Here is a 63,185-nt window from a genome sequence, read left to right on the forward strand (position 1 = left end):
TGCTCAATAATTTTTTATACAAAAAATTGATTGTAGTTTTACCCTCAAATAATAAATCAGGACAATTATCAAGAAATGCATTAATCGTAAGTTTCGAAATTTTATATATATATATATATATATATTTTATTTTTTTTTTGATATTGTGAAGGAGCTCCTAATACTAATCTGTCTGAACTTTGAACTTTCTATGTGACATTTAGTTTGAGAAATTCTTGTACTGTGCTCATGTGCTGACTTCAAACATTGAACGCCAAAAGGCATTCAACAACATAATTTTGAGTGGATACTGGATAAGACTTCATCTAGACATCTTCAGTATAACCCTGTTGCTAGTAGTTTGCTTCATCAACTTTTTAAGGCATTGATAGTTTCCATTGAATTCTATCCCCCTCTATGTTACCACGAGAGTATAAAGCAAATGGTAACTATGTTATTGGCTAGTCGAGTATATATACAGTTGGCAAAAACATAGTAGTACTTGATTATACTTGCTAGTTACGTTAGCCAATAACATTCACTTTCCTTCTCAAAAAAAAAAATTCACTTTAATTTAATGTGCTCTACACACACAGACATATAAAAAATGTTATTGGCTGTTTGACTGTGTAAAAAGTGTAAACTTACTGCATAGCAAAAATAACCCTTGGTAATACTTGCTGAGTCAGTAATCATATCCATTTATAGAGTGAGATAGGCTTCATTCAATTTAATTTAAAGGTACTTTACCCAATTTGGTGTTGAAGGCGAAACCAAAAGTTTGACAGAAGGATGTAACGAACCCACCATTTAATGTTAAGTGAAACCTGGACGTATTTATTGTATTTCTATGTTAATATTTAATAATTTTTTCAGTGAAATCTAATTTTAATTTACTAGTTATAAGACTATAAATTATTCCACAAATTTTTGTTACAATTATGATGTAACAGACTATAATTAATTGTTTATAATTTATACATAAATTTACTATTTTTTTTTTCGATCGATCATACTTTATCACATTACAATTATGACAAAGAAGTGTGTAATTATTGTGGCAATAGATTTTTTTTTGTTTTGGGATAGGGGTTTGTCTGTATTTACTCAGCAGTCCAGTTACCTGTAGCCCTTACTGGTTAATCGTCATCAACAAAAAGGGTCTTATGTACCATGATACAGTTGTAAAAGTGGACCAGTTGTACTAGAGGTTGGCTTAGTTGTATGACATTTAATTGCCCAATTTGCATGGATTTTTTCTTTTCCTTTTCCTAAAAAAAAAAAAAAAAAAAAAAAAAATCTAGTGAGTGTTAAAGCATTCGTCACCACCAATATGGTTTTACCCAATTCCCAATATGTTATTATTCTCATATAAGTGGATGTGGATCAATTGCAGTAGAGGTTGGCTTGGTTGAACATATACATTTATTATTATTTCTTCATCCAATTTGCCTTTTTATTTTCCCTTTTCTCAAATAAAGTTCACTGAATTTAAATTCGAATAATAGTAAGTCATTAACCAATGCTACCCTTTATTAAAAGGGATCCATTTTTTCTTTGCCAAGTTGATTTGAGTTAGAAGGACTATTTCAGACAATTAAATTTGGGGCACTTTCTATTACTTTAAAATTGGTGATGTGAACTTTTGCTGATTTTAAGGGGTAATTTTTTCTACAAGTAAAACCAAACTACTAAAACTAAAAGATTTTTAAAACTTGTGCCTCATGCTCTATAATAATTTAAAATCACTCTTATTCAAAAAAAAAAAAAAAAAAAAACTCTCTTAATCACATGTGAGTGAAGAACACTTAAACTTCACCAAAGGGTTTTTTTGTTTTTCTGGGACAAAAATTCTTGATGAGCTAATCACTACTATGTGTGAAAGAATTTAAAAAGTCTTAAAAAGTTCAAAAAAACCACAGTTTCATCTCCCAATGACATTAAAAAATTTGTATTGTAATTCTCCACAAAGTCACATTGTAATCTGTAATCATCTTTGTTCATTTGACCACTCTAATTAGTACAAACCTCTCTTCTAAAATTCCACTAATCCCACATTACTAACCCCTTCTACATCGTAATCATCACTTTGTTTGTCTTAATTAGGATGTTTGACCAACTAATACATTAAAAATTCTACTCCACACAAACCTTTATTCCCCACAAAATTAAAAAAGAACAAAAGCAAAGAAAAGAAAAAAAAAGAAAAAAAGAAAACCCCCCCAACTAAATGAACAAGTTACCAATAGAAGTGTTTACAATTGTCAATATTTCTTTCACTAGATTACACTTCTACCCAAAACTATAAAAAACCAAAAAACAAAAAGTTAAAAAAAAAAAGACTAAAAAAACAGAAAAAGAGAGTAGTCAATTTAATTACTGATAATAAGTCATGTTTCATAACAAATCAAGATGACCTTACACTTACAGAATTCCATGCTTCTCTTTTACTGTATGTATATGTGTTGGAAGGGCATCTAAACTCCATCACCTACCACTGATAACACCACCCCCTTCTTCTTCTTCTTATTCTTATTATCCCCCAATCCACTTTTTTTTTCTGAATTTTCTTCATGTCCTTTTACTCTACTCTCTGCAACAACAAGCAGCAGAGCAGAGGACATTTTCTTTGTCACTCTTCTAATTGTGTTTAATATTATAAAAGAAAGCTTCTCTGTGCTGCTGGTGTCAGAAAGCTCCATTTCAGCTTAAATTCACATTTTTGCTTCCACAAAGAAAAAAACCCAGATAGGAAATAAACTCAATTGGGCTATATAACTGGTTTTTTTGGTAATTGGGTTGATCTGGGTTTTTACTATATGGGTTCTACTTGATTGGGGTTTGCTCGGTCAGAGATCTGAGATTTGTTGGGTTACAAAAATATGGTGAAGGGGTTTCAAAGATCTGAACTTTTTTGAAGCTGGCATTTGGTGTTTACTTCCCTTCCATCATAGGAAGGTAAGAACTTGAAATGCTCTGCTACTCATTCTATTTTGTGATTGTTGCTGTTTGTGGCTGTAAAAGTTGGAAAAAAGTTTCTGTTTATATGCTTGAAGTTGTCTAATTGTGTGATGTTAGAAGTGGTCTAATCATTGTTATATCTTCTGTTTGCATTGTAGACTATGATCTAAGAATTTGTTGATTGAAATGCATCAATTCAGGTTGTTATTTTGATGTTTGTTCTTCATGATCCTTCGGATTCTTGTTTTTTTCTGTGGTTGTAACATGTTCTCTTCTGTTTATTACTAGTTTTGTGTGGATTAGTAAAAATATCTTGAAATACTAACAAAGACATGGTAAGATTAATAGCCTTTATCACCTTGTAGATGATTGCCTAAGAATATCAAAGGACTTCAAGGTCTTAACTTTTAATTTGGTTATGTAAATGGTGGAAGAGAGTCAATCTGAAAATGAGATTCTGCATTGATGAATTTCGCATTTGTCATATCTCTTTTTGTTAAATTCTGTAGGCATTGGAACATCTGTAAAGATGACCACGGATCTTAATGCTGAATTATCAAAGAAAACTGCCATTTTTGATCTTAAGGTCTGGGAAGTAATTGGGATTGCAGTCGGGTTATTTATCGTAATTATCCTCTCTGTGCTGTCAATGTGTCTTACTTCAAGGAAGAAATCGAGGAGAGCTAGGGACAAGATTCCTCTTACTCAAATCCCAACTGTTTCAAAGGAAATTAAGGAAGTGCGAGTGGAGCAAGTATCAGCAGAAGAATTTGCTCCTCGTGATGGTATTCTTCTCACAATTCATGATAAATCCAGTGAGAAAGAATCAGATAAGGTTTTAGTCCATCTGGGTATGGGGAAGGTGAAGAATGGAGACAATAGCAGCCAGTCAGGTTCATTTCATCATTTAGAGAAAGATGGTGGTGGGTCTCAATCTGGTGACGATTCTGGCAAAGGTTACTGTGTATAAGCCTTCCTCATCGTATCCTATAACCGCTCCTTCCCCTCTATCTGGCTTGCCTGAGTTCTCTCACTTAGGTTGGGGCCACTGGTTTACGTTAAGGGATCTTGATCTTGCTACAAACCGATTTGCTAAGGATAACGTTCTTGGTGAGGGGGTTACGGAGTTGTTTACCGAGGGCAGTTGATTAATGGGACTCCAGTAGCAGTTAAAAAGATCCTTAACAATCTGTGAGTTTAAATATGATTATCGATTTCCTGGATTTATTTATGAATTTCTTTTCTTGTTAATGTGACTTTGGCTAAAGTTGAACTCTTTAAACTTCTTTACTCCAGGGGCCAAGCAGAGAAAGAATTTAGAGTGGAAGTAGAAGCTATTGGTCATGTGCGTCATAAGAATTTGGTTCGTCTTTTGGGGTACTGCATTGAAGGGACTCACAGGTACTGTTTTCTTTTACATTGTGTTTCAGTTTTTCCTAAATATTTTTATCAGCAATCCAAATCAGTTACCACAAAAGTAAGATATTCAACTACTAGTTACTAGATATTAGGCAAAGAAAAAAATCTTTTGTAGGTTTGATATGTGAGAGATAGCTTCAACAAAGGATTTAATATATCCATACTGGTAAAATTTCAGGATGTTGGTTTATGAGTATGTCAACAATGGAAACTTAGAGCAGTGGCTTCATGGAGCAATGCGTCAACATGGATATCTTACTTGGGAGGCCCGAGTGAAGGTTCTTCTTGGCACAGCTAAAGCGTAAGTCAATTCATTCACATCCTTTTTAGGCATTCTAGTTCCCATTTAATGTGGTGTGCTTGTTGCAGTCTTGCCTACTTGCATGAGGCCATTGAGCCAAAAGTGGTGCATCGAGATATCAAGTCAAGCAACATATTGATTGATGATGAATTCAATGCCAAGGTATCTGATTTTGGTCTGGCCAAGTTGCTGGGTGCTGGAAAAAGTCATGTCACAACTCGAGTTATGGGAACTTTTGGGTAAATAATTCTTTAAGTCCATAAAATCTTGTTTCCATTTCATTAAGAATCTTTCAATTTAATTCTAGACTGTTCGTGTCGGAGTAATCATTTTTGTATTCGTTTCCTCACCTTCTCTGCTTCTCTAAAAACTGTGCAGATATGTTGCTCCTGAATATGCAAATACTGGCCTTTTGAATGAAAAGAGTGATGTTTACAGTTTCGGGTTCTGCTCTTAGAAGCAATTACTGGAAGAGATCCCGTGGACTATGGTCGTCCTACCCATGAGGTATGGAATGAAATATTTTTCACTAGTATATATGTCTTTTAAGTTTTAACTGCTCAAAAGACTGAATTGTTTTATACAGGAATCATACAGGAGCTTGATTCATGTTTCTTTTTAGTACTAGTCACTGATTTGTGGATAGTGATAAATTATAAGTTGAGATTTCATGATTTGGATCTCTCTTTATATATCATGAATGCAACTTGTTCTCAGGGCAACCTAAGGCCTTCTTTTACCTGTCTCCTTATAGTTGGTTTTAACTCCATGTTGCATTTTGGTTTTGTTTTTTTTTGTTTTTATTCTGTTTTTGTTTTGTTTTTTGGTTTTTTGTTGTTGTTCTTGTTGTTTCTGGGCTGGTAGACATGGAAAACTAAGGTTAATTCTTATATTTTGTTGACCTATAGAGTAAAGTCACAGCCTGTGGAATGACTCCTTGTAGTTCTTATTTTTCAAATGTTAAATGTTAAAAAGCAAGACACTTTCTTCTACCTGTGTACTAGAGTTTCTATCAAAGAGGATAATCTCTATACTTGATAACCTTTTAGAGTCACATTGGCGTTCAATTATAAATCCTGCACAATTGGAGTCAATTGTTGTTATACTGGAAATGGTTTCTATCATATGCAGCCTTGGCAAGACCCCCACCTGTCTTGTAACTACTGCAGGAACTACCATGGCCTCCAACTGCTGGTGTGAATGTGTTGCTCCCTTTCTATTATTTTGAATTGCCTGTTAATAGGCTGTTATAGCCATGGGAAGCACCTCAATGCCTCCCCCATTACTGTCTTTCTATACAAAAGTTTCCATTATTTTAAATGGAAAGGGGATCCCATTAAAAGAGTCTGCATGTAATACAACTTTATGCTTTTAAGACTCTCTTTAGTACCTTTCCTATTTGCGACACTTAAAATTCTATGCAGGCTCGTAGGCTAATGACACTGTATCAAGCCTGTGACATGCTTTGTCATAAACCTTAAAATTCCTCCCATTTCTTCCAACAAACCATAACAGCCTATCTTTTGATGTTTTATCATTGTCTTCATCCTTGATCCTATCTTCAAGACAATTAGAAAGCTTCTATGTATGATAATATGGAACAGAGTTTTGCTAAGCATCTCTTTGGCCTTTTAAAGGAAGGATTTATTAGATTTCTGCTTTTCTTTTATAAGAGCGATGTGTACTTAAAAGTTCTTGATGTCTAACATTAGTCCTTAAAAAAAACAAAGTTGTTTGCATGTAAAATCTTCTGCTCAAATGTTGATATTCAATCCTCTGAGTCAACATTTTCTACATCTTCATGCTATTTTGTTTTGAAAACGAAATGGGTTGGTAACGTAAGGCCTGAACTGGTTCAGCAAATGTTCAAAGGGTCAGTAGGTCAATTGAATTAGGACAGGTTAACAGTCTACTTTGGGCTTAAAAACATTTGTCTTACTTGTAATTTTTATTTGGTCCAATGAGATTTTGACGCTCTATATGACGTGAGTTGCAATACTTGCAGGTAAATCTGGTTGATTGGCTGAAAATGATGGTTGGAAGCAGGCGATCAGAAGAAGTGGTAGACCCAAATATTGAAGCCAGGCCATCAACAAGAGCCCTTAAACGTGCTCTTTTGACTGCTTTGAGGTGTGTTGATCCAGATTCTGAGAAAAGACCTAAGATGAGCCAGGTTGTCCGCATGCTTGAATCTGAAGAGTATCCCATACCAAGAGAGGTTAGTTTCTGAAATTTCTCAATAGCATGAATGATATATTTATATCTTTTTGTAACTTTAGTAATATCAGATTTGATTGCTGGTGCAGTCCTATGTTGAAATCTGCACACATTTTCCAGTGTTTGAGTCTTTTCTTTTTGCATGATCAAACAGACTAGTTCTGTCTTTCTAGTAAGCTGCTTCTTTTTTTATTTTTATTACTCCTCCCTATTTCTGTCCCCTCCCATTTATTAAAAATTTCCCCCTTTTTTATGTTGAATCGAAGTCATCAAATTCTTTTCAATTATTGTTATCAATTATATATGTCTGAATTTAAGGCCTTGGAAATGTAATTTCGCTCTATAAATCTATGGTTGACAGCCACTCTTCTTTTTGACATTTCAAGTCGCCAAGCTACCTACACCAACCACTTTTCTATTCATCTCACATTTTGTTCCCTGCTGCTTTAAATAATTTTACTTTCCTCTGCTCATATGATCAATGCTGATTTTCCTTGATGGTTTATCATGGCCCCCTTTGTTAAGGGGAAACTTTATATCAGACAGATGGTCCCTGACCAAGTTTTAAATTAAAAGTGTTGTCCCTCCACTTTTCAGGATCGAAGGCACCGAAGAAATCAGGCGGGTAGCATGGAGATCGAGTCCCAAAAGGAATTTTCTGACACTGATCGGAGTGATAATCCAGATTCAAGATCAAACAGCAGAGGGTACCAGCGCACATAATCAAACAAGTGATCATTTTAAGGGATCGAAAGGGATTATATGAAGTGAGGGTAATTCTTACAATTTTTCCAACTCATTGAATTCTTGGGTTTGCCTACCTGGGCATTGGAGAGAAAGGGGGTTGGTGGGGGTAGTAAAAAGGTGGTCCTTCAATTTTTATTTTTTCATTTTTACTCTGGTTTCTTGTAGATGGAGAGATTATTGTTTGTGTATGAAAGTGGTGTGAAGATCCCACAACAATGGGGTTGTGTACAGAGTTGGGTAGATCTTAAAGTTGTTTGAGGAATATGCTGTTCCTTCTGTTTAAAAAGAAAATACAAACTGCTTTACCACCAAAAACAAAAAGCACTGCTTTTATGATTGGTTCAAGGATGATTTTTTTTTTTTTTGGATAAGAGTTCAAGGGTGTTGTTGCTGCCAGGAGAAGCTCCCAAAAATATAAAATTACCTCATCCTTGTGGCCCATACTCTGGCATGAATTTGATGCCTGGACTTTTCCCCATTCATGAGTACACTATGACACTGATGCTTCATACATTTAACTTATTAATGATTTTGTCCAACTCATAACATGGTTGAGGACTGGTATGCATAGTGGGTAACAGGGTAAGGTAGGCCCTGTTTAGTTCTGTTGTAATCATGTAGATGGCACACAAGAACAAGAAAAATTAAAAAAAAAAAAAATGAAAGGAACCCTTGCATGCCTGCCAACCATGGTTTCTACTAAGATATATGATCACTAAAAAGTTTCCATGTGCAGAGCGCATACTCTAACAATAGTTTAATTTATAATTTATATACTAAGTTATATTACAGATCAATCAGTATCAAATATATATTAATATTACATCTGAAAGTATTAACTCCCTAAGACAGACCTAAATGGAATTATTTAAAAATTTCCTTAATGATTCCAAAGAAGTAAGACTTTTAGAAAAAAAGAAAGAAATAAAGAAAGAAGGTAAGTGTTGTAACCTGAAAAGTGGATTGGGTCTAACTTGACCCTTAAAAGTCATGCAACTGCAACAAAATGTTTTCTTTGTATGTATACCAAAACAAATTATCAATTGATTGGTTTTTTTTAGTTATGGAAGTGATTTATAAGTAGTGCTATTGAGAAGGCTACTCCATATGAAGTTTGAGCCTTTTTTTTTTCTTAAGAAAATAATAAAGATAAATAATTCTAATAGGTTTTAGAGCTGACAAATTCCATGACTTTGCATGAGTGTCAAAAATCAAAATCCAAGTTAAAAAATGCCTATGATGCAGCTCAAAAGAAGACATTATATAGGATTTTAACTGCCCTTCCATCGATGTTTTGACTGATCGATCATGTGTTTTCAACAGCTATTTGGCAACTACTCGCTCGATTGATAGAAGACTTTTTAACAAGCTCTTTGACTAATGTTTGATTGATCAGTAATTGGGAATTCAAAATTTGGTGTGTGCCATTAAAACTCATGTTGTTTAAGTTTTCGTGCACTACGCCACTACATGCAAACATATAAAAGACATATTATGACTCAAAAGGCTTTTAGGAGGCTGTATTACCATGCACCAAACCAGTGCAAATCTTAAAGTTAATAATCTTTTAACATTCCTACAATTTCATGTGAAACATACCTACCAGTCAAGCCTAGTAGGTATAGGAGGATTGAAAAAAAATTAAAGAAAACAATAAATCTTGAAAATAATTTAATATTTTAGAAAAGCTTTTGTAAACTAATATTTTGAATTTGTTGAGAAAAAAGAAACATCTTGAAATTTCCCTAGTTACAACCTAGGAGGTGAGATTTGAACCCCTAAATTGTTATTAGAGATACATAAATTACATATTAGGAGTAAATTTAACACAATAAATTGACATGCATTTGTTAGTCACATATTAATTCAATATATGACTAACAAACAACTTTCTTGGAAGAATAGGGAAAAAAGAGAGAAAGAAAGTCCCATCACTGCAAAAAGGAATTTTTAACAAGGATTTCTATGATTAAGTGTTCTTAATATATTGAATCAGATTAATTTTTTAATAATTTCACTAAAAAAGGTTTTTGGTAATTCTTGGTTTCTTCCACATGTAGATGCATGGCTTGAGACAATTGTGTTTCATATTTTGATGTGGGGGACGATTTCGCTGGGTGGGAACTTTTGGTGATGACCCGGCCAAAATGGGGCTCTCACCGTTTCGGCGAAAAGTTCCAACAAAATACCCAAATTCTGAAACTATTCAGGATATGCTCTTGTTTTGAAACTCAATTTTCTAAAAATCGAGTTATAGCCAAATTAAACTAAAAAAAAAAAATTGTGAAACTCGAGTTCCACACTAAAACTCAATTTTGATAAAATTAAGTTTCAAAACATGGGCATATTCTTATATAGTTTCAGAAAGAGGGCATTTTGCTGAAACTTTTCGCCGAAAGGGGTATATCACCATTTTGTCCGTCATGAAACACAACATATTTTTCTTGACTTTACTTACTAAGGTGTGCACCATATATTTTGAAAGTTATTATAAAATTGTAACCACCTAGAGAGCCCTAATTGAAGGTTAAGTGATGATTATATTAGATATGCCTTAGTTAAGGGTGTTCTAATATGAATTTGGGGAGATAATTTCCCTTCAAATTGAGTAGTTGCTCTTGGAGGTTGAGTGATGATTATATTATGATCTGAATTTAGGGAGATAATGTTGTATATATAGATATATACAAGGATAAGTTGTAATAATGATATAAGGTTGAAGAGTATTTATTTGTAAAATGAATAAAATGGTATTTTGAGATCTAGAATTTCTTTGTGAAATTCAAGTTTTAGGATGTTCGATCGGTCGAAACTTTTGCTTGATCGATCGAATTGATCAAGAAAATTGATTTGAAGATTTTTGCCTTACTCGATTGATGCTCAATTCTTGTTTGATCGATTGAAAAGAGCCTTCGATTGATGCTCGATTTCTCTCGATCGATCGAGACTCGTGAAAAACTAATTTTTACAGAATTTTTTGATAACTATTCTGAACGTTTGAAAAGGTTTCAAGCTTTGTGAATGGTTTTATGAAACATTTTAATTCTCTATACGTACCTTTTGAAGGGTTATAACTTTATAGGAATAAATAGAGATTTATGTTCACTTGAAAATTAGAAAATAGTAAGCTACAAAGAAACACAAGAAATTCTGTAGGTATTCTCCAAAATTACTATTTGTAGAACCTAATAAACTTGGTTGTATCTTGGGGACAAGTTTGTAGAAACCCTTTAGCAGCTTGTGTATGGGGACAAACATTGTCTAAGGATACTATTCAATTGTGCTTCCCAGTCAATCACTAATTTCTATTTACTTGATGTCTTCATTTGTTCTTTCATTAATACTGCTTGATTTGATGAAATCCCCAATAGATAATACCTTAAAGAGCCTCCAATTGAACGGATATAACATATAAGTATACTACTTAACCCAAAAAACTTAGACCTATGAGTTTGGGCCCAAACATTCAATTATGTTATATTAACATTATCCTTTGTTATTCTTTTTCAATATGAGATTTCACTCGCAACAAAACCTTATGATGGATTTTATTATTATGGTTCTTTTTTTTAACCAAACGAGATCCGTAAAGCCCAAGGATTGATGATTTGCTGGTGACACAAATGTCATATTAATGATGATGGATGCAAAACAAATAATTGGCAGCCATTATGTTTTTTTATATTTTATTTTATTTTAATTTTTTTAATTTTTAATAATTGGCAGCCATTATGTTAACATGTCATATATACTTTTTTTTTTTTGTTGAGAAAGAAGCCTCAGAGACTATAGCATTAATGTATTAAGGCTAAATCAGCCTGGAAAACAGAAAAAGAGGGTGGAGGAACAATCTCCATCCACACAACAAAGTCCACAATATGTTTTGCATGCCTAGCAAGGCTATGTGTAACCTTATTACTCTCTCATCACATGAGAGTAGTATAATTCGTTAAAATTATTAGATAAAAACTTTGCATCAGCCAGAGAGTTTGTATGAGCTACCAAGGCTTGAGTAACGAGCAAATAGTCCCCTTCCATCACTGCATTTGTTATGCCAATCTCCAAAGCAAATTCGATCGCTCTTGTTGTTGCCATGGTCTCTATTTTTGCTGCCAGGTATTTGCGTGGGAGCTGCTGGGAAATTGCGGGCTTGCAGCTATGGGATAGCTCAGGGAGTCATGGACTACAACCCCAAAGCCCGATATATTCTCAGAATCGAAAGTGGCACCATCATAATTGATTTTGTACAAACCGGAGGGTGGTGGCTGCCAAGAAATGATAACTATTTTATATAGGCAATTTCTATTGCACACAATGTGTAAGTGCAATATATATATATATATATATATATATATAAAGCAGAGATTTAATGTGTGAAAGCATGAAGTTTTACCAATTAGCACATTCCTTGAGACTCTCTCATTTAGGTTTCCATTTCATCAAAGTTTGCATTGATGTCAATTTTTTTTTTTTTGATACAAGATAGAATTTCTACTCTAGCATAATTTAAGTGTATATATGTGTGAAGCTCCTTCCTGGAGACTTGAACCCCGACTCTTGCCTCCCACACTCCACAAGCACTTATACTTATGGAATAACCATTGCACCAAGGGTGTGCGGTGGTACATTTATGTCAAATTTTTAGTTCATCAAATATGTTAATGAAATAAATACACATTAATTATCTATAACTATGCACTAATTATATATATATATATATATATATATATATATATATATATATATAAAAGTATTTTATATGTGTTTTTTTTATAAAAGCAATTTATAAAAGAAAGCAAAAATCTCATATGGGATATTATGCAGTTCTACTATGTGGTGATTTGTTAGAGTAATTGTTTGTTTAACTTTCCACTTCACTTCTTTACGTATTTTGGACTATAATAAAATTCTATTATTAGGACATTATTTTTTTCACTTAGTGTTTAACCTACCACTATCATACCTCTTTTTCTTTTTCTTTTTTGAGAATTCACACCCGGAGGCCATGATAAGAAACTAGAAAAGATTACATATAATCTTGTGTAACAAGGGGAGCTATATCTTCAGGGATGGGTTCAATCCAAACCTGTAGCTCGTTCTTGGACACCACTATCATACTTCAATAACATAAAAGTGACATATCATAAATCTTCTATGATATTTTCATAAGCCAACTAAACATTAATATGATATTACAAAAAATTTATACTAACTCCAATGCATCACAGAAACAAAAAATATGATTAAACAAAGAATCAACCTATTAGTTACACCACATAATAACTAACATCTAATTAATATGACATTTACTCTATATTCTAAATTCTTCATCTCATTAATTTTGTATTACATTATTAATTAAACAAAAACCTCTTCATATTTTCACAACACTACGTCATGTTATTACTATAAAATATTTTGAATATTCTATATAATCTTCTCACATAGTAGCTAACGGTATTATTTGCGCATCACACGGGCCCGTTGCTAGTATAATATAAAAGTCGGATCCCATAGTAAGTAGATACACACAACGATGATAAGTGGCATAATCTTCTATCTATTTAGAATGATTGTGGCATAATATGCGGCAATATATTTAATCCTAAATTAAAGGTATGTTACAATATTTTTTATTTAATACTTTTAAAAGTGATGGTGCATGTATACGTTATTTACTAATATATATATATCTATATATATATATATATATATATATATATATATTGCTATTTACTTTCCACATTTTACCATTTGATAATGAACAATGTAATTATAAAATTGAAATAATTATGATCTTTTTTTAAAAATCACTTACATTTGAAACACACAGAAATTATTATTTTTTATTTTTTATTTTAAAAAAATCATTTTATAATTATCTAATTATGTGTGTTTTTTTTGTGGAAAAACATCTAATTATATATATTAATTAAAAGAAAGAGACCATCTCTCTCTCACTCTCTCTCTCTCTCTCTCTCTATGTGTGTGTGTATATATATATATATATATATATTTATAAAAGTTAGATCCATAAAGTAATGGATGCCCAAAATGGTGACACGCCTCCTTTAGAAAAAAAAAGGAAAATATTAATTAAGAATAGGGTGATATAAATAGTTTTGGTGAAACTATTATTATTGTTGTTGTTGTTGTTATTTTATTATTATTAATATATGGACTTAATCATTTTTACTAAAATTTCAAAATATTTATTTTTACTAATTAAAATATGTGGAGATGATAATGAAGTTATTCAAGAAAGGTACTAAAATATCTTTCTTTTAATTTTGTTTTGTTATGTGACTCCTTGAGACAGTTAATTTACTTTAAGTAAAATTTTATTTATATATTTTAAAATGACTCACAAATTATTAGTATAGTTTCAATTCATTTATATATAATTTTAATTAAGCTGTGTATTGCACGAGAATAATATTAGTAATTTAGGGGTGGCAAAATCTGACACAATTCGCGAACTTGATACGACTAACCTGTTTATAAATAAGTCATGGGTTGTGGCTAAACGGGTTTGGGTCATATTTGGGTTGACACGGCTAACTCGTTTAATAAATAGGTCGGGTTCGTGTTCAACATGTGAACCTGCTTGACCTGTTTAGCTTATTAAGTTATTAGTTTTTTAGTTTATTAAGTTATTAGGTTTTTATTTTTTATTTATTTATATATATTATTGCTTAATTTATGGTTGTTTTTATATGTTTATTACTATATTTATGGTTGTAATTACATTTTAATTTTAGATATATAGAATTTGATAAAAATTATATAGGTTGGGTATGACTTATTAATCAAATAGATTATTAAACGAGTTATTTGTATTGACTTTTACATGACTTGTCAATTAAACAAGTTAAACATATCAGGTCGGGTTGACTGTTTAATAAACGAGGTTGTGTTCGAGATGAGGATTCCTGACACGTTTACTAAAAAGGTCGGGTTTGGGTCAACCCATTTAGCCAAATACTCATGGCTTGACATGACATGAACCCGACCTGTGAACACAAATTGCCACCCCTAATTAGTATATTCCTAAAAGATGAAGTATAACATTTACTGTTGCTGTGCTCTTATTGAGCTACCTTATCTGCCATATCATTGGCCACATCACTCATCCTTTTCATATTTATTTTTTTACAATATTAAATATATAAATATATTGGTTTTACAAATTCATTTTAGGCGATTTTAACTTTACATATTCATCTACTTTAATTTTGATGTTATAAATAAATAGTAAATCAATTGAAAATCAATACAAAAGTGTTTTCTATATATATTCCTCTTGTGTGATTTTAACTTTAAATATTATTTTGCCCATTTATCTTCATTTATTTTGGATTTTCATATTCTCATCATTTTAATATAAATTTTCCACTCTCTCCCATTCTAGCATATTTTTCCCATACAAAAAAGGTTATCTCTCTCTCTCTCAAATTTTTTTTTTTCATTTTTTGAAGGTTTTTATTTTATTCTTCTTGCATCTCTACCTTAGATTAATGAATTTTTGTGTTTTTTAAAACTCTACTTTTGGTCTTTTATAATTGAAAAATGAAATCAATGAGTAATAAAAAATATTGTTTTAAAATTTTTCTATAAAAAGGCATTTACATGTCTTGTTTAATCTTTGATGGTAGAAAAGTTACAACCTGATAACTAACCATAGGAGGATCTTCCACTAGAGGTTTGTACTTTGTAACTCTTATTGGCATATTATTGACTAATTCATATGTGTTTCTTGATGCAAGTTTTTTTTTAAAATAATGTTTTATCTTTTTATTTGCAACACTAAATATTGTTAATGAATGATGTTTGTTGTTGATATGATTTGGGGAAAATTCATATTATAATATGTCATATTTTGTGTTGTTGTCTGGTTTTACTTTATTTGGAAAACAATAAGATAGTCTAGACAAGTTGATGTAGAACAATCAGTGCAGTTGAAGATAATGGTATTTGTGCAGTTTCCTTTTACTGTTTGTAAATATTTTGTTTAACAAATTAGTAGCAAATTATCATGTCTTTATTATATGATTTTCTTAGATGCTTGAGTAATTTTTTTAAGCATTTACGAATATTTTATATTGTTCTTCATCTTCCTTATCATACTAGTGCATTCTATGAGATTTTAAAGAAAGCAAATTTAATTTTGTGTTTAAAATTATTATTTATCTATTGAGTTTTCACATGTTGGATTGGATATTACATTAGATTAACATCATTAACACAATACTTCTTCTTTTTTTTAAAATTCTCTACTGTTCTCCCCTTTGGAATTGTACTCTTGGTTTTTTTTAAGGAAAAAGAGTTACAATCTCTTATTTCCCCTTTTTTTTATTTTGAATTTTAGTTTTGTTAAGTTTTATTAAATTTTAGATATGTTTTTCTGTGTTTTTAATAGAATGGTAGAAAAAATTGGGTTAGAGCAAGTTTGTTAATTTAAAACTAAAAGAATATTTTCTAAATTTTATATACTTTTTAATGATACACAAAATATTATAAATAACTTTTATTAAAAAATTAATATTTTCACTAACTTACCTTTTGAATTCTTGAGAAAAATTGTAAGGGTGGCAAAATTGGATGCAACCCGCAAACCCGGCACGACATGAAATTAGTAAATTATGGATTGAGATTTAATAGGTTCGTATCATATTCGGGTTGACACGATTGACTCATTTAATGAATGAGTTGAGTTAGTGTTCAACATATGAAGCCTATTTGACCTGTTTGATTAAATGACATTTTACCAATATACCCTTCAAACTCTTGGTATATAAAATTATTAGTTGTTGTGGTTTATTTTCTTTGCTATATTGTGATTGATTATTTGTGATGTTGAGATATGCTTTAGTGTTGAATGATTATTTGTGATACATTTATTCGTTAGTTTTGAATTTTATATTAAAAAAAAATATTTTTTTCATAATATATATTTTTTCATTTGATAAAATTTGATAAACATGTCAACACAACTGACCCATTTAATAAATGGGTTGTGTTAGGTTGAGGAATCTTGACTCATTTAATATGTTGGGTTAGTGTTGACTCATATAGTCAGATCCTCACGAGTTGACACAACACGAATCCAACACACGAACAAAAATTGCTACCCTAAAAAATTGTATTGTTTTTGTTTTGATACGATAGAAATCATATATATTACATTTGTGATTATCTCTATAATAAATGAAAATATGATTATGAATTATATTAATATTTATTAAATTAGTCTAAATAGAAAAAAAATTAATGAGTCTACTCTAATAATATTATTACGCGCAATGCGCAGGGTTGACTAGTTACATGTAACAACTAAAATTGTACATGCACGTATTACATGCAACAACTAAAATCGTGATTTGAAGTCATGATTTTGAATTTGAAAAAGTGACTTTAGCATGTTTTATATATTTACCTTCGTATATAAAATAAATCAATTCTTGACCTTATTGCTTTTGCTCAATACTTTATAGTTTTCTTTTTTGGTGAAATGACGACTATTTATTATGGGTAATTCTTGTTGCACACGGTGTGTACGTGTGCAGACGCTACATGCAACAACTAAAAATATGAACTTGAAGTCTAGATTTCAAACTTGAAAATATGACTTAATCACAACTTTAGTTGTGTGTCAATCACTAGCCATATTATATATATATTTTCCCCCATGAATTAACATTGCAAAATTGTTATTGGCACTAAAATCTAGATGACTAGAGAGAAGTTATTTTATTTTATTTTTTTGATGGAAACTAGAGAGAAGTTGGACCAATATTATACTATTTTCCTTACCTACTAAGTGTTGCAAAATGAATAAAAAGGATCTTGTCAAGCAAGTAATATTTGTTTACTCATGTTGAGACTAACAATATTATTATTTAATTATTTAATTAAATGACACGCCATGTAGTACGATTATATTATTATTTAATTTTTATGTTGACAAATAGTTATTTTAGCCTAGGAGAGAAAATTCCTTGACGTAATATATATATATATATATATATATATATATATATATATATATATATATATATATATATATATTACTTTTGCTTAGTTCTCATAGAAAGAGTCAAATCTTCAACATTGGAAATGTTGCATCCTAAGGCATATGTGCTTTTATCAATAGTTATTGATTTACTGGTTTTAGGTCATTGGTTCAATCACGAGATTAATAATTAATATATTTTTAAAATTTATTCATAAATAAGTTCAAAAATACATTAAAAAAGACAATAAAATATAAATTATGAGATGATGTCCAATTTAAAAAAATATAAATTTGCAAGGATACTAAATATTGAAACTAATAGAATATTATTATTCAAAAACTTATTTAAAGATAGATTTTAATATTTTATATATTGAAATGATATTTTTCTATAAAATTGTCGATTTTTCATGGTTTAATTGGTTTCCTTGCAAATTCGATATTCTTTTCATACCAACCTTGAATTTTGTATTGTTTATAATTTGAGAGTTTAATTGTTGGTTTGGTACAATTTGGATAATTATGATTTTATCAACCTATGTGCCCCTAAGCATTTTTAGCAGTTTTTCCAAATTTTTTTATTATTTGAAGAATGAATAGTTACATTTATCTTTTACCTAATGAATATTTTAAATACACTTTCTAACATAATCAATATTCTTACTCGTTCTAATACAAATATTATTTTTTTTTCCATTCATTCTTTATTCTTTCTTTGAATGAAATCAAAGAAGAAAGAGAAAGTATTGACAAAATATTTAGCTATTGGAATTTTCTAATGAAAAAAAAAAACTTCATTGCTAAACTGCAGTAACCCTTCATGCTTAGAGAGATTGTTGGGGCAATGTTTTATGGTTTCACTCTATCTTGTAGAGAGTATTTTGGGTTTAGCTAGATTATTGGAGATGCTCCGTTAATTTATAGTCCAACTAAGTTATATCAAATTTTCAATATCTTTACTTTTCCTTTAGTTTGACTTCTACTCTCTCTCTCTCTCGCGCACACACACACACAACAATCTTCCTTTTGAATGTGAGTTATTGCCTCTTTGTGGGTTTCACCACCATTCTCTTTTCGGGCCAAGAACAAGTCTTTACTAACTACCATATAATTTCATATGGACTTTTTTACTTTGTATATCAATCATACGCCATCTATGAGAGCTCATGTTAGAGAGCACAAACTACGAACTAACACCCTATATGACGATGCCACTCATAGTGATATACCCAACACAATTTGGTACAGCATAAATATATGAAATTTTAGTAGTAAATCGTGTTGGGATCAAACTTGGACAAACATACGTACAATGATTCTTTTTCCACACCTTATTGGATAATTAATTGACATTTGTAAAAGACAATAGTAATACAGATGGAAAAGATAAAGAATTAGCCTACGTCAACTCCATAGTTTGCGGCATTAAGTTAAGTATTAATTTACTTGCTATTATGAATAAGTGTGACTTCATCAGTTGAACATAAGCAAAGTTTATACATATATATACACAGCTCTTTCTACCCTTTTTCTTGCAAGTTGAGGCTCTCCAAGTTCAACGAAAATGGCTCAGATGATTGGTACAGATGATATAGAATCACTGAGAATTGAGTTGGCAGAGATAGGAAGAAGCATTAGATCATCTTTTCAGCGTCGTTCCTCAAGTTTCCGAAGCAGTGCTTCAGGATTGAGTTCTACAAAGGGTGGTGATGTTGATGCTGATGCTGTATATGCATTGCAGTGGGCTGCCATTGAGAGATTGCCAACATTTGAGCGGCTCAGATCATCCTTATTTGATGAGGATGGTGATGATGTTGGTGCTAATGATACTAAAGAAAAAAGGGTTATTGATGTTACCAAGCTTGGAGCTCAAGAACGGCATGTCTTCATAGAGAAGCTCATCAAGCACATCGAGCACGACAACCTTCGCTTATTGAGAAAAATTAGAAACCGGATAGACAAGTAATTGAGCCTTCTACTTTCTTGTTTACTTTTTTCTAGTAAAAAATCATACATGCAAGATATGAATGTAGAATCATTGTGAATGGAATTGATGCCATAGTAAATCAAACATATGTAGAGAAACAAAAACTTGCATTGCAATATGAACATTCGTACTATGCAGTATTTGAACATTAATTGGTATATCATGCTGCTATTTTTCCTAGTAAAAATCATGTGCAAGTACATACAAGAAACTTGTAGGTAGAATCATATTTGAATGGAATTGATGCCATAGTAAGTCATACAAAGAGATTAGAGAAACAAAAAACTTGCATTTCAAGATACGAACATTCATACTACTATTCATTATTGCTGCTATTAATTGCTCTTTGGATTATTTTTCATTGCTCAACGAGCTAATTAATGTATATATTGCACTTTTTTTCATGTATTCATTTATACTTTTGTTCTTGTATATATGAAGGATTCATTTTGTTGAAACTGAACTGTATTTGCAGAGTTGGTGTAGAATTGCCCACTGTGGAGGTGAGATACAAAAATCTGCGTGTGGAGGCAGAGTGTGAGGTGGTTCATGGCAAACCATTACCAACTCTATGGAATTCTTTTAAAAACATGCTTTCGGTAAGTACTTTCTTTTTAAGAGTATTTACTATTTAGAGCTTGATCAGATACTATTTTGTCAATGGATTCTGGACTACCTAGAGTATGAATATGGCCAATTAGCAAAGAAAAATGGATTAAGAGTTAGGACCGATGAGCAAAAAAAATAGTGCAGATGCACGGGAAAATGCATACAATTATGCAAATTGTCTGTACTCTGATGTGGCTATCTGACATTTGACAATTTTTTTTTTTTTTTTTTTTGGGGTAAGACAGTTGACAATTAATCTAACCGAGAAACCTAGATTTTCAGAATCTTCTTGAATTGAATAAACTATAATTTATAACAGATATAAAATGTTTATATTATCTACTATATATAAAAAAAAAAAATTAAAAAAATTTTACTTTATTTTTTCCAGTTATTTTATAACAAGTATTTTTTCTTTCCTTCTTTCTTAATAGGTATTCACTAAACTCCCAAGTTCGAAGTCACGACTGGCTAAGATAAGCATAATTAATGAAGTTAGTGGTATCATAAAGCCTGGAAGGTAACTTTATGCCTTTTTTTTAGTCAATTTTATGATTTAGGTTTTATAGTCTTTTATTCAATATACTAGTAGTATATATGTGCGGTGTATAGATTAGTTAAAAATTCTATGTAAAAGATAATTGATTTTAAAATAGTAACAAGATTTTAGTGAGTAACTTGAAATTTTAAAATAGAGTTTCATCTAGATTAAATTATCGAAATACAAACATATATTAAGCTACTTGATATAAGGATGATATTTAATGTAAATTATATTATATTAAATTAAAATATTATGATAAATTATCAAAATAATTGAAACAAATTTTAAATTTTATTATAAAATCTCAAAATTTTATTGAAATAAAATTTTAAATTTTTTGAAACTTAGCTAATAGAGTTTAGCTGAAATAAACTATAGTTGGATTAGAATTTTAACCTTCTTGAAACTTAACTAGTAATTTTTTTATCTCAAAAAAAAAAAAAAAAAAACAGACCTTATACCTAATAAATTAAGGGAAATGCTAACGATGCCCTTAGGGCATTAGTTAATAATCCATTCAAAGAAAATTTTTATGGAAAAAGAAAAAAAAAACAATTAATATTTTGACAGTTTTTTCATTTCCCATAAAAATTGTGTCAAAACTTTTTAAAAATAGATTGTTAACCAATGTTCTAAAGGCGCACTCGTTCGCATGTCCCATAAATTGATAGCCATATTGAAAAAGGAATTTATAAAGCATATGATATGGCTATCTTCTATCACCTTACATACATTTTTGTCTTCCTTGTAAGCTTTAAACTAGGCAGTAGGGCTATAAATGAGCAGAGCCCAAGCAAAAAAAGAAAAAAAGAAAAGGGTTAATGAATAGGCTCGTGACCAATAGGGCTTGATAAAAAACAAGTTGTGCCTAGGCTCGTTTGTGGGCTTATTAATAAGTTTTATATGGGCTTGAAAAATAGATTCATATCATAGTAAGTTTTTCCATTCATTGGGAGTTGAGAGAACACTCTTCCAAATCAAATAGGCATGAGAATATGCTTAATATGGGTGTGATAATGTATTTGTGTAGGATCTTAAGCTCAGGATCTTTATATTGAGCTTGAGATTGGCTTGAATAATGAATTAAGTTGAACAAGTTGAGCTTAAGCTTTTAGACATTTTGACAAGTTCAAGTTCAAACATTGTTTATAGGCTTGGTTTGAGCTTGAACCAAGTTTGAACATTTTACTTTTGTTGATGAGTTGAGTTTGAACATTTAATACTTGACAATGTTTGGTTAGCTAAACCCTTTTTTAATCTGCTAAAATATATTTTCGAAGGACTTGCAAGATGAAACTTTCTAAATTTTGGGGGAAAAAAGATCAAAATTAAACCAACATTTTAAGAACAAAATTATGTTTCAGCCTTTTCAGTTGTCATTGTAGTCCCTTGAACTTGGATATATCATTTCTCGTTAGTATTCATTCCCATTTTTTCCCCTCTGAACCAATTGTCTTTGAGCTTTCATCTTGCTGCTAATTGCTATCTCAAACTTATCATGGATGCAGTCATGTTGTGTACTATCATTTCTTGTACATGTCACCCTGTTCATCTTAGCTGCACTTCAAGTTGATTTTTTTCTTGAATGCCCATTAACATACATAATAAACATAATCATCAATTGAAAAGGAAAAAAACCTGAAAGATTTTTGTTTAAGGAAATTGCAATAGTTAAAGTCCAATGGATCTCTTTTACTGGATAAAAAAAAGTTAAATATGTATTTACTGTTTCTATGGTGCATATCAGCACATGGATGAATAGAATTATAGATATACTTAAATTTAGGTTCATCACTTTGTTGGCTTGTCCATAAATCTTCGAAATGGTATTTATTTTAATGATAAAATTGGATATTTTCATTGCAGAACTTTCACTTGGGAAGGTTATAATACTTTGATATTTGTGATCTTCTTTGATATACTACCCTCATAATTTATGATGCTTTGGACTGGGAATATTATCCCTTCAATTTGCACTTTCTTGTATAAAACAACAAGAACAATAACAACTACATTAGAGTCCCAAAACTTTGTGGTCGGTTATGAATCTTCCAACACTAATCTGGGCAGGAATTTTGTAATCTTTTCTATCAATCTAAAAATCATACTCTATTGCCTCCTCAATTGACATGTTCTTGTTCATAAAAAGCCATATGGGAATTTTTTTATAGAAATAAAGAAGTTGAAAGAAGTGTATTTACATGGTTTTACCTTTCTTGCAGGATAACTCTACTGCTTGGTCCCCCGGGTTGTGGGAAGACCTCCCTTTTGAAGGCTCTGTCAGGAACTCTAAACCAATCTCTCAAGGTTTCACACTTTCACAATACTGAAAATGACTATATAAACCATCAGAATGAAGATATAAAAATCAAGAGAATCTCAAAGCTAAACCTATCTACATCCTGGAAACTTTATTTTTAAAATTGAATATGCTTATCCCCTTGCCTTAAAATTAAAAATGCGCATAAAAATGAATAGATTTTTTGAGCTGTTAACTTTTTCGATGGGATGTACTTTAGTCTGTTCGCAAGTGCTGTATTATTTATCTATTTGTTTTTTTCCAATAGATTACTGGGGAGATTACTTATAATGGATACAAGCTAGAAGAGTTTGTCCCTCAAAAGACTTCAGCTTATATTAGTCAAAATGACAAGCACATTTCAGACATGACTGTCAGGGAAATACTAGATTTTTCAGCGCGTTGTCAGGGTGTTGGAAGCCGAGCAGGTAAGCATTCCTTAGTGTTCACATTATAGATGATTTAGTTATGATGTCCCTTCACTGCACAACAGTGACAATAATAACAGCACCATTTGTTTTTGGCCTAATGAAGATATTATGGTGGAGGTCAGTAAAAGGGAGAAGGAAGCTGGAATTATTCCTGATCCAGATATAGACACTTACATGAAGGTACCTGTTGCATCTCCCGTCTTCTTTTCCTTCATGTTTGTGTAGTCATATGTACTTCTGTAGCATGGCTGAGTTTTTGTTCTCTATATGTATTATAAGGAGAAGCCAACTGATTTTGCTACATGAAAAATCAACATCAAAGGTTAACTTGCTTATCCTAGTTTTTAACAACAAACTTGGAAACAAATCCCATAAAACTACACGAGAAAACATTTTTGCTAAAATGATGGAAACAATCATATTATTAGCAAAAGACATTGAAATGTGTAGGATTCTGATTGTGCTAATATTATATTGCTTTTGGAATGACAAAAATATGACGTCAATTTAGTTTCCTTTTAAATTTAGATTCTTACTTCATAATGTTATGAGTATTTCGCATCTGATCTATGTAATTCTATTATGATTTTCATTTTGGATTTTAAATCAAACTATAAATAAGAATCAACAGGCCTATTTTTTTTGTTGTTGGTAATTTAAAGTTTTCACTCAATGCATTTGAATGTTTTCATTAGAATATGTTCTATAGCAGCATGGGTTACATGTGTGCATTATAATGTGAGTTGATATAAATCAATGTACAGAAGAGTATATTTTGTATATTTATTGATTGATGTCAAATGGAATACTTGAAATACTATAATTCTTATGCAAGTCTATTTAATACTTCACTACACAGTCATGTTGATATTATTTTGTTCCTACTCTTAATGGTATTCATGAGATTAGATGTTGTAATATTGATTATGCTATTTGTTCTGACAGGCAATTTCAGCCAAAGGACTAAAAGGAAACCTTCAAACAGACTATATACTAAAGGTCATTCTTTTTTAACAGAGCTGAAAGTAAACATGTATTCTGTAATTGATATTTGCCTTACCAGTTTATATATGTTGCTGCCGTGGCTTCTCAGATCCTTGGACTTGATATCTGTGCCGACACTCTAGTTGGAGATGCCATGAGAAGAGGTATCTCTGGAGGTCAGAAAAAGAGATTGACAACAGGTAATTTGAATAGAAGACTGATAGCTGTTCTGCTATCTAGTAGTTTTTAGTTATAGAGAGAACTAAACCCAGTTTCCGATAAGAATTTTGACCACAGGAATCAAATTAAATTTTGGCAGGGGAGATGATTGTAGGACCTACAAAAGCCTTGTTTATGGATGAAATAACGAATGGATTAGACAGTTCCACTGCATTTCAAATTGTTACATGTCTTCAGCAGCTGGTGCATATCACAGATGCTACTGTACTTGTTTCACTTCTTCAGCCAGCACCAGAAACCTTTGATATTTTTGATGACCTTATTTTAATGTCAGAAGGGAAGATTGCGTATCATGGTCCACGTGATCATGTTCTGAATTTTTTTGAGGATTGTGGTTTTAGGTGTCCTGAGAGGAAAGGGGTTGCTGAGTTTGTCCAAGAGGCAAGTGAATAGAAGCCTATACTCGTCTTTTAAAAAAAAATTTTGTTTGTTTGAAAGAACTACTTCATCCCTTCTTTATGCAGGTTATCTCTAGGAAAGATCAAGCACAGTACTGGTATCAAATGGAAGTACCCTACAGTTATGTTTCAGTTGATATGTTCTCTAGGAAGTTCAAGGAATCTCCTTATGGAAAGAAGCTAGATGAAGAGCTTTCAGAAACATATGATAAATCCCAAAGCCATCAAGATGCTCTTTCTTTTAGTGTGTATTCTCTTTCTAAATGGGAACTATTTAGAATATGTGCTTCAAGGGAGTATCTTCTCATGAAAAGGAATTCTTTCATCTATATATTCAAAACAACTCAGGTGAAGATTCATACTTTGGCGTTTGTTTCTCATTCTTTTTTTTTCTTCTTTTGGACAGCCACCTGGTGGGGAGGTAAACCTATTAATCTGAAAATATGTTTTCCTTTTCTTTTCTATCTGCAGCTTGTCATCACTGCATGTATCACGATGACTGTATTTTTACGGACCCGGATGGATATTGATATTCTTCATGCAAATTACTATATGGGTTCCCTGTTTTATGCTCTTATCATCCTTCTTGTTGATGGAATTCCAGAGTTGTCCATGACTATTCAAAGGCTTGAAGTCTTCTACAAGCAAAAAACATTTTGTTTTTACCCAGCTTGGGCATATGCAATTCCATCAAGTATTTTAAAGGTTCCAATTTCATTTGTGGAATCTCTAGTTTGGACATGTCTTACTTATTATGTTATTGGATATAGCCCTGAAGCCGAAAGGTGAGGTTGACATGAAAATATGTAGATTTATTATTGCATTTCCCCCTATTTTGGTTCATCAACTAGCAATTGCATATCCAAAGCTTCTCAAGTGCTATAACCTCAAAAAAGCATTTTATATTAGTACTTTCTTTTGCTCAAGAAGTCTCATTTTCTTTAGTTATGAATCTCTGATCGTTTTCTGTGTGCTCAGGTTCTTCCGTCAGTTCATTCTTCTTTTTGCAGTGCATTTATCTTCATTATCCATGTTCCGTTTCCTGGCATCAGTCTTCCAGACCAATAATGCTTCCATGACAGCTGGTAGTTTTGCAATATTAATAGTGTTAGTATTCTCTGGCTTCATTATAACTCAATGTAAGGTTATCTTACCTCTTCTCCAATCTCATTCTAATATAATCAATTAAAAGGATGAGCTGAGCTGTGCATCTGGTTGCAGCTTCTATGCCTGTTTGGTTGAAGTGGGGTTTCTGGGTTTCTCCTATCACATATGGAGAAATGGGCCTTTCTTTAAATGAATTTCTTGCCCCACGATGGCAAAAGGTGAGTCTCTCATTACATAACAAATAATCCTTTGTCTATTTTTAGCTAATACAGCTACTTATGAGCAAGGGGCAGACCTACTATTTGTATGGCTCCTCCAAAGAGATCGGCATTGAAAGACAGTCATCTCTGATCAATATGTTTTTTCTTGAATACCAATATTCTTGCTTAATAGTGAATCTTAGCTGAAGTTCTAATGTCTTAGCTGGCTTCAAACACTAAGCACTAAGTAGTGCACAATCTAATTACAATTAAACATTGTATACAATAAATTGTCTGCTTATACATGCTACTAAACAACTAATTTGGCTGTAGGACATGTGCATTAATACTCCTCGTATAAACCTGTCAATAGCTTGCCATTTCTGTAAATAACTTTTTCATTAGCATCAAGAATATATATATGGTCTTATTGGCTAAGTTTGTTTTCCTTTCTTGTCTGTAGATGTTAACCACAAACACCACCATAGGGCAAGAAATACTCGAAAGCCGTGGACTGAACTTTGATGGATATCTTTATTGGATATCACTCAGTGCCCTATTTGGATTTATAATTGTTTTTAACATTGGATATGTCCTGGCCTTAACTTTCTTGAAGTGTAAGTTTGTGTTCTTGATTGTTATTATATTTTAACTTAAACAGAAATGCAACAATAGCTAGATTTTGATTCATCATCGTTTGATAAACATCTAGCTCCTGGATCATCTCGTGCTGTTATCTCGCATGAAAAGCTCTCCCAAATACAGGGAAGTGAAGATTCACGTGATGGTTCCTGTCTAGAAAAAGAGTCTGGAAATTCTCCTGCACAGAGTAGTATAGAACCAAATAAAGGTTTTATCAATTTTATTGTTCTTCTGCTTATTTTTCAGATCATTACTGTAAACATATATTTCTCCAACATTTGAACGAGTGTGTTGTATCAATTAACAGGTAGAATGGTATTACCATTTACACCCTTAACAGTAGTGTTTCAAGATGTGCAATACTATGTTGACATCCCATTGGTAATTACATTTAATTCATATAAGGTTATGGTTGCTGCTGGATTGATAGCTGTTTACATTACATCATATTAATTCCTGTCATTGTTTTTCCTTTTTGGCTTCTAGGAAATGAGAGAAAAGGGATTCACCAATAAAAAACTTCAAATTCTTTCTGATATTACGGGTGCATTGAAGCCTGGTGTTCTTACAGCATTGATGGGTGTCAGTGGAGCTGGGAAAACAACTCTTCTCGATGTCTTAGCCGGAAGAAAGACCAGTGGCTATATTGAAGGGCACATAAAAATTGGAGGGTATCCCAAGGTTCAAGAGACGTTTGCTAGGGTGTCGGGTTATTGTGAACAAACAGACATACATTCTCCTCAAATCACAGTTGAAGAATCGGTGATATTTTCTGCTTGGCTACGACTGCCTCCTCAGATAGAGTCAAAAACTAAAGCTGTAAGTTCTCTATGTACTGACATGAATCAAAGGTTTGATTTTATATTCATCATTGAGATAATATTTTGTGAAAACTACTATGGCATGTCATGCAGGAATTTGTGAATGAAGTCTTGGAGACCATTGAGCTTGATGGAATAAAGGATGCCTTAGTAGGCGTACCTGGCATTAATGGTCTATCAAATGAGCAGCGCAAGAGGCTTACAATAGCTGTGGAGCTTGTTTCTAACCCGTCTATTATCTTCATGGATGAACCAACAACGGGTTTGGATGCAAGAGCAGCTGCAATTGTTATGCGAGCTGTGAAGAATGTAGCTGATACAGGAAGAACAATTGTTTGTACCATCCACCAGCCAAGTATTGACATATTTGAGGCATTTGATGAGGTAAATTTTTTTTAACAATTTATAATTGTAAGGGTAAGTAAAATTGTAAGACCAAGAAGCTGTTACCTTGTCCTAGGAGTTTAATTAATCTCAGAAATACATGCATTTGTACTGAGGGAATAAATAAAGGCCTAGGAGTTTTTTAGATTTGACTGAAATGGAGAAAATATTGTACTCTGAGGAGAAGCAACCAGATTATAAATTTGTGAGATGCATTCCAGCCTACTACCCAAAAAGAGTATATGAGACCCTAATGTTGGATAATAAGCAACAATTTTCTTGTTATCGAATCTAGAATAGTTACTTATCTCATGCCTTTCTTGCTAATGCAGCTAATTCTTCTAAAAAGTGGTGGACATGTAATATACTCGGGATCATTAGGACAACATTCGGCTTGTGTTATAGAATATTTTGAGGTCAGTTTGATGTAGCAACGCATTTTATCTATTGCTTTTTTCCCCCTACTTTCATTTTCTTTAAGTAATACTATTTATTGAGTAATTAATTTTATTGATCTTCTTGTTACTGAACTTTTACTTCGACAGAGTATCCCTGCAGTTCCGAAGATTAGAAATAATTACAATCCAGCAACATGGATGTTAGAGGTCACTTCTATATCCGCAGAAGCAGAACTTGGTGTAGATTTTGCACAGAAGTACAGGGATTCTGTTTTATACGAGTGAGTTGCTGAGTTCAGCTACAATTGTCATTGGTTTTGTTGCTGTATAATGTGAAATAATGTCTCTACTTGGTAACTTTGATACCATGGAATTTCTGCCATAGCTTCTTCTTGACGTAAAGATAATTAAATTAAAAACCATTTGCTTTTCATCCTTCTTGAAATGCATGGGGGAATGGCCTTGTGTTTTGTTTGTCCTTCCTTATGTGGCCTTAGTGTTATAAGGTATCAAGGTTGTGCTAGTCTCCCTTAAAAACATCTATTTTGTGGAACAAAATATTGTCCTTAAGATGAATGATCTACATATGACCTGCATTGGCATTTTAAAATTTGATGAGATTTCTAATATTATGCCATTTACAGGAAAAACATGGAGCTTGTAAGGCAGTTGAGTAGTCCACCTCTTGGGTCAACAGATTTGTATTTTCCTACACGCTTTTCACAAAATGGTTGGGGACAATTAAAATCTTGCCTATGGAAACAGCATTTGGCTTATTGGAGGAGTCCTGCATACAACCTTATGCGTATCATGCATACCCTTGTAACAGCTTTAATTTTTGGGGTTCTTTATTGGGACGAAGGAAAAAAATTGTAAGTTTTAATGTCTAAGATTTCTACTACCTTTATAGAATGTTTATTACATTTTAAAAGTTTCTAGTCTTACCTACCGGATACCTTGGCTAAATTGAGCTTGCGCATTGTAAGTGATAGTAGAACCAAAATTTCTTTTATGAAGTGTTTGTCTAATAAGCGTTATTCTTACGGTTGTAGATTTTCTTTGCTTAAGATTTTGCATCTATAAGATATACAATTTTCTGCATGATGTTGTAGTTATGCAAATATCTAATTTTGATTCTTATTTTATCCATTAGGAATAACCAGCAGAATTTGTTCAATATATTTGGTTCCATGTATGTTGCCGTGCTCTTCTTGGGCATAAATAACTGCTCAACAGTTCTACCATATGTTGCAACAGAGCGAACTATTATGTATCGGGAAATATTTGCAGGGATGTACTCCTCATGGGCTTATTCACTTGCACAGGTATAATTTTCTTTGGAACTAATTGAATTTATCATTGGCTGCTTTCAGGGCATTATGAGTAATCTCAAACGATGTAAATTTGATGTACTTTTTATTCTTGCTAGATCTTCGAGAGAGATAGCATGAGAAAATTATCTCATCTATTCCAACTACTTATACATGTTTACTTGTGCTAGCTTGATCCAAAAAGGGAAGAGAGTGAAAGAGAGGCGGAGTTAATATCTTGATATGAACCTCTTTCTTTCTTCTTCTTCTCTTATTTATTTTTAATTTTAGCTATATTCAATGCTTAGTAGTTGTGGATACTAATTTTGTAGGTGATAGTGGAGATTCCTTATCTCTTCATCGAAACTGCTATTTTTGTGACGATCAGCTATCCAATGATTGGATATTATGGGTCAGCTTATAAGGTTTTTTGGTACTTCTATACAATATTTTGTTCCTTGCTCTACTACAACTATTTGGGAATGCTACTTGTGTCATTGACGCCAAACTTCATGGTAGCTGCAATTTTGTCCTCAGCCTTCTACACAACATTCAACCTCTTTGCTGGTTTTTTGATTCCTAAACCGGTGAGTTAAGGCTACAAAACTCCTCTCTATTCTGGCCATAGAGTAGGTGTGGCGCTAAGATTTAAAAAGCAGATATAGTAGAACTAATCATATTGTTCTACTCTTGCAGCAAATTCCAAAGTGGTGGATTTGGATGTATTATCTGACCCCTACATCTTGGTCACTCAATGGTATGCTTACATCACAATATGGAGATATAAATAAAAAGATTGTGGTATTTGGAGAAACCAAAACAGTTGTTGCATTCTTAGAAGATTACTTCGGGTCTCACCATGACCAGTTAGCTATTGTGGCAGTTGTTCTCATTGCCTTCCCCATTGTTTTTGCATCCTTGTTTTCATACTTTATCGGACAGTTAAAATTCCAGCATAGGTAGAGGATGGAGATGTTGTCCATTGCTTGCAAGCCCTTTAGTTTGCAAGTAATTGTTGATTCAATGTAGTACGCATATTTATCAAGTAATATATTGCTTCAATGTAATAAGAACTACTATAAACTTATCAAGTTAAAAAATTATGTGTACGTATTTACATTTTAGATAACACGAATTGTTAACATTAGAAATTCAAATTACAACATGCATTGTCTATAAACTGCCTTGCTAAGATATTGTGTTGTATGTAACTCTATACATTCTAACTTCGAAAAGCTTATTCACAAACACACTATATATTTGGGATTTGTTGCGTGACAGATCAAGTTTTATAATGGACATGTTGTAAATTGTAGGTGAAGTTCCCTATCTCTTCTACGAAACTGTTATATTTGTGACTGTCATATATCCAATGATTTGATATCATGGGTCAGCTTATTAGATTTGCTTGATACTTTTATGCTAGACTTTATTCCTAGCTGTACTACAATTATTTGGGAATGCTACTTGTTTCATTCACACCAAACTTTATGGTAGTTGCAATTTTGTCCTCAGTCTACTACATGATATTGACCCATTTTGCTAGTTTTTAGTTTTTGATTCCAGAACTGATAAGCTAAGGTTGCAAAATTGTCTCTAGTGAGGCCATAGTGTATTTGTGAATGTGAAAACTTATGAATATATGGTTGAACTTGATTATATATTGTACCACTCTTGCAGAAAATTCCAAAATGGTGGATATAATTGTATAGTTTGGCCCTTACATATTTGATGCTGAATGGTTTGTTTACATCGCACTATGGAGCCATAAATAAGGACATTGTGGTATTAGAGTATTTTAAACAATAAACTAGTAAATTTAATGAAAAGACATGGAAGTTTTATGCAGTAAATGAGGAGTTAGTGTTTTAGTCATATTTTGAATCCCCAGTGTGGAGATTTATTGGGTCTAAGTGTAATTTTTCTTTTAATAGAATTCACTAACATTTGGCATTTGAAAAACCTAAAGCTGTTGTTGCAAAATCTGTTGTTGCTGATGTTCTGAGTCTTCAAGTCCATTTTATGTGCTTTGGGTTCTTCATAGATCATTAAGGGCTATAACATGAATATGCTGATTTTATGTAGCTTATTGGAAATTAAGGGTTAGCTTATATGGTTTTCTAGTATTTCTATGCAACATTTTTTCTACTTAAATTATCTGGCAATGCTACTTGGTTCATTGATACCAAACTTCATGGTAACCGTAATTTTTTGCATGACCTTTTGCAAGTAATTGGTTGATTGATGTACTAATCAATGATGATAAGAAAATTTGTTGTGTTTAGTAAGATTGGTTGTAGTTGATCAAGTTATCATGCAAGCAATCAATCTCAAAATACACACCAAATTTTACGTGGAAAACCCTCAATGTAGAGGGAAAAACCACGGGAGAAATCCGATCAATCTATTATAAGGAAAATAGAGATTACAATACTTAAGTTTATGCTTACAACTTTGAGTACACAACAAATTGGGAAAATACAAGAATATTAATTCTTTAGGAAAAAATATAATCTCACCACAAAACCTGAGAACTTGGTCAAGTACCCACCATACCTTTCATGTTTCACCATGTGATGTGATACGCAAGCTCCAATGCCACTATGAAATGGTGAAGGAGTTTCTTTCGTAGGTCTTTCTCACAAGTGCATCCATGAGTTAAAATTTGCTCAAATACAAAATATTCTTTGCCACATACTAAAATTTGAGTTCTAGTTAAAATCTGACCCAAAAAAAAATAATAACAACATGAGGGTTTGACATACACAAAAAAACAATATGGAAAAGCATGTTATGATAGAAGGTTAATAAGAATATGAGGATTTAGCTTACATTAAAAGAGCACAATAAAAAAAAAGGTCAATTATCTTGTGACATAGTATCACTTGATAATGATTTTTTCAGAAATTTATAATTAAATTCCTAATCACTAGGCATGAGAGTTATCATAACATGAATAAAATGTGCAAGATTGACCAAAGAGATAAGGGGAGATAGTTGAGTTGAACTGGAAGGAAGAATCCGAATTCCAAAGGGTTGAATATGCAGCATCAAATGCATGTTGATATCTGTCTTAAGAGTTGGCCATGATAGTTTCAAGTTATTATGTTGCTCAAGGTCCCATGAGAGTACCTTGAAGCCAATGTTGACAAGGAGGCTATCAATCCCTGGAAGAATTTGCTTATTCTGAGGGAATAGGCATTTGCTTATTCTTCGGTCGTAAAGGATTTTGAAGATAGATATAATATATATGAAAGTTTGTGTAGAAAGAATTTGTTCAGAAAGGTTTAATATATTAGTGCATGTCAAATTTGCAACTCCCTATGTAAATTCCCAATTACAAAATCTACTAAGATGTTAAAGGTGAGATGCAATCAAGTACTAAAGTCTCCAACTCTGCCTAACTATGAAGCAGAAGCTGAAGTATGATCCTTCTCAAAAACAGAGGAAAATGTCCTAGGGCTGCGATGCATGTTAGAAATGGAAAAAAGCTTATAAAAATGCATTCCATATCCAAATGTCTTGGGCTGCTAGGTATGTCGGAAGTGGATAATCCAAGTATTTTACTACTATTACCAACAAGTTGTGAAGATTAGCCACTAATGAACATTGAAAAGCCCAATTTCCACAAGAATAAGAAGAACAATACGAAAATATACCCTAAAAGGGGGAGCGGGGGGGATTTCTTGGCTTTTCTTGAAATTGATTACTGTACCAACTGAGTAAACTCACAACAACAATGATTATGAAGAGGCCAACACCTTTTTAACCATCAACATTCATGTTGGAACTAGAAAACAGATACTTGAATATGCACTGTACAGGATCAGAAAATAATGTTAAACAAATGGTACCACATCGGCAGCTTTCAAACAAGCATTTCACCAGCAGGAAATTAACTAACAACATAAAAATGATCATGCCACTATGTTGATAATCAATTCTATGCAAACTATAACGAATCTTTTGAACTGTTTCAATCAAATCCATGGAAAGTGAACCAAAAATAGAACTTGAGTTGTACCAGTGGAAAACATAAATTAGTATTCAGTAGGCCACAAGACAATACATCTTCAAAAATTTAAGTGCAAATACTACACCAATTGTTAGTTTACCCTTGTTCTGGACCTGACCAGTGTCCTAATCTGTCTTCTTAGAAAAGCTACAGAAAAGCACCTTAAATACGTGGGGGGCGGGGGGGGGGGGGGGAGAAAGGAAAAATGAAAACCTTCCATGTAAGCCTGATGACGAGGACAAAATAAAGTACATGAGGCCTTAATGGACAATATTGGCTGTAGCAGACCACCATTCTCCATGCTTAGAACTTTAAACACCAGCTGGCTGCTAGCTTAACGAACTTCATCTTGATCTGACCCATGAATGACAACCATACCCACAAATTAATGAAGAGAAAGATATAAGAAACTAAGACTTGCATGCCAGATAGAGCAATAATTGGTCATTGGCAATAGTACTATCTATGTAAAAAGGGAAAACTTACTTCCTTTGGTAGTTCAAAATCCATGATTGCATCCCCAAGTGCTTGCTGAACATATTTTCTGCGTCCTCCAAGGTCTCCTAGTGGCGGGGATTAAGGGATTATTCAGGGTAACAAACATCATTAGAAGCAATAACTTTGCAAAGAAAGCATACTTTTTTAAATGATTAGAATTATAATACTTTTAATCACAATGAACAACAACGTTAACAATCTAAAATAAATATATAGTAGCCTTAACCTCTATTGAAAGGAGCTATAACATGTTAAAAGGAATTTCAAGGTATAAGCATTAAACAAGGGATGAGCATTATGAGCAATACATGAGAAATCAAAGAGTAATAAGAATGACTCTTTCTTTTTTGGTTTTTTATTTTTATTTTTTATTTATTTTTAAAATTAGGATCACTAGCAGTAGACTATTTCCTGCAGCAGAGTTTCAATTATACTGTAAACTTTACTACTACGCATTGCAACACATTTAATTCCTAAGCAAGATTAGGAGCATAAAAATAACCCAGAAAATATTATTTTAATTCCTATAATAAAACAGAGATAACAAAGACTTTATTTAAATGAGAAGCAGCAGTAACTATGGAATCAAAAATCAAACAAACAAAACAGAAGTTCAGGGAAAAATATATTTATCCAAAAAAAAAAATTAAGGGAAAAATATACCATATATGATATTTTGAGAGGCTTTATCTTCCTCACTTTCCTTTGGGAGTGAATGTGAAGACCTCATGCTCATTTCATTCCTTAGATCCTTGACCTTCCTGATGGGTTTTCTCTTTGAGATTGATCTTCCTCATCTATCATAAATAATCTGTCTGTATGGTATATGTTAATATGTTGGTATAATGATAATTGTAAAATCTAAATGGCTTTGTCTGTGATCTGAATCATGGGTGACAAATAGATTAAGATTGTTTTGAGATTTAATCATAGATTACACTTGGAGATAAGCTAGATATGACATTGTTAATGATTTTTGGAGGTCCAGCCATAAAGGCTTTTGTGTATACTCCAAATATCCTATAGAGAAGAGTACTCTTTAACACAAGTTTAATGTATAAATTATAAATTTGTAGCAACTTTTTGATATCACAAAGTCCAGTCCTTTTAAAATTTGGGAACTCAAAAAACTCAAACTTTAACTCCATAACACAAAAAAAAAAAATGATAAATCAAATTGCGGCACGTCATAAACCACAAAAGCCGCTCTTGGGCAATGTGCACTCCCATTAAGCAAAACCGATGAGAATTCAATTAAAAATTTATCAAACAGACATATTGGAGCAGTTTGCAAGGTAGAGGCAGCTATGTAAAATTGTAAAGTTAGTTCTTAACTTGGCAGAGAAGATCTTTTTAGTAGAGTCCTGGATCCTGAATGCTGTAGGAAGTTTCAAAGGTGCCACTAACACCTCTTGTTCTCCCAATTATTGTATCATAAATAGCAAGTAATGACCCTTTGACATAAATACTAGATAAATGAAAAAAAAGGATTGAGCTATAGGGTCTTTCCTCTTTTTTCTTTAACCAGTTGAATGAAAAAAAAGAAAAGAAAAAAGATTCAAGCATTCAAAATTAAAGATTTTCAGACGCAACAAAATCAAATGGACTACTAAAGAAAACAAGACTATAGGTTAAGCTTGTTTGCAGAATCTTTGAAGTGATAACGGGGTTTTTGCACCATGTTTTTCATAATTAGTGGGGCTTTTGTACATGATGCCTTTTGCATGATATTAAGATTGAATGAGACCAAAACATTCCCAGGCCCTTAAGGGTTATTGACCATGATTTAAAAAGCAAATGCAATAGCAACCAAAGAAAAGAAAAAAAGAAGAATATAAAGTTACTTATAGGTGAATCAGAATTGAACTGCCCCAAGTGAATAATAGTAATATGGCTTGATTGCCTTTTTCTTTTTCTTTTTCTTTTTTCCTTGCAAATTTTGGAAACTAATTCTTGTATGTCCATTTTTGAATGTCATTTCCAAATTGGGCGACTGCCAATGATAAAAAGAAAAGCAAGCATTTCTCATCTCATCCCCTCCACTCCTGGTGGTAACATCCCACTCTTCCCCCTCTTCCATGACGCAAAATCAATAAGACAAGAAATCCGTATGCCTTTGTATTCATCATTGCCTAAATGTATAACGCTAAACCATGAAAATTATTAAATTAATTTCAAACCCTAAAACATGAGGCTGGAAATTACATGAGCTGAAAACAGATTAATTACCTAGCTCACCATTCATTTGCCACCGTATGATATGGATTACACATGATATGCTCCATGATGCATATCCTTGCTTCCATTATGAAATGATAAAGGACCTTCTTCTGTGGCAAATGTGCATCCACGTGTGAAAATTTGATTCATCACGAACCATACTTCCCTAGATATTAGAATCAAATGTTTGGTTCAAATGAAGCCCAAAGAGAATCAATTATTTAACATGAGGTTATTATGGATGGAGAAATGATAGGGAAAAACTGACAGATGATCAAGAAGAAAATATCAAGATATACCTTGGCTTTGTTAGTTGGTTACAGGCCTCCTATACTTCACACTCTTCCATGTAACAAAATTCTTCAGACTATAAAACAAGAAACAAGCATACAATATTGCTTTATAAGTTGATACATAGCATTTACCTAACCCTATAACTTTAATACTTTTTTTTTATAGGAGATAATTAAATCAAACATTTTGAAGCTTTCAGGGCCCTTATCTTTCTTCTTAAGACTAGCATTACCTAGATATCTTTTCATGTGTCACCAACTCAAATTGACCATTAAAGAAAGACAGCATGACAGAATTTCAGTAACTATAATTCTGCTATTTTTCTTATCTTTTCAAACAGTGAATCTTCCACACATTCACAGTGGGCATATATATAGATTGAAGCATTGGTGTCACTGTCTTTGTAGTTTTTGCCAAAATCTGATAAATTTATCTACCAAAGTTGTAATTAATATCTTCTGGAGGGAATTTTTGAGATTTGAGTTGGATAATAGATTAAAAATTTTGGTCAAATAAAGGAAGAAGATGAACAAGAATTTACCCATGAATGGATCAGAATTGCAAAGCTAAATCTAGTTGAGAATGAATTTCAATGAAGAAGATATTACATAAACATAAATCATCTTCATCAACCTCATCTTCATCAGACTCATCTTCAAAATACTGAATTTACGAGCCCAAAAGAAAACCATACAAGTTATTTGAGATTAGTCTTTATACAAAGCCTAAATCAAGAAAATGAATATATATGCAATAAACCATACAAGTTCTTGTAATTTTAATTCTTGATTGTTGACCCCTGTACACTCCTTGTGTACTAGGGTGTCCTTTTTTTGATATCAATAAAGCTTATTACTTATCAAAAAAATATATATGCAAAAGAGTGAGAGTTTTAAGGGTATTAATGTAGATATTTATTAATCCTGGTATCAAGCAATTTTTTAGATAAATCAAAATATAACCAAGCTTGCTTTATATGCTAGTTATGTGTACATAACACTACATAAATCGGCTAATTCAAATTACTAAGAACCAGATAAATTCATCGACCAACAGTTTTTTTTTATTCGGTTGAATGTTTAAGTGCTTTAATTTTTTCTTTTTCGGCAAAATAAAAGAAGATACCCAAGGACTATATTAGATTTGCAAAATCAAGCAAAGAATGAACTTTGCCAACACACAAACAGACCAAATCATCTTTCACCATTATTATCTAATAATAAAACTGCAAATGAATGAGAAAGAGGTAGACACTGAAGTGTTTTCTTTATATATATAGAAATGATGGAGATTTTAAGGATGTTAAGGTAAAAATATATATAGAACCTATAGAGCAGTTAAACGAATCTAAGGAACCAGATCCATGCTAGTTATGTGTAAAAGTACAACAATATATAATATAAATCGCCTAATTCAAATTACTAAGAACCAAATAAATTCATCAACCTATCTATAAAAGAAAAAAAAAAAAAAAAGATAAATTCGTCAACCAGCGAGTTTTTTTTTTCTTTTTTCTGTGTGAAATTTTGGCAGACAGTTCACATGTTTAGTTGATTTTTTTTTTTTAAATTTATATTTATATTTTGCAAAAAAAAAAAAAAAAAAGCCCAAGGAGAAGAAGAAGAAGCGGCAAAAGAAGTTACCTCGACCGTGTATTTGCTCAGTCTCGTTATCAATCTTGCAATGCTGAATACAGCATCTCAACAAACTCTTCATCAAACTCTTCATCATATTCCTGAATCTACACGCCCAAAAGAAAACCATATGAGTTATTTGAGACATAGCTTATTATACAAACCAATGCCTACTGGAATAGGCATTTGCATATGCTCAGGTCGTTAGGGATTTTGAAAGATAGATTTGGTATTTATGAAAGTTTGTGTAGAAAGAACTTGTTCAAAAGGTTTAAAATATTAGTACATGTCAAACTCGCAACTCCTTATTCCCAATTGCAAAACTACTCAGATTCTAAAGGTGCAAAGCAATGAAGTGCTAGAGTCTCCAACTCTTCCTTAGTGTGCAGCACACAATGAAGAGACAACTCCTCTCAAAAACAGAGGATCTTCTTTAATCAAAATTGGGGGCGGGGGGAGGCTGAATAAATAGACAAGATGGTCCAAAAAAATATAAAATACCAAAAGAAATGGTGTCCAAGTACATAGGAAGGTTGAATACATAATCATGTCTATGCAAAAACAATACCAAACCCTTGTTTACTGCAGGTTCAAAAACTGCAACTTCTTTGTCTTATGGTTTGAGAAGGAAACTTTATTGGCCCTGATCGCGTTCTTACCAGTGAAGGGACAGATCCTACCTGAAAAAATAAACCAAATTAGGAGATAAGTTCTGAAAAAAGGGCACTAAAATGGTCATCAATGGTAAAAACTAATCACTGTTAGAAGCATAGGAAGTCATATAAGTACATACGCCTACATCTTTGGATAAATTATCAAGAAATACTACATCTTTCACATTTAAAAAAAATATCAAATAAAATATGTGAGCAACTGTTACAATGCAAGCCATAAACACATATTACAGCACCAATTTCACATAAATTACTTCAGCATAATGCTCAAACTCAACCCCAAATTAATTCCATTGAGCCATAAAATTATAAGCTTATGCATGAATTCATAGGATACTTACTAGGCTTATTCAAAATCTCCCCCTAAATCCAATCCAAGTAAAGATTACTAGTACAAGCTTACTAGTAATCACAAAACCTAGTCAAACTAGTAGTACAAGCTTCATTGAGGCTTGTTCATTCCAATTTTTATTAGCAAGCCTTGCGTATACAAAGCAGGGAACTAGCACAAGTAATAAGTGAAAGAAAATCAATGATTTTGGGTCCGTTTGGATACAGCTGAAAACTGAAAACTGAAAACTGAAAACACTGTAGCAAAATAATTTTTAAATGTGTGAATAGTATTGTGGGTCCCATTTTTAATTTTAAAAAACCTGAAAAGTACATGAACAGTTTACCACTGTGCGGTTATTGTTCACGCACAGTGGTGAACAGTACATGCTGTCTCTGTTGGAACATGTGCGCAGGAAGGAAAAAAAAAAAAAAAAAAAATCTCAAACGCGAACGCCAGACGCAGACTCCTTATCCAAACTTAGCCTTTATATCACTCAATGGTTTTCTAAATTCCACAAAAAGATAAGCTTTTCCATACATTATTATTTTCAAGCATATAGATTTTGTTAAATTCTTTACCTACACATAATTTATGACGAAAAGGCTCACTCCAACTTGATTATCCTTCCCCTAGTACACAAACATTTGACGCCAACTTGCTTACGGTTTCACTTCCCTAGACCACCAACGTGGTTTGAGCGTAATTGCGTGCACATTTCAATAAATTCAAAATTAAAAAAAAAAAATGTAGTCTCGAAGAAGTCTGGATACCCACATTAGCTAAAAAAAAGGGTGAATGGCCCTAAGGGAAGATGGAAAGATACAAACCAGTAACCTCAGGTTCATTGTAATATCCATTGGGTAAAAAATAAATGTAGCTATTCTAAGCTAATTCAACCTAGAGATTATCCATTGGGTACTCTAACCTTGCAACCTACCCTGTACACAAACTCATAAACATATGGATTTGGGGTGACACTCATCTCTATAGGAACAGGCACCTCAATTGAATCTAAGGAGCTTGACCATTTGACATGTGCCATCTATAAATAACAAAGTAAATCAATGCAGCTAACATGAAATGCGTACAACACACTGCAATATGAATACAGCAATATACAAATTGCCTAATTCAAATTACTAATTAAAGTTGTTATTAAATTGACTACTAAAGAAAGCCAGCATGCCAGAATTTCGGTAACATTATTTCTTGTACTTTCCTTTTCTTTTCAAATAGAGAATCTTCCACACATTCACAGTGGGCATACAAATTGAGCCATTGGAGTCAGCGTCTTTGTGAATTTTGCCAAAATCTGATAAATTTATCTACCAAAGTTGTAATTAATATCTTTTTGAGGGAGTTTTTGAGATTTGAAAAGCATAATAGATTAAAATTTTGGTCAAATAAAGGAAGAAGATGAACAAGAAGTTACCCATAGGTCATTAGTAAAATTTTGGCAGACAAATCACCTAATTCAAGTTACTCATAATCTAATTAAAGTTGTTATTAAATTTTTAATCTGTGGGATTGTTTGGCAGTATATTAGAATATTCATTGATATATTTAGGAAAATAAAAGAAGATGCCCCAAGGACTAGATTAGACTTGAAACACTGACCAAGCCAAGAATGGACTTTGCCAACACACAGTATAGATAAAAATCATCTTTCAACATCATCATCATCCAAAAATCTCTATTCGAAGCTAAAACTAATGAACTCAGAAACACAAAGATTACAGGGACCATTTTAGTTCATCATCTTTCTACATGGGTTATTTGAGATTAGTCTTATATCCACAGCCTTAAATCAAAAAAATGAGGAAAACCATATAAATAGGAAACCGTAAATGAAATAGAAAGATATAGGTAGACATTGGATCAGTTTTCTGTCTATACATATCCATATGAATGAGATTTTTAAGGATATTCATTTGGATATTTATTAAGCAATTTTAGATAAATCACAAAATAACCCAAGCTAAACAATAAATCACCTAATTCAAATGATTGAGAACCAAATAATTCATCAAGCAGCGTTTTTTTTTTTTTTTTTTTCCCAGTGGGAAATTTTGGCAGACAAGTAAAAATTTTATTAATATAATATTGAAATATTGCAAAATAAAGAAGCGTTAGAAGAAGTTACCTCTGGCTCAGACTTATATTCTTGACCGTCTCTTTTCACATAGATCCAATCAATCTGTATTTTAGGAATGTGGGAAATCTTGGGCCACTCCTTTCCTGTCCCTCTTTTGCAGTGTTCCTTCAGAATTGGACAACAATCGATCTGCAATTTTTGTAATGGAGTTGTACGAAGGAAGTTCGGCAGCGACTTTAACTCTTGGCAGCCGATAATTTCCAAATATTGAAGACGTGGCATTATAGTGAATCTTTTGATACAGTCTTCTTCTTCTTCAATCCCATTCCATTCTTCCCAGTCAAATAAAGCCTCAAATGAGAGAGATATCAAATTTGGGAATAGTGTTGTTATTATATCGCCTTTCTCCTTTTCGGATTCTTCTATTCCCATAAATTCAACCCCTAACTTTTTTAATCTTTCAATATGCCGCATCTTTAATGATTCGAGGAATGGAAGTTTCCCCAAAGGAGGCAAACACTCTAAAGATGAACGCTTAATTCCAAGTTCTTGAAAATTGGTTAAGGACTTCATCCAATTAGGAAACATTATCGGTGCCTTGTAATATTCAATATGTAAATATTCCGAGTTAGGAGGTGGCTCCAAGGCATTTAGAACTAATGCATCTTTCTCCCTTATTATTTCCTCACCATCCCATTCATTAAATAGTAGCTTCAAAGTATGAAGGTTTATCTTCTTCTTCAGTTGTGCATTCATGGCCTCACATTCATCTACCTCCCTTCCCAACCCCAATATTGCAAGAGTCCCTTGAAGGTGGTTCAAATTTTTTAATTCTCCCAATTTACATCTTTCGCTATCATCCTTACCATTTACGGTGAAAGAACATAATGTTCTAAGAGAAGTCAATCTCCCAAACCCTCTTGGAAACTTTACATTTAAATAAATACGTCTGAAGCTCAAAAGAAAATGTCTCAGGTTAATTAGTTTACTCATTCCTTGTGGCAATTTTTGAAAATAGTCGCAAAAAATTTCAACTTTCAAAATTTGTAAATTGCAAAGATTACAAATGGTTTCAGGCAATGTATCTCCAAAATAATAGACTAATTTGAGATACCTCAAATGTATGAAATTTTCCACGGCGTCTGGAAGATTGTTTAATATACAAATTTGAAAATCCTCATGTATAAAATCGTTCAAAGTTAATATTCGTAAACATCTAAAATGCTGAAATAAAGTAGACAACATATAATAACTTCGATTTGCATAAATGAGGGTGCGCAAATTTTTTGCACTATAAATGGACTCAGGAAATTGGGCTTCTTCAGGAATTTCTAACTCCAAATGGCGGGCAGTTTTATAATCAGTTTCCAACCCTATGTTATAATTGATTGTGAAGCACACATCTTTTGACATTAATTGTGCAAAGTCATGCACTATGTCATGCATTTTGCACTTTTTTTATCTTGCCATCATTCTTATTTCTCTCAAAATCTTGGAAGAAAGAACGCACTACTAAATTTTCAAAGTAGTCTCTAGCAATGATTTCTATCTCCACATTTTTCTTCGACTTGATATATCCTTGTGCCATCCACATAAATACCAACTCATCGCTAGAAAAGACATAATCTTTTGAAAAAACAGCACAAAATGAGAAGCATCGCCTCAATGGTGAGGATAAATCATAATAACTCAGTAACAACGGTGCAAAAAGACCTCTTTCAACATATTCTAATTCCCATAAATTGCTATTCAAAACATACTTCCAATCGTCTTCACTTTTCTTTAAGTGCATGAGACTCCCTAGAGTCTTTGCTGCAAGGGGCAAGCCTTTGCACTTCTTTGATATTTGCCTGCCAAGGTCTTCTAGTTGCTCACATTGCTGAGGATCCTTATCAAAAAATGCTATTTTACTAAACATCGACCAACAGTCTTCCTCCGACAATTCATCCAACTTGATCATATTCGCACTTTCCATCATCCATGCAACTTCGTCTTTGCGTGTTGTGACTAGAACTTTACTACTTTGGGAACCACAATTTTTGAGTGCATCTCTAAATCGCTCCCACTTTGCAAAGTCTTCAGTCCACACGTCATCAAAGACAAGAAAAAACTTCTTTCCCCCAACTTTATCACAAATTCTATCCAATAGACTTTGCAATGTAGTCAAGTTGGTGGATTGACCTTCAATAGATTCAAGGATTTCTTTGGCAACCTTGCACTGATCAAAAGGATCCGAAACACAAACCCACACTTTTATATCAAAATGGGCTTGCACCTCCTGATCATTGTAGGCGAATTGGGCAAGAGTAGTTTTTCCAATACCGCCCATGCCCACCAAAGAGATGACATGGGGGTGTTTTTCTTTTTCAGTACCCTCACCCAATAGGATGCTCACTAGATCATTCTTAACCTTATCACGACCAAGAATATCAGACACATCAACATGAGAAGTAGTTTTTTTGCTGTTATCAACTATTTTAAAGGCAGGGTAATTAGTAAACTCAAACCCATAGCTCACTCTCTCTCTGGTAATGTCATCTAATATTCCATTAAGCTCTTTTATCTTGTGAGCGATGTCATGACGCCTAGTAAGTCTATCAACTTGACCAAAACAACATGAAGGGGATGGGATAAAGGAGCATACCTGCTTCTTCAAAACAGGAGCATTATCAGCATTTTCTTCTAATCCTTTCTGGATTTCTGATTTGATCAATTTAGTGTTCCACTCGTCCACCACATCTTCTATCTCGTAGCATACATTGTTCAGCTTTTCTAACCAAGCCTTCACAGTTTCATCCGTAACTTGTTTCTTCTCAGCATCGTTGAGCACCGCCTGCACAGTTCGTAGATTGCCTTTAAGCTTTTCGATTTCTTTCTCGACACCAACGACCAACCTTATCTCTTGTTCTGCCTCCCGAACAACAACTGAACCCAACTGATTAATGAGATCAGTAACAAGTCCCTCAGCCATAGTTGGAGAGTGAAATTGCGATTGACAATACAAAAAACAGGAAGTGGAGATAGCTGATTAGAGAGTGTGATTCAGAAAGGAGAAACTCAAAACCAAATAACAAACTCACAGCGTCAATGAACCAATAAATAGAATATATTCCTCCTTATTAACAATTTGTGGGGTAAAACTCAAAATAATTGAAGCCCCACCTATAAACAACAAGTGAAAAAGCAAAAGTACCCTATGCAGTGACAAAAGCATCCATTGCCCATTGGAATCCACTATCTCAAAAGCCTGAGGGCCTACTCTGGCCAATGAAGTCCACGCGGTGTATTATCAGTTTACAATTCACAGTCACTGATCCTAGCTTTTCTTCAACCCACCGACAAGCCTGAGGGCCTACTCTGGCCAATGGTCATTTTTGTACTGTAGTTCTTTTTCTTTTTCCTCCATGATGCATGGGACCCTGACGAAAAGACATTAGAACCCATAGTGGGTTTGGGGACATTGGTTAAAACAAGCCAGATTTAGATAACATAGTTAATTTAGCACAAAAGAATATGTAAAGCAAATATGTTATATCCTTAAATCATATGGGCATCAGAAATTTTGCCAAAATCATAGAAAAAACTATGAATGAAAAAGTATATTGAAAAGGCAAGAGCACCATATATAATATAAACTTTAGATTATATCTTCTTTTTGCGCAGATCAACTTTAGATTTCTTCCCGGTATTAATTGTACGTGTGTTAGTGTTAGCGTGTTTCACACATAAAATCATTCCCACTCCTACAGTAGCAATACTATAAATTTCCTAAACAAAATCATATTAAAATTTACAAGCAGCCTGCCCAATGTTTATTCACTAGTTCTATATGAATTTTTTTAATATAACGAAATGTGCTCATTAATGAGATAAAATGAGATTCTAACACAAAGGAGATAAAATGAGATTCTAACATAAGAGAGGAACATTTGAACCCAATAAAGCCATTAAACTGTTGTCGTTAATGAAAATTTGGGAATTTTTTTTCACAGTATCTTACAAATTTCCTCCCATTACTCCATTATTAATAGGAGATACTCTCTTTTTTAGGCCCTAAGCCTATATCTAAATGACTAATAGAGATTGAATTTAAACCTATTGGCTATTATCCACATTTGAAAAAGTCATCAACTCTTTATAAAGTTTATAGAGATTAGCCCAGATCCATGCATTGGATATATAACACATAAAGAATGCAGATTGTAAAATAGAGAATGGATCAGTTACTTGTAACTTATGAGTAACTAGCTGCAAACCCATGCGATGTATGGGAATATAAATATTATATAATGGAGTGTAATATATAAAAAGTAAAAATTACTTCAAGTATTGTCTAATTAAAAAAAAAAAGATTTCTACATGTATTTTTTTTTTAAAATCTTTTTTTCTCTACAAACATATCATTCTAGTATTATTTTTTGTGTATTTGATTAATATTTTTCTAAGGTGAATCATATTCTTCTAACTTTTGTTGTAATGTGTTACATTTGCCTAATATGCAATTAAACTTTATAAGTTTCAAATTTCTCATCTCTTAAGGAATAAGGAAATTATCATAATCAAAACTTATCACAAATTTACAATGTTATCTTAACCAAAATTAAAATAAAACCAAAGGAATAAAAATTAGACTTTATAATAATTTATTACTCAAACAATTGGTAAGCATATTCAAATTCAGAGTCATGTACACAAATTGATATAAACACAAATTCCTATTTCCAAAAAAAAAAAACTAAGTATTAACCCAAACCAAAATTCAACCAAAGCTATAAAAGGAAAAAAAAATCTGATGGGAAATTTTTTTAAAAAAAAAAAATTTCAAAACATATATTTTTTTAAAAAAAACCCCATAAACCTTTATTGGAGTTATAAGAAAAAACAAAAATCCACCAAAATAAATTAATTTGTGCTTATATCAAAACACAATCTTTGGTAAAAATATGGATTAAATGGAAAAAATGATATCAAATTTATACAAAATAAAATGGGGAAAAGAAGAGTCAAAATATAAGAACGAGAAAATAATGAAGGAAATGTAACGGTAAAGTAGAGAATAGTAGGGCAATAAAGATGCAAAAATGGAGGAGAAATCTTGGAAGAAGTGTAACAATAGGTGTAAATTAATATGAAGAAGAAGACCTTTTCTTTTTTTGAGAATAGGGAGAAGAAAATTTTAAAAAGAGAAAAAAAAAGATAAAAAAAAAAGTGGATGATGTTGCCGTTGATGTGGCTCAATAGGAGTGTAGCAACAATAAATGTTTTGTTTTAGCTTTTAGATATATATAGATATAGATAACAGAATATCTTTTAGATCAATTACTTGTTCCAAACATCTCATTCGTAAATCATAATTATATATATAAAAAAACATAATGAAATTGTTAAATCACGTGAATTTTCAGTTATCTATTGAAAGCTCGATATTACAAATGCTAGAGCTTGTTTAGACCCCTAATTTTAATTACGACTTGATTAATTTTAATCTAAACATACTTAATGCGAAATATACGTGATTATCAAATTAATTAATCAAAGCACCCAACAATTGCATGGATGAACATATAAATGCTGATGATGAATAGAAAATCAGTAGGCTGAATGTTTCGGGCTTCAATACGTTAGTGGTTGCTTTGAAAGCCTGAAAAGAAAGAAACACAAGATCAAAGGTGACTGGGGTGAACTAGCCAAAAACCCTCCGATAATTAAGTTAGTTTTCTCTTTAGAACTCAAGAATTCTAACTTTAGGAGTGGTGAAAACTTACCTTAATTTGATATGGATGAGTCCTTTTATAGTGAGCTTTGGAGTGGTTACTTGTTTAGTAACTTTCTCAACGAGGATGGAAGTTAGAAGGTTCAGACTTAACTTCTACAACTGCTATCAGAAGTTAAGAACTTAGGAGGAAGTTAGAGCAATGAATAAGGATTTTGCTCATACTTTAGAATAGTAAAACATGGTCCAAATTATAAGCTTTTTAACATAAATTTACCTTGAGAATTTCTAAGTATTGGGAGGTCGTCCAGGTGCCTCCATGCTAGACAACCTTCTTACACTTGGACGACCTTCTTGTATTGGGATGACCTTCCTAGACTTGGACGACACTATGGACAAACTGGAGATAGTCCAATTTTTGGTTCACCATCAAGTGCAATAATAAAAGGTAAAGGGCAGTAGGGAAAAGAGACTCAAACCGAAGATAACAAGGCGATGTGTTATCGAAGAGAAAAACTGAAGAACTCGACATAAAAACCTCTCCACAGCCTTCCAAGCTGAAATGATCCACTAATGAATAACTAAAAAGACCCTCCAAGCCTAATCTACTCCAAGTACTTGAGTCTTCCAAGCTCCAACTACCAACAGACTTCACAAGTCATGTCTTCACTAGCTTCCCAGACCTCCCGATTGAACCACCAAGCCTTACCAGCTTAATTTGGCAAAGACCCAATGCTTCCTAAGCTCCAAAATACTCTTTAGACTCTGAATAGGTGTGAGTTGTGTTTGGGTACAAATCTCCTCTTAAGGTATGATAACAGAAGAGGGGAATGAGAAGAGACTATAAAAAAAATTCTTAGTTGAAGAAGAGTAGCGCTCTCTAAAATAGTGGGTGTTGTGGAAACCTCTCTCTAGTGGTTTCTTCAGAATAGTCTCCTTACAATTTTGTAGGTAATGAGAGTACATATAGTATGAGTGAAGGGTATAAGAGTCACACTTAAAATCTCAACTATCAGTGCATCTCACAAGTTATCTCGCAAGTTGGCCAAGTTGCGAGATTGCTCGCAAGATATACTGACTCTTCAGCTTCTGACATGTGCTCCTCATCTGACCTTCAACTATCTTAATCAAATTTTTCACCACTTAAGACTAAACCTATTACAATTAAATCCTACAAAATACAAGGAAATAAATTAATGAAATTAAAACACTTTTTGTCATAGAATATAGCTAACATAAATGTTATGTAAGAACCATAACTTTACGTCCATAACAGATAACAATTTGTGTGGTTTCTATCATTTAAGTGAAAAATAAATGATTGAACCAATTTGCTCCATGATAATAGAAAATCATTTTGGAGCTATACATGAATATGGTAATTTTGATTGATAACACAACAGAGTAAAGATTAAATAGTTGATTAATGAAAGGTTTAGATAACTTCTTTGCTAAAAAACTTATTTACTTATTTAAAAGGAAGTATATAATCAAATAGTAAAGTAATAAGTTGAACCAAAAAAAAAAAAAAACCTAATACTTTAAAAGGACATTTATAAGAAAATAGTATAGTAATAAAACCAAAACAAGTACTACTACGCACCCTTCGCATGTTGGCCACTCCACAAGTCTAGTGTTTGTGGGGTGTGGGGGGAAAGGGTTGGGGTTCAAGATTCCAAAAGAGAGCTTTACACACATACACACTTAAATTAGGCTAAAATAGAATTTTTATCTTGTATAAAAAAAATAACAAAAACAAAAACCAAAACAAGTTTTGGTATTAATGTGGCCTGTTGTAATTATTGAATAATAAAATTGGTATTAATGGCAGACCTTGTGAACAAGATGTTGCATCAATCATATGAAAAAAATTGGTATCCCTATCATTACTCAAAAGCAAGATCAACAACAATCAATGGAAAAGAAAAAAGCACGATAAATAAAGTAACCTTTGTTCATCCACTATCTTAAGCTTAAGGGCCAATTATGATCAATAAAGCCCATGTGGTGTATCATCAATTCACACCATGGTTGTTAAGATTTAGAGTCCTGCATAGGCTTGGTGAGATGGTCATATGTATTGGATTGTAAAATAAGTCGAGAATTATGGAATTCTACTTTTCATTAAGAAAAAGAGTAAAATAATCGATAATAATAAGAAACAAAAGTCGTGCGTATTGAAAAATTACGCTATAATTGTAGCCGGCCAGAAAAACAAGGGTTTCAAAGGTAGACCCATGTTATTCACTATAATACACTACCTCAAGTTTAAGGGCCTACTCTTTTCAATGAAGTTCACGCCATATATATTTTTGATTGGCTGTGTTAAAATAGTTATATAGCTATTTAGCTACATTGCTGCAAATGCTGTTACTTAATTAAGAGATAACATGCGGTGGGTATTGAAAAATTACAAAAGCAAAACCATTTGATTAACCAACGAGTCAAAAAGATATATTAAAAAAATTGAGAGCACCAGAAAATATAATGGTGGTTCAATTGAATTGAACATCTCTTTTGTTGCGCAGTTCAACTTTAAAAGGTGGATCTGCAATTCTGCATTTCGGTAGAAAATGCATCCTGTACCGCTTTTCTGTCAAAAAAAGAAAATTCATCCTGGTTTCAAATGTATTAGTGTTAGTGTTTCACACATAGATCTTTTCCACCCCTACAGAAGCAATAATATAAATTTCCTAAATAAAATCATATTAAAATTTACAAGCAGCCTGCCGAATATTTATTCACTAGTTCTATGTGAATTATTTCATGCCAGATTAATTAAAGAGCAAAAACAATGTCTGCAATCCCGTCTGTTTGATAAAATATCGAAAAGCGCTCATTGTGGACAATACAAGAAATTGTGATTAGAAGGAATTTCGCTTGGAGAGTGAAATTGCAATTGACAATACAAGAAACAAGAAATGGAGTTAGAAAATGATTCAAGAAGAAGAAACTGAAATAGCAGGTAATTGTTAAAAAGAAGTATGGAGTATGGACAAACATTCAATACATATATTTATTAGCTTTTCCTTCAATTTCAACATTATTTTATGCATGTAATGTTGTGATATTTGTTATTAAATTATGATATTTTTGCTGTTTTAATGATCCACGTGACTAGCTCATGTTCTTTTCTTTCATCCTGATCATTATGAACATGATGTTGCTTTGATCATATGAAAAAAATTGGTATCTCTATCATTACTCAAAAGCAAAACCAACACCAATTAATTAGTGAAAAAGGCAAAAACACCTAATCATAGTCCCACGATCATCCATTATAATCCACCATCTTAAGCTTAAAGGCCAATTATGATTAATAAAACCTATGTGATATATCATCAGCTCACACCATCGTTATTAAGATCAAAAGTCCTACGTAAGATTGGTGAGATAGTCATATGGATCGAATTGTAGATTGAATTGAGAATAGCAGAATTCTACTTCACATTTTTTTTTAAAGTGTAAAATCATAGATAATAATATGAAAAAAAAAAAAGAAGGTGGTATCCATAACCTTACTCAAAAGAAAAATCAACACCAATTAGTGAAAATAGCAAAAAAACCATAATTATAGCCCGGAAAATTGAAAAGATTTCAAAAGCTTATTCACTGTAATCCACTACTTAAGTTTACCATTAATTCTTTTGCTAGCACTATGGACAAATTTCTTACGAGGAAATCACTTATATTGCAAGATTCACATTCTAAGCAAATTCATGATAGTTTTCTAAAAGAGTAATGTTAAGTCTACAACATTTTCACAAAAAAATCCTAAGTGATAAACTACCATTGGTTTTAAAGAAGTGTTACATTCACAACACTTTTATAATAAATCATTGGTAGTAAGTTGTAATTATTTCTAATTTGAACCTACCACTGAAATTACTTATTTGCTCACCAATAACAATCTGTAACAACCTATTATTTAGGATTTGCTGTGAAAGTACTATAAACATATTGTGAACATAGCATTTCTCTTTATTTTAAATTAGGCTCACTACTTACATCACTTTTTACTCATCAATAATAGTTTGCCACGTAGAATTTGTTGTGAAATTGTTATAGATGTCGTAGTATTACCCTTCCTAAAATAATTTTTTTTATAAACTCCTAAAATAATTCTTGATTGGTGTATATTGGCTGTTATTTTGATATTTGTAGGTCAAATAATGATTATATATGCATGGGATAAGTGAACTAATTCTTTGAGACTGGCAAATGAAGTTATTTTGCTCGAAATTAAATTTAAATGGTTAAGAGGTGAAAAGTTTCAGACCCATATATAATCACATGTGAACATGCGTGTGTGCATGCACGCTTTGGATTTCATCTTGGTCCTCAAAGTTGCTCCTCCAAAATAGATTTCTGGCACTTTCCCTAATCAAAAGTCCAAAGTCCAAACCAAGTTTTTTTTTTTATTAATGTGCTTAATATTTTTCTCAAATGGTTTTCTCATAATTATTCTTACTCCAAATTAGATCAAATTTGTGTTAACTTTTAAGTAATGGATATTTACTTTTTATTTTATTTTATGGGTAATGGATATTTACTTTATTTCAATATAAGTAGTACTAAAAAATATTGTAAAAGGGAGTCCTATATGCAGCAGCTGTTTCAGTAAGCAAAGCATCCATTGCAATTCACTATCTCAAAAACAAGTAAAATGAAGTCCACGCGCGGCATGATCAGTTCAAGTCTACATTCATCCCTTCTTCTCTTCAACCCACTGACAAGCAAAATGAATTCCCCCACTTTACTAGTACTACTAAATCATTAACTTTTTTATTATTAAAACAAAATTCATTAACTTTTTAATTTTGGACTATAGTTCTTTTTCTTTTTCTTTGTCCTTAATCATGGGACCCTGAAAAACAGACGTTTGAACATTTTGGATCCGTTTGGTAAAGCATTTTAAACACATGTTTCAGTTTTTAAACAATATTATACGTATTTTCACATACTTTTTCACCCACACGTATATCAAAAAAATATAAACAACATTACTCAAACTCTACTATCAAATAGGCTCTTGAATTTTGGATTAAAGTTATTTTTCTTTTTCCTTTGTCCTTCATCATGAGACCAGAAATTTTTTTTTTTTAATTTTAATTATGGATTATAGTTCTTTTTCTTTTTCTTTGTCCTTCATCATGGGACCCTGAGAAAAAGACATATATGAATATAATCTCACACTCACGAACAATGAAAACTCATTAAACTTTTGTCTGACCATTTTCATGATAGGCTTTAGACTGTTGGGGATCATTTCAGGCATTTTGTGGGCCCAATTAATATTGTTGGAGATTGTAAAGTATTGCTATCGATTGTGGAAAAATGGGCAGTAGCCCGTTTCACTTCTAGAGCATTAGTATTCGGGGATGCAAAAACTACCTAATAACTACTTATTTTATTAACTCATTTTATAACTTATCCTATTATTTTTACATATAACTCAATAAAATAATATAAATTACCTAAAAAAATAATATAAAGTATTATTTTCTCTCTTTTTACATACAACTCATAGATTGAATTTTTTTTTAAGTTTACAAATCCAGATGGAGTGGGTTTTGGGTGGCTTGGTTTGTAAAATAGCAATTACTCCCAGTGCTCTTTAAGCCGAAAGCAATAAGCTTTTAGAGTTTTTTTTTTTTTTTTTTTTTTTTTTTTTTTTCTTTTTAGGTTTTAGAGATTGTTTTGAATGACTGTGGACTTTTAAATTTGGGTCTTGGTGGACCAAATTTAGGCTTACAACTTGTAATTAACACGTACATTTCCTTTTAGGTCACTCTTACACGTTCCAATGAAGTCCACTTGGAACATCATAAATTTACAATCCAGACAACTATAAATAAAACCAAATCAATAAGTTTATAGGAGCACTAGCATTAGCTACTCTAAAACTGATATTACCTTGATCCATGGTTTTCAACTTGAGATCTTGCCCCCAATTAAGAACAAAGACTAGCATTGTAACCAACACACCACTTGGATTATGATCTATTATTCTATTTATTTTATACTTACATGATTTGTTATTTTTCTTCTTAATATATCACCTCTTTCTCACTTTATTAAATATTACTAAAAAAAAAATTACTAAATTTTTTTTTCTTTGCTAAATTTACTTGTAATTTAAGAATAATTCATTTAAATGAGAATTTACTAAAAAAATTAAAAGCGATTTTGTTATTTAATCAAAATGATTTTTACTTGAAGGATAATTACACAAGTTTTTTTTATTCTTATTTATGTTCTATTATTTGCTATTAATCTTATATTATCATGAAAATTTATTTGAAAGTCTGTTTCAATTTTTGTAGGTACTTTTACTCAATTTTGCTAATATTTACAAATTTAATATTCTTTTATTTGTATTTTAATTAATTAATTTAATATACTTTTCTTTGTATTTTAATTCATTACTAAATTAATTATGACATCATCACGGTTTGAACTTGGTCAAATTTCGGTCCAACCTTAAAAACTTTAATCCTCTTTATTTCTAATTCTTTAAATGGCTCAGGTTTAAAAACCATGCTTTTAATATAGTTAAATTATTAACTATAATGAAAAAAGTGGAATCCTTTTAGCCTTTATTCAAAGCAAAATGAACAAAAATTAGGTGGAAAGGCAAAAACACCATAATTGTAGTCCTGTAAAAGTTTTCAATGGAATCTATTATCCCAAGCTTGGCCGACTCTGTCTTTGGTCAATAATGTCTGTGTGGTACTCATCAATTCACACTATGATAATCAGGATCAAGATCTCACTCATTATTAGGGCCATGTGGATTGGATTGTAGGATCAAAACCGAGTATTATAAGATTCTAATTTTTGAAAGAAAAAAAAGGCACATAATCACCAAAAATTATAATATATGTTAAAGAATGATGGACAAAAAGAATAAATTTGACACAAACTAATTATCTAAGATAATATCTACTAAGTACCAAATGAAAAACTCAAAACTTCAAAGTTAGATGTTCAAACACCGCAAACTTACGTGTGATTTAATTTAATTTAATTTATTTTGAAAAAAAAAAGTAATTTTAAATTAACAACTCAGCACAAAGAATCATGTGGCCAACTATGTAGACCATGGTAATAATAGCATGCATATAAAATCGAATATTCAATTAGGGCAGTAGATATATATTAGCCCGCGGGCTAACCTCAATAATATTTAACAAATGACAAAATTTTACTACAAATTTGGTTATAGGTTAAGGCTATAACTTTGATTAAAAAAAAAAAAAATTACTACACATTTTTTAAAATCAATCGTTAAATTGCATGTTCTTTATGCTCTTAACTTACATGCCAAATTTTGTGTTAATTAGATGTTATTTTACCATACGATCTTTAACTAATTTTTTATGCATAATTTTAGATTACAAAAAATTACAATTTAAACAATTGATTGATGACATAAGTATTGATCTTTATTATTTTGGAAATTTAGCAAACATAGAAGATATAAGAAGAAAATATATTTCAATTGTGAATTTATTAAAATTCATATTCAATAAAAATAAATTAAATGAAGTTGTAGTCTTAAGCTACAACCAAGTTTGTAACCAAATTTTATACTTTAAAAAATTGTATGTGTTTTTTTTTTTTTTTGTCAAAATTAAATGCTTCAAGATTTTGGCCCCTAACAAAAATAAAAGTAGAATATTTATTTTGTATGAGTCATAAAATATTATCCAATGAGTTATTGGCTTTGTCAACTTTAATTTCAACAATGTATTTTTTGGATTATATGTTCAATTTTCTTCATTTTCATAATTTTTTTTGACTACTCATATATATTCCTCCAATTCATTGTTTTAGTATTTAGTTTGTTGATATTTGAGACAAGAAAGAGTGTGAAGTTGAATGAGCTGGCATTAAAAAGATTAAAAGAAATTGAGTTTTTTTGAGAGATTGATTGGAATGATAGTTTCCTAAAAGAGTAACGTAAGTCTACAATATTTTCACAATAAATTTACAACAAAATCTTAAGTGACAAGTTAGTATTAGTTTTAAATTAGGTTATATTATTTTTTTATTTATCAATATTTGCCACCTAAGATTTGTTATGAAACTGCTATGAATGTAACATTACTTTTCCTAAAATAATTGTTGACTAGTGTATTGGCTATTGCTTTGATATTTGTAGATTAAATAATCAAGAATAGTTTTTGTTGAATATTTCTGGCTCTTTCCCTATAATCCAAACCAAGTTTTCTATTAATTTGTTGAATATTTTTCTCAAATGGTTATCTCATATTAGATCAAATTTGTGTTTATTTTGAAGTAGTACTAAAAAAATATTTAAAAAGGTAGTTCTATATGCATTAGCTGTTTCAGTAAGCAAAGCATCCGATGCAATTCACTATCTCAAAAACGTGAGAGCCTAGTCTGGTCAATGAAGTCCGCGCGTGACATGCTCCGTTCCCAGTTCACATTCATCTCTTTCCTCTCTTCAAAGCCACTGACAAGTAAAATGATTTCCCCCACTTTACCAGTTCTACAAAGTCATTAACTTTTTAACTTTGGAGTATAGTTCTTATTCTTTTTTTTATTATTATTTGGTCTTCATCATGGGACCTGAAAAACAGACTTTTTTTTTTTGGGTAAAAGAAAAACAGACATATGAACTATTTAATTTTGGATTATAGTTCTTTTTCTTTTTCTTAGTCCTTCATGATAGGACCCTGAGAAAAAGACATGAACTTTTAAATTTGGATTATACAAGCAATACAAGCTTTTTAGATATTGTTTTGAATGATTGTGGAATGTGGACTTTTAAATTTGGGTCTTGGTGGACCTAATTTAGGCCAAATCGGCCCAATACCACCATTTTTAAAAAAATTTAGGCAGAAAACACTGTTTCCGAACTAATTGGGGATATACCACTTTTTTCAGTACTCGAGTTTGGTGAACTCGAGTACTGGATTTTACACGTCCACCGTGGCATGCCAGCGTGGCATTTTGGATTTTAAAAAATGTCACCTAGTACTCGAGTCTCTGGAACTCGAGTACTGTACGATCTGGTACTCGAGTTTAGGGAACTCGGGTACCAATCTGGATTGACACTGGAATTGCTGTGGGTTATGCCCGAGTAAGACTCGAGCTTCATGTACTCGAGTACTGTGAACAGTACCCGAGTTTTTGAAGCTCGAGTACTAATCTGGATTGGCCCGAAGTTCTTGGGTCATGCCAATTATCATCAACTTGATTTTTTACAGTATTGTTAGTAAGGTCCTGCTCCTTTATATATGCAAAGTACCCGAATTTGTTGAGCCCATTCATTGTTGCCAATCAACATAACAAAGTAGCAAAATATATGCAATAGTTGGCAACTTGGCTTTCTTTTTAGTTTTTATTGCTAGTTGGCAACTTGGCAGTTTCTTTAGGCCAGTCTAATTAGCCTTCCATCCATTTAAGTAAAAAATTGATGTATTCACCTTTCATCCATTCAATAAAAAAATGCTGTGTGCACAGCTTCCGCTGCACCCATTAAAAAAAAAGGTACTCAATTGCACAAATTACAGAAAAATGATTGAATTAGATTGTTCATTGGAATTCAGTCTGCATTTACAAAGAAATACCTAAAAATATCTATGCATCCCTAAAGTGAATGTATTCTAATTTTCTTTTCCACTCCTTCACCAAGAGGCAATCCCATGGGCATTTGTCGATATAGTTACAACTTTTGAGGAAAGAAAGACATAGTTACACCTTTTGAGGAACGAAGTTGTGAGAACGAGGGAAGGTTGTTGAATAATATGTCAAGGGACCAATAAAACATGCACTCACTCTCTTGAACAGCTACTACAGTAGGTGAACATTTAATTTGCAGTCATTGGTTGCACTACATGGTACACAGCTTCTTATAAATACCTGCAAATTAAGAAAAGCAAATTCATTAAGGCATAAGAATTGACCGATGAAGGGGTAAATCTTGCCATTTGATCCACTTTATCAGACCAAAGTGAAGGACTTCTAAACAGTTTAGTGTTGCCACTTCTAAGTTTGTGCATTTGATTTAAAGTATGAATCCAGGCCAAGAAAAAACACAATGCCAGTCTATTATTTTATATGTTATCCTATCAAACATATTCCATCCACTAGTTTGCTGATCAAAAATACTGATTACACAGCAGATTTTCTGCTAACATCCTGCAAAATCATTGATTCAGATCATTTAATAAGCAACCACCCATTATGTAACACAAGCTACTTATGGGCCTTCTCATACTCCATGCATCTGAAAACCAAATTTCAGTTTTTAACTTTCATTTGAAGATTATCAACAAGATCTTGCATCTTCCAAGAGAACCTTCAGTTCACTCCAAAAAATTCATTGTTTGTTCTACTCTAATACAATTTCCAGGAGTTGCATAATTAATTTTCCAAATTCTTAAATTCAATAAATTGTAAATAATAGAGTACAATCAACCTTGTACTTCATGATTAAGGGGTTCAACAGTAGAATTATGTTTATTTTTTAAGGTGATTTTGTTAGATCTTGTGTCCTATACACATGTAAATGCTACATATTAACTTGGCTTCATTGGCTATCAGACTCATGAAATTTTAGTCAACTGACCTGGATTATGAACTTCCTTTTGAACTGATATACCCATGTACCGCATAGAAGTTCCCAAAGTTTGCAAGCATACAACGGATATTCAATTTACGTAAAACATTAATATACATATTAACACAAGTGTGTGATGAACAAGATAGAGGCAACGGACATACGAGAGAGAGAGAGAGAGAGCAATACCTTTTATTTCAATAAAGGGGCATGAGGAGAGTGGGCATGGAGATACGGTGTCATGCTGTAACTGGTTTATCAAATCAACTGTTGCCCGCAGGGACCTTACTAGCACAATGATACAAGATATAAATCCTCATAAGGGTGAGACAAGATTTACACCTACCTATGACCCAGAAGAAAACATACCAACTTAGTGACTGCCGCAAGGTTCTAAAATTATATGCAATAACTCTTGTATGTTATTGTTATTTAAAAGATACAATGGTTACTGTAAACTTTTAAAAATATTAAGATGCAATAACAAATTGTATGTTATTTACAAGATGCAAAGACTACGTACATTTCTGGAAATGTCTACCCAAAAAGACAAAAGAAAAATTAGAAGTAGCCGGCAAAAACTCAAAACACTGAAAACATGGAAAAGAATAACATAGATGTGTGGCTATAAGCAGATTTTTTTTAAAAAAATAATTAAACTTTAGTTTCTCAGCTGGGGGGAAAAACATTGATAAGCATATATCTGACAAAAAAACAAAATATAACATTCTAACTAATCTTAGTACTTTGAGTTAGTATCTTACCCTCTTCTTAATGTTATCAAAAAATTTTAACAAAAAATCACTTACAGTGTGGAAGGGCACATTGTCCTTGCCCATAAACTGATACAACTCTACATCTTCAGGATTCTTCCACCACTTCTCCCATTCAGGTGTGTGGCAAGCAGTAATAGAAACATATCCAACAACAGGCGCATCAAACCAGACATAGAAAACCTATCCACCACAAGTAAATAGAAAGGTCAATTTGCCAAAATTTGAGATAAAACTTGAAGAGGCTAGCATGAATTCAGCATGTTCGTCTATCAACAAGTAATAACCTTATCACTAAATCTCTCAAGTGGAACTGGAACCCCCCACTTCAGATCCCTGGTAATACATCATTCAGCCCTTCTTTAAGCCAGGCATTTGTTGTTTGAATAGCATTCTGGCTCCAAGATCCAGCCACCGACATTTTGTTGATGTATTCTTCCAATTTGTCCTTCAACAAGGGGAGTTCAAGAAACAGGTGGTTTGTGTCACGAATGTGTGGTGTCGTCTGACAAACTTGTTAGCAGACAAAGCTCATGGATCAACTACAAGAAATGTATAAATAAAACAAAATGGCATAATATCATACATCTACTGACAGTAGCTTTCTTTCTTTTTTTTAATAGTTTTTCTTCTTCTCAGAAAATTATGGAAGAAAAATATGATGCTGAGGGCTCTGAAACAGGCCCCAACAAGATTACTAAGCACTAGTTTTCTTGTAATATAATTGGCTTGCAGAAAAATTTAAATTTGGTTTATAGCTTCAAAACGTAACAACCAAAACAATCAGAGGATGAAAAATTTATTCATTTGAAAGAGAAACAATCAAATGTCTGAGATAAAATGTCTTTTTTGGACAAACTACATATTTTAAAAAGCTGAATGCGCAACATGGATAACATTCCATACAATCAGGTTCCTCATTTAGAATTTGATGATACAAAATAGAGACCTCAATATTAGAAGTAAGTTTTGTACCTTGCACCTAGGATCTTTTAATTCTGTCGGATTCAAAAGACTGCCACAATTTTCACATTGATCTCCTCGGGCAGACTGGTAATTGCACCCTTCTTTTAGGCAAGTAGCCTCCACAAGCCGGTCAGCTAAGAACCTTTTGCATGTATCGCAGTAAAGCTGAATATGGTATGAATAAAGTGTTAGTAACAAGAGGTTAAATAAATTTATCACTATTAAAGTCTATAATTGACCACAATAAAAAAGCTGTAGAACAAAAAGGAGACACCAGAAAAATATCCAATAATTGGACAACTAAACAAGAATAGAAAAGTCTTCTTTTTCTTTTTCTTGCATAAAAGAATAGAGTGGTCGAGAATGTTATCATGTACAGAATCACACCAAGTATTAACAAGAAAATAAATCATACTTGCTGCATTGAATTCTCAAAAAGCCAATTGTTCTCCAAAATTTTATTAAAAATCGCTTGGCAAATTTCCGTCTGTTGTGGGGTTGAGGTACACCCAAATTTATCAAAACTTATACTGAACCAGTCATAGACTTCCTTATGAATAGCATGGTATCTATAAATGCAGAACACATAAGATGGACTGATGCATGTACACATCGAGTAGTTAAAAAATGTTTGTACTCTGCACGTTCAAGAATTAGAAGGATGCCACGGTTCAAACTTAGCGTACCTAGTCCGCGAGACCACCACTCGCCGGGGCCTCATTCCGCTTAGGGCATGTTCTTCGGTTATGCCCCTCTTGGTCACACAACCCGCATTGCACCTTCCTCCCGCCCTCCTTCCATGGTGTGGTTCTAGGCCGTTTCCCACCCTCGTCCATCTCATTCCTGATTCGTGTTGAGACAGGGCGACCTTTCTTTCGAATCAATTGGGGGTTAGGGAGGACCCTTCGAGTTTCTTCAGGATCTGGCCATGATAATCTATCTTTCAAGATAGGGAAAACGGGAGCATAGCTCCGAAACAGTGCGTCCACGCTATAGCATTGGTCAATGTACTGCTCTGCATCATGTCGATACCTAATACAAACTGCAATGACATGTGAACATGGTATCTTATACAATTTCCATTTCTGACATGTGCAAGTTCTTTGCAACAAATTAACTCCATGTGTGTGATCCCCATGTCCAGCAGTCCCTGGATTATGCGGTGTATCTACTTGATATGACTGTTGTTGCGCACTCAATCTCGTCACCCTGTGATGCTCCGCCTTCTCCTTATTTCTCATGAAGATATCCAAGGCATATTTACACCATTTTTTCCTTGAATTCAACTGCTCTATGCTCTTATTGCGACGATCATTGAAATAAGCATTCAGTTTGAACCATGTGTATTTCACCATTGCTGTAATGGGCAGGCTACGAGCACCCTTTAGAACACCATTGAAGCACTCGGAGACGTTTGTAGTCATCGTCCCATAACGGTAACCCTCGTCAAAAGTTAGAGCCCATTTCTCTTTGGGCACATCCTTTAGATATTAGTGCGCATCCCGGTTCACATTCTTAATTAAATCGAAGGTGGCATTGAACTTTCGCTCCTGGGTTGCACTTGCTGCCCTCCATACTAGGTTCTTTAAAGTTTCATTGTTCCATCTAGTGTTCACGTTACTGCATAGATGACGAAGGCAGTAACGATGTTCTGTCATGGGAGGCTGCAAATAGTCTCGATTAGTGTCTCTGAAGATAGCTTGTATCCCAGGGTGTCTGTCAGATATGACACACAGGTGTCTCCGGTCAGTAACATACCTTCTTATACAAGCCAAGAACCAACCCCAAGTCTCTGTGCTCTCGCTCTCCACAACGGCGAAGGCTAGTGGATAAATCTTATTATTAGCATCTGTCGCCATTGCAATCATCAATTTCCCTTTATATTTTCCATAGAGGTGGGTTGCATCAATACTAATCACAGGCCTACAGTTCTTGAACCCAATAATACATGGACGAAACGCCCAAAATACGGACTTGAATGTACAGGTTCCTGGTTCATCATTATCGTCCACGTAATAACAAAGCAGCTTAGTATTAATAATAACATTCACTAACCACGTAATAATTACACTTCAAACATAATGCCCAAAATCTTTCTACTACATATATTGATTACAATGACACAAATGCATACCTTGCCTGCCAAAGGAGCATCCCAAAGCAAACTTGAACGATGCATAGGTTGCCTCGTCAAGACAGTCCCTATAGAGGGTCCTACTCGATGTGGGTCCATACCTGGCATAAATTAAAGGTGATTAATGGCCCATTAGCATATTCATCAAATACCCATAAGCTAAATCAAAATGATAGCCTCTCACTAATTTTTTTACTTGTTCTTATATCAATAATTTTTTTATGGCCTTTAAGAGGGGAAATGCTATTGTTGAGGGTGGCTCAAGTGTAATTTTATTGAACCAAATTGCTAAAGTCAGTACCTATATATACATGTTCTCTTTCTTCAACCCTTTGTTTAGTTTTAAGTTATATTTAATATTTAGTTGTATTTTAAAGTTACTATTGGAATTTGTATATCAATGAATATACCAATTGTTTGATTAATTGCAAAATATAAACAATAGGCTATATATATATATAAAATAAATAATGACCAATAATTATTATGACCAAAAACATGCATTAAATAAACAGACCCTTCATCTAGTTTAGGTGTAGGAACCGCTCTCGACCCTTATGCAGAATTACATTACCAAACTATGGTCCAAAGTTAGGATAAATTCTTCAGAAAGTGTTAGGAACTCACATGAAGTTCAATTCAATGGATTGGCCTCCACTACAGACCTTCTTTCCATATTCTAGGAAGGGTTTTTCTAAGTGGGATGTGTCCTAAACATGCAAATTGCTTTAAGAAAACCTAGATCAAAATAAACATAAGCACGATTCAAGCATACATAAGGGGTGAGTTTCCTATTTCTAAGTTTTTAGCTTAGGCTAACATCAACCAAACATGCATTAAATTAATAAAATAGAAGATAAAGATTTCTATGGTTTCTGCAATGTGTACACATGACCAATATTTCTGACATAGGTCTCTAGGGTGGTGCTACATAGAACATACACACTTAAGAGGAAAAACCCTTCTCTATTCTAATTTCTATTCTAAGTATGTTCCTAAGCTATAATTAATTGAAGATCAGAACAAAAATAATTAAACGTGTAAAATTAAAAGGCAAAAAATATGATATAAAAAAATGAGAAAAACACACACACACACACACACACAAAGAAAGGAAGATTTACCTCTACTGTAGACAAGGATCTTGAAGCTTAAATTAAATGGTCCTTTCAGTCTTTGGGCTGAATGATACTATAGAAGACAGTACAAACAATGTTAGAAATCCTTAAACTCAAACATCAACGACCA

The 63,185-nt window shown here is 32.4% G+C and overlaps 1 protein-coding gene and 2 pseudogenes across 1 annotated transcript; 2 read left to right on the forward strand and 1 right to left on the reverse strand.

Moving 5' to 3' along the window:
* The first annotated feature begins 2,797 nt into the window (after positions 1-2,797).
* Positions 2,798-7,945, forward strand: LOC142629483 (putative receptor-like protein kinase At5g18500; annotated as a pseudogene).
* Positions 7,946-19,203: 11,258 nt separating this feature from the next.
* On the forward strand, positions 19,204-31,119 carry LOC142626715 (pleiotropic drug resistance protein 3-like). The gene is made up of 24 exons (XM_075800425.1): positions 19,204-19,601; positions 20,102-20,225; positions 20,670-20,755; positions 23,002-23,086; positions 23,347-23,506; positions 23,613-23,689; positions 24,455-24,508; positions 24,603-24,693; positions 24,813-25,114; positions 25,198-25,479; positions 25,603-25,916; positions 26,110-26,270; positions 26,353-26,456; positions 26,902-27,055; positions 27,151-27,288; positions 27,388-27,461; positions 27,567-27,899; positions 27,995-28,285; positions 28,618-28,701; positions 28,831-28,964; positions 29,328-29,555; positions 29,837-30,008; positions 30,326-30,580; positions 30,690-31,119. The coding sequence occupies exons 1-24, from the start codon at positions 19,204-19,206 to the stop codon at positions 30,954-30,956; spliced, it is 4,368 nt and encodes a 1,455-aa protein (XP_075656540.1). The 3' UTR covers positions 30,957-31,119.
* A 3,106-nt stretch (positions 31,120-34,225) lies between these two features.
* Positions 34,226-44,887, reverse strand: LOC142626714 (putative disease resistance protein RGA4; annotated as a pseudogene).
* Positions 44,888-63,185: the final 18,298 nt, after the last annotated feature.

This window comes from Castanea sativa, chromosome 3 (assembly GCF_040712315.1).
Source record: "Castanea sativa cultivar Marrone di Chiusa Pesio chromosome 3, ASM4071231v1".
NCBI classification, from domain to species: Eukaryota; Viridiplantae; Streptophyta; class Magnoliopsida; order Fagales; family Fagaceae; genus Castanea; species Castanea sativa.

Coding starts and splice junctions, on each gene's coding strand:
- LOC142626715 (XM_075800425.1), top strand. CDS start 19,204: ATGGCTCAGATGATTGGTACAGATGATATAGAATCACTGAGAATTGAG. Junction 25,115..25,197: donor TTGCTGAGTTTGTCCAAGAG/GCAAGTGAATAG, acceptor TTCTTTATGCAG/GTTATCTCTAGGAAAGATCA. Junction 28,965..29,327: donor AGGGATTCTGTTTTATACGA/GTGAGTTGCTGA, acceptor TGCCATTTACAG/GAAAAACATGGAGCTTGTAA.